This window comes from Nicotiana tomentosiformis, chromosome 7 (genome assembly GCF_000390325.3).
Source record: "Nicotiana tomentosiformis chromosome 7, ASM39032v3, whole genome shotgun sequence".
In the NCBI taxonomy this organism is placed as follows: Eukaryota; Viridiplantae; Streptophyta; class Magnoliopsida; order Solanales; family Solanaceae; genus Nicotiana; species Nicotiana tomentosiformis.
In genome coordinates this window covers 901,005-973,093 of record NC_090818.1, presented here as the reverse complement: position 1 = coordinate 973,093, position 72,089 = coordinate 901,005, and the positions used below count along the sequence as shown (strand labels likewise).

At 37.8% G+C, this 72,089-nt stretch overlaps 4 protein-coding genes, 1 long non-coding RNA gene and 1 other non-coding gene across 6 annotated transcripts; 3 read left to right on the top strand and 3 right to left on the bottom strand.

The window, feature by feature from the left end:
• Window positions 1-12,592: 12,592 nt before the first annotated feature.
• Window positions 12,593-13,213, bottom strand: LOC104100760 (uncharacterized). The gene has a single exon (XM_009608071.2). It carries the CDS (start codon window positions 13,211-13,213, stop codon window positions 12,593-12,595), a length of 621 nt encoding a protein of 206 aa, XP_009606366.2.
• A 2,458-nt stretch (window positions 13,214-15,671) lies between these two features.
• On the top strand, window positions 15,672-19,922 carry LOC104100751 (uncharacterized). The gene is made up of 2 exons (XR_004508199.2): window positions 15,672-15,896; window positions 19,672-19,922. It is a non-coding gene; the product is annotated as an uncharacterized lncRNA (long non-coding RNA).
• Window positions 19,923-26,566: 6,644 nt separating this feature from the next.
• Window positions 26,567-36,785, top strand: LOC104100752 (diacylglycerol O-acyltransferase 1A-like). The gene is made up of 16 exons (XM_009608062.4): window positions 26,567-27,494; window positions 30,347-30,427; window positions 30,626-30,699; window positions 30,789-30,864; window positions 31,122-31,189; window positions 31,824-31,947; window positions 32,143-32,229; window positions 33,160-33,261; window positions 33,342-33,478; window positions 34,183-34,264; window positions 34,378-34,398; window positions 35,038-35,100; window positions 35,613-35,660; window positions 35,757-35,819; window positions 36,081-36,134; window positions 36,262-36,785. The coding sequence occupies exons 1-16, from the start codon at window positions 27,081-27,083 to the stop codon at window positions 36,364-36,366; spliced, it is 1,599 nt and encodes a 532-aa protein (XP_009606357.1). The 5' UTR covers window positions 26,567-27,080; the 3' UTR covers window positions 36,367-36,785.
• Window positions 36,786-37,693: 908 nt separating this feature from the next.
• LOC104100753 (uncharacterized) lies at window positions 37,694-38,119 on the top strand. Its single transcript, XM_018772290.3, has one exon. It carries the CDS (start codon window positions 37,694-37,696, stop codon window positions 38,117-38,119), a length of 426 nt encoding a protein of 141 aa, XP_018627806.1.
• A 2,667-nt stretch (window positions 38,120-40,786) lies between these two features.
• On the bottom strand, window positions 40,787-46,609 carry LOC104100754 (casein kinase 1-like protein 1). The gene is made up of 14 exons (XM_009608064.4): window positions 46,239-46,609; window positions 46,107-46,147; window positions 44,695-44,764; window positions 44,444-44,592; window positions 44,259-44,354; window positions 44,095-44,165; window positions 42,953-43,014; window positions 42,788-42,851; window positions 42,636-42,720; window positions 42,427-42,553; window positions 42,258-42,340; window positions 42,113-42,176; window positions 41,858-41,985; window positions 40,787-41,496 (listed from the first exon to the last, which is right to left on the bottom strand). Exons 1-14 carry the CDS (start codon window positions 46,312-46,314, stop codon window positions 41,197-41,199), a joined length of 1,416 nt encoding a protein of 471 aa, XP_009606359.1. The 5' UTR covers window positions 46,315-46,609; the 3' UTR covers window positions 40,787-41,196.
• Window positions 46,610-63,127: 16,518 nt separating this feature from the next.
• LOC117277864 (small nucleolar RNA R71) lies at window positions 63,128-63,234 on the bottom strand. The gene has a single exon (XR_004508202.1). It is a non-coding gene; the product is annotated as a small nucleolar RNA R71 (small nucleolar RNA).
• Window positions 63,235-72,089: the final 8,855 nt, after the last annotated feature.

Sequence of the window (72,089 nt, the reverse complement as noted above, 5' to 3'; positions counted from 1 at the left end):
ATTAATTGTATAACTTCATTAAAATTCATTGAAAATAATTCCGGATAATAATACGTCGACTTAAAATTTTATTCCAAAAAGTCAATAAAAGTCAACACGGGACTCGCCTCTCGGAACCCGACATAATTTTCATGAAATCCGAACATTCATTCTGATACGAGTTCAACCATACCAATTTTATCGAATTACAATAACAAATCGACCTCCAAATCTTAAATTTAGACCAAGAGGGTTTTCTAAATTTTTCAACGCAATTCATTAATTTATTGATAAAAATAATAATAGCTTCATGTAATTTAACCAAAATCAAGTTAGGAATTCTTAACCCAATATTTTGCTTGAAAAACTCTCGAAATATCGCCTCACCCGAGCTTCCTTGGTCCAAAAAAGGAAGAATGACACAAATTTGAACTTTATTCTGCTGCCCAGGGGTTTGTTCTTCGCGTTCGCGAGACTCCCCTCGCGTTCGCGAAGAACAAATTCTTCAAAAGTCATTTTCAAACTCTTCTCAGATAGCCTTTAGTATAATACTCATAACCTTTTGTACAAAACTCCAAATGATGAATGGTTCAACTTTATGAAAACTAAACTCCAAGGGCTATAACTTTCATTTGTTGCTCATCTCCCAATTCTTTATAGATTACGAGACATAAGCTTCCAAAGTCAGCCATGTGCAACAGAGATTTCCAAACTCTTCCCGGATAGACTATAGTGTATCCACCATAACATTTTGTACACAACTCAAAATGACAAATGGTTTCCTTTTCTAAGAACTAGACACAAAGGGTTACAACTTTCATTTTTGGATCATCTCCAAATTCCTTATAGATTGCGAGATATGAGCCTCTAAAATAAGACGACGAACAACACAATTTCCTTCTTCGCGAACGCGAAGAACAAAGTCCTAACAGCAAAATCCTTCTTTGCGAACGCGAGGGGCTCCTCGCGAACGCGAAGAACAACACCAGAACCAGCAACCAGTACCATCAAAACACCCAAACTTGGTCCGGAACCACCCCGAATTAAACCCGAGGCCTCGGGACCCCGTCCAATCATACCAGCCAGTCCCAATACATAACACGAACCTGCTCGAGGCCTCAAATCACATCAAACAACATCAAAGCCCCGAATCATACCCGAATTCAAGCCTAATGAACTTTGAAATTTCAAATTCTATATCTTGTGCCGAAACACATCAAATTAATCTGGAATGACTTCAAATTTTGCACACAAGTCATAATTGACATAACGAAGCTATTCCAATTTCTAGAAATTGATTTTCCCAAAAATTTATTTTTCGCCATTTCAAGCCAAATTCCTCTACGGACCTCCAAAGTCCATAATCACCATACGGAGCTATTGACATCATCAAAATTCCATTCTAGAGTCTTCTTCACACAGTTCCGACTACGATAAAAATCCTAAGACTTAAGATTCCATATCAGGGACTAAGTCTCCCAAATCTCTCTGAATCATCCGTAATTCAAACTCGACCACACACGCGGGTCATAATACATATTACGAGGCTGCTCAAGACCTTAAGTCACTAAACGCGGCGTAAATTCTTAAAACGACAAGTCGGGTCGTTACAAGATTACTGAGAAGCAAAACGAGTTGGAGAGGGTGGAGTCTGCTCATTTGACGGCTTCAAGGAAAGTAGAGGCCCTCGAGGTGGTGATCCAGACTCTCTGTTCTGAGCGAGAGATTGATTTGGAGATGGCGAGACTTTAGGAGGAGCGGCTCGATAAGAGGATTGGGGAGTTGGAGAAAGATAACGCATTCCTTCAGGACCAGGTGCCGGCCGTAGAAGATGAGAAGGCTCAAATGCTTAGGCAGTCGTCATATTCTCATACCTCAGATTTTCCAAACGTTCCCCGGGGCCTGTACGAGGAATGGATTCACGCTGAGCCTCAATTGGATGTGTTCTAAGATTTGCATGCGGCAGGGTCTATTACTGGGGCCACCCTTGAAGATGCTCGTGTCAAGGCCTGTGAAGCTCGAATTGCTTATGAGTATGATCCTGCTATGCTGGAGGCCGATGATGATGAGAGGGATATGGGTGTGGACCAGATCAAAGAGGATGCCTGGTACGAGGAGGCGTATATTGAGGGCGGTGGTGATGGTGCGCATGGAGATTAACCATATGGTTGAGCCTACGATATTGATGGGCTTGGCGGCCACCAGTAGTTTTTCCTTCTTATTTTTGCTGTGAACTTGTGCGTATTTTATAGGCGCCTTTACACCTTTGTAAAAACATTCTCTAAGTATGAAATGTCAACTTTGTTATTTGTACCTTATTCTTTTCTTGTGGTTCGTACTTGTGTATTTTTTGCTTTTCTTCCTTGATTGCTTTGATTTCCTTAGTCATAACCACTTAGTTAGAATAAGGTCGAACATCTCATGTGTTTAACTATAGCCGAGGGCCTGTAGATATTGGTTCGGATGAGGTCGAACATATCATATGTTTAATTATGGCCGAGGGCCAGTAGGTATTATTTCGAACAAGGTCGAACATAGCCTATGTTTGACTATTTTAGAGGGCCATTAGGTGTTAGTTCGAACAAGGTCGAACATAACCTATGTTTGACTATGGCTGATGGCCATTAGGTGTTAGTTCAAATAAGGTCAAACATAACCTATGTTTGACTATGACCGAGGGCCAGTATGTGTTAGTTTGAACAAGGTCGAACACAACCTATATTTGACTATGGCCGAGGGCCATTAGGTGTTAGTTCGAACAAGGTCGAACATAAAGATATGCTTCTAGGTGCAGAGTTTGTCGATATCATAAACTTTAGGCATTGTTTCCTTTGTTATGCATTTGGAGAGATAGGAATAAATTTCATGCATTGTTGCTTTGTTCATACACTTGGAAAAATTTACAAATTTTCATGTGTTTGTTGACGTTCCAGGCCCAGTCTATCTAGTCCCTTCGTTGGCCATCCTGGAGAAGGCTTGAGAGGTCGGGCAATGAATTATCCATCCTGGTTACTTTGACTTGAAGTGTCTCCTTCATCGCCTCGTCAAAAACCTCCTTGAGAAAACCAAATTGGGACAAAACTCAAGTGAAGGAAAAAAAGTACGATTTGTGGGACGTTTTACCTCATAAAAGTTGAAGTACTTGAGGTGGGTAATATTCCAGTTGTTTTGTTGTATCTTTCCTTCCATTGCTTCTAGTTGGAATGATCCTTTGTTCGCTGTTGTACGGGTCATCCCAATTTGTTCCCAGTTTTCCTTCCCATGGGTGTTTGCTTGCTTGTGTTTTGGCTTTAAGCACGTAGTCCCCGACTTTGAGAGGCATGATCTTTGCCTTCTTGTTATAATAGTGTTGTGCTTGTTGTTTTTAGGCGATCATCCTTATGTATGCCATGCCTCGTCATTCTTCGACTTCATCGAGCTTTTGCCTTCTGCTTTATTCGTTCATTGGTCCTCTCTCGTGGGAGTATCTTAGGCTGGGCTCCCCGACTTCGACCGGTATTACTTAATCAATCGCATAGACTAAAGAGTAAGGTATCTCTCTTGTGCTTGTCTTCGGCGTTGTTTGGTAAGCCCAAAGTATTTCTGGTAACATTTCTGGCCATAGCCCATTTGGCATCTTCAAGTTTTTTCTTCATCATGTTTAATATCGACTTGTTGGAGGACTATGTTTATCCGTTACCCGTGGGGTGGTATGACGTCTTGAATATTCTTTTGATGTGCCACTTCTCAAAAAATTCAACGACCTTCTTTCCTATAAATTGGGGTCCGTTGTCACAACTGATTTATTTGAGGAGGCCGAACTGGCATATGATGTTTTTCCATATGAAGGCGATCACTTCTTGTTCATGTATTTGGGCGAATGCTCCTACTTCTACCCATTTAGAGAAATAATCAGTTAAAACTAAAAGAAATCGTATGTCATCTCGCCCTACTGGGAGGGGGATTACGATGTCCATTTCCCATTTGATGAATGACCACGAGGAAGTGACTGAATGGAGGTGTTCACCTGCTTGGTGAATCATTGGGGTGTACTTTTGGCATTGTTTGCATTTTTTCACAAAGTCTGCAACCTCTTTTATCATGGTGGGCCAGTAATAACCTACTTGTATAAGGTATCTGACCAAAGCTCGATTGCCGGAGTGGGCTCCACAATGGCCTTCGTGGACCTCTTCGAGGACACGCCATGTGTGATTTGGGCCTAAGTATTTTGCCAGAGGGCCGCCGTATGTTCTCTTGTACAAATCGTTGTGGATGATGATGTACCTAGCTGCTTGCATTCACAATTTGTTTGCCTCTTTTTTATCACCTAGGAGTACGCCGTCCTACAAGTATGTAATAATACGGTTGCGCCAATCCGAAGTCAGGTTTATGGTTCTTACCTCGATTTGGTTTATCGATGAATTGAGAAGGTGAACTACACTTCTGTCTCTGGTTGTAATATTTTTGGTGGTTGCGGTTAATTTGGCAAGGCCGTCTGCCTCGGTGTTATGTGCTCGAGGGATCTAGTCGAGTTGACATTTATCGAACTCGAGCAGCAGCTTGCAGATTTCAGTATAGTATTTTTGTAACCTTTGATCCTTGGTTTGGAAAGTCCCTGTGACTTGGTTGACACGAGTTGAGAATCGCAGCGTAGCCTTAACCGTCTCGCCATGTATTTGAGTGCTAGTCTTAACCCTGCAATTATGGCTTCATACTCGGCCTCGTTGTTAGTCATGTCCGGGCACATTATGGACTGGAAAATCATTTTGTAGGTCGGAACCTCGAGTACGAGTACCAATCCGGACCCCGACACGTTGGACGCGCCGCCAGTGTACATGACCCAGAGGTCCTGTATTTGGAGAGAAGCATGGACGACCTCTCTTTCAACTTCAGGCATTATTTTTGTGCTGAAGTTGACGACAAAATCAGTAAGGACTTGTGACTTTATCGTTGTTCACGGTTGATATTTGATATTTTGTTCGCTTAGTTCGATGGGCCATTTGGCCAACCTGCCTGATAGCTCGAGTTTATGTAAAATACTTCTTAAGGGAAAAGTGGTGACAACCGATATGGGATGGCACTGGAAATATGGACTAAGCTTTCGTGAAGCTACGGCTAAGGCCAGGGCTAGTTTTTCAAGATTAGGAAATCTCGTCTCGGCATCGACTAGTGTTTTGCTAATGTAATAGATGGGAGATTGCGTACATTTATTTTCTCGGATCAGGACGACGCGCACAACTACTTTGGAAACATCGAGGTAGACTAAGAGGCATTCCCCTGATTATGGTTTTGAGAGAAATGATGGTGATGACAAGTATTCTTTTAACTTCTTCAAGGATTGGACGCACTCAAAAATCCATCGGAGGTTGTTATCCTTCTTGAGTACGCCGAAAAATCTGTGGCACCTATCTGACGATCACAAAATGAACCTTGAAAGGGTGGCGATACGGTTGGTCAACCTCTAAACCTGTTTGTTGGTGGTCAGGTGCTTTGGTATCCCTTAGATGACTTTGATTTGATCATGGTTGACCTCGATACCTCGCTGCGATACCAGCAAACCTAAAACTTTTCCTGAGGCCACGTCGAACGCACACTTCTCGGGGTTCAATTTTATTCTGTACCGCCTGAGTATGTCGAAGGTTTCTCTCAAGTGGTCGATGTGATCTTCTTTCCTTTCGGACTTGACCAGTATATCATCTATGTAGACTTCCATTGTTTTGTCGAGCTGATCTTTGAACATCCTCGTCACTAATATTTGGTAAGTCACCCCTGCGCTTTTCAGCCCGAAAGGCATGACCTTGTAGCAATACATCCCTTGATGGGTAATGAAAGTGGTTTTCTCATGATCCTCTACTTCCATGAGGATTTGGTTATAGCCCGAGTTGGTGTCCAAGATGCTCAGTAGTTCATGTCCGGCCATTGCGTCGATGAGTTGGTTGATATAGGGTAATGAAAATGAATCCTTGGGCATGTTTTGTTCAAATCTGTGAAATCTACGCATATCCGCCATTTCCCATTCTTCTTTTTCACCATGACCACGTTGGCGGCCCATTGGGGGTATTTCGACTCCCTGATGGAGCCATTTTCCAATAGTTTTTCCACTTCTTCACGTACTGCATCATTCATTACGGAGTTGAACTTACGCCTGATCTGTCTCACCGAGGGGGGTGAAGTGGATCGACGTTCAGCTTGTGCGTGGCAATTTCTTTTGGGATTTGTGGCATATCTGCATGGCTAAAAGCAAACAAGTCTGCGTTAGCAGTTAAGAATTGACAAAATTTACCTGGTTCCTGATGTTTACAGCCTATATAAGATTTCTTGGTGTGATCATTGTTGTCTAATCGGATGGGGTCGAGGTCTTCTATGGTTGATCCCGTGGATTCAACCGTATCGGGATCTTTGATGACGTCCTCACTATCATCACATATCGACCTCGACCCTGTTAATTTCTATGCCTCTTTTTCTTTGTCCTTCATTTGTTGAGTGACCGTGCAATCTAGGGCGATGCTGTAGCATTTCCGAGATATGTGTTGTTCCCATCGTATACTGAATATTCCCTACGGAGTTGGGAACTTGATGACTTGGTACAAGCTGGAAGGGATGTGTAACGACCCAACCAGTCGTTTTGACTTTTAGAACCCTGTTCCCATAAATAAAACTCCCCGAATGTGGTTTTAATGATTTATGACTTGCGGGGATGGTTGATTCGGGATTTGGAAGTGTTTGGGTTGAAATCGGAACACTTGGTTCCTTAAGTTAGCCTTAAAAGGGCAAATTTGACTTTGGTCAACACTTTGAGAAAACGACTCCGGAATCGGGATTTTAAGGTTCCAGCAGGTTCGTATGTTAATAAGTGAACGAGTCATATTATAAGTGATGTAGGGTCTAAGTAGAGCCCTAAGTCTTAATCAAGTTGGAAATTACATGATAGACTAAAGTTCCAAATAAGTACACACAAAAACCTAACTTTGGACGAGCATGCCTATATATATATATATATATAAGGAGTTATATGGTGTACAACCTATCAAATGAAAGATTTTCGAGTCTAGTTTCTAACGCTTTCGACCGTTCGTCATTTGGATATTTCTACAAGGACTTATGGACGTTTTAGTAAATGATGTCCAGCAGGGCAGAACTTGTAATACGAGGTACAACCTGCACAGAGCAAGGTACAACTCAATGAAGCACATGTGACTTTATAAGGCAGTCACGGGCATCAGCCATTTTTGGGGATTTTCTTGAGCTAGGGATTGGTTCTTTCATGGTGGATTCGACCTTGGGGACTACTTAAGAATACAAGGTGAGTTATTTTTGGATATTTTAAGTTAATAACATCATATTAACACTAGTATTAACATCCTTCAATCTTTGAAATCCCTAGAAATTTTTCAAGTTGTTCAAGAACACCAAATTTCCCAAACATTGGAATTTCAAGGAAAAGCTTCAAGAAGGTAATACTAATGCTTCAAGCTCATTTCTTATGAGTCGGTGGGAGTAATTCTAATAGTTGTTTCAAGTTGTTATGGTTGGATAATTGATTTCATAAACTCTAGTTCATGGCATGAATAGTGTTCTTGAGAAAATGAGAGAAAGATAAATAGTGTTCTTAGAAATGAAATTAAATGATGCAATGAACCTATGGAATCATATTCTAGCTTAGTTGGAAGTATTCAACTAAGTAATCACCAAATTGAATGCTTTGGAACTGTTGGTTAAGGAAGACGATGAATAGTAATTTGGCGGTGTTGGAGAATTAATGTAGTATCATTGATGACTTCAAATGGGTATTGAATGATAAGAGTGGAGTTGAATGTGCTAGTAAGTGAACCTATTAGACGATTTGAGCTGGAGGCTTGTAGCCAACTTGAGAGCCATATATGGATATTGATAAATATTTTTGAGTCATATTTTGATTGTAATTGGTATTGTAATTGTAGATATCAATTTATTGGTGGCGTATGAGTATTTTACTCAATGTTACGATGTCGGAGGAGGATTAAAAGCTTGTGAATGTTAATAAAGTGAAAGCGAGTTTTGGAGCGTTGGGCATCGGTCGAGTTATTTGAAAGGCTTGGGAGCCGGCTATGGAACTTCGGAGCGAAGTAAGTCTCTTGTCTAATCTTGTGAGGGGGAAATTACCCCATAGGTGATTAAATTAATAATGGTTGCTAATTGTGGGGGCTACGTACGCACGAGGTGACGAGAGTCCGTGCGTAGCTACTATTAATGCTAAAGTCCGGGTAGTTTAGGACACAAAGCATGAATTACTTGTGTAAATAGTATTCTTTATTTAATTGAATTATTTGATATATAAATTGTGAATTGTTAGGAAATATAATAAAGATGAAAATTTTATATTTTTAATTTTCTGTTTAAATTAATTAATTATTTAAAGAAATTGTTCATCCTCCCGAACGCCTCGACAGGATAGATGCATCTATGGATCGTGTCGCACGTCCCTCGGTAGTGTACACGAAACTCTGAATCGGGTCGTACGACCTCGACAAAAATCGTGCTTAATAATAATAATAATTACACGATACTTGGACAGTTTATTACAGCTTGTGAAGCTATTTGATAAATTGGACATTTATTGAAATTGAATTGCAGCTTGTAAAGCTATTTGATAAATTGGAAATTTATTGAAATTGAATTGCAGCTTGTAAAGTTATTTGATAAATTGAAATTTTTATTAAAATTGAAGGATTTAATTAATAGATTAGAAATTATTTGAATTGAAGGAATTTAATTAATATATTGAGAATTATTGGAATTGAAGGAATTTAATTATCTCTGCTGGTACAATAAAATTATTGTTAACTCTGTGAATCACGTTGATACAAATATTTCTATTTTCATGATTATTTAATATTATTGACCCATAGTGAGTGTCATAGTCGGCCATCTCGTCTCTACCTCTTCGAAATTAGGCTTGATACTTACTGGATACACATTGTTTTCGTACTCATACTGCACTTGCTGCACATTTTATTGTGCATGTACATATATTTATAGCGGCCTTGTGGGCACAGAGGTGTGGTTAATAATTGTGGGGACATAAGTGAGCTGCATTCTATATTACGATCCGCAGCTAATAGAGTCTCCTTCAGAGTTATTATATTTTCCTGTCTAATTTTTATTCTAGACATATTCTGTATTTTATTTTAATTCCCTGGTAAATACTCATGCACTTGTGACACCGGGTTTTGGGATGATTATGGGTTGCACTGTATTGGAAATTTTTAAAGATATTAGTACGTATTTGGTAAATGTCATCTTCTGCTATTTAATTGAGGGGAACAACTATGACTTCAAAAATATTAAAATGAGAATTTATTTAGTATTTATTGTTGGCTTGTCTGACAGCGGTGTCCGACGCCATCACGACCTATAGGTGAAATTGGGTTGTGACATGATGGCTCTCATGGTGTGTATCCATGGTCGCCCTATTATGGTGTTGTACGATGTGTCTTGGTCCATGATATAAAATGTGGTTTCCAGAGTAACGCCACCGGCCAGGACTGGGAGTGTGATTTCGCCGGTTGTTCGCTCAACTGCATTGTTAAAACTTGTTAGTGTGATGCAACACGACACTATCCTATCTTCGAGTTTCATTTGTGCAAGTACTCGAGGGTGGATAATGCACGTGCCTCTCCCATCGTCTACCATAATGCATCTCACATTGGTATCTAAAATTCATAAACTGATAACAAGGGCATCATAGCGAGGGAAAACCAAACTGTGGGTATCTGACTTATTAACGATGATACTTTCTTCGAGTTCATCATACTATTCGTAGGTGATTGACCGCTTGAGCTTGTAGGTTGTGGTGAACTTCACACTGTTGATGGAAGCATTGTCGCCACCACCGATGATCATGTGGATGGTGCGGGTCGGTAAGGTGGTTTTGGCGGCCCTTTATGTTGTTCACGACCTCTGGCAAAGTTGGTTCTTCCCCGGTCGCTCAACAACCCCTTGAAATGTCCCTGATGTAGCATCTTTATGACCTCCTGTCTTAGGGCGATGCAGTCCTTGATTTTGTGCCCTCGCTCTTGGTGGAACTCCCAAAAGGCGTCCGATTTTTCGGTACTCGGTTCTGACCTCATCTTTTGTGGCCACTTCACCTTTGGTCCGAGCTTCTCCAGGGCGTAGACTATTTCTGTAGGTGACACACAAAAAATGTGAGTCCCTGTTCTTGATCCATGCGTGCCCTTTTCGTGGCGGGAGGAGGGCGCAGTGGCAGCTCTAACATATGGTAGATGTCATTCCATGTTGGATCACGGAGTTGCGAGGTCCCTTTTGATATCATTCTTTTGATATTTTCTAGATTCGGCCTGTACCGAGGTCAATCGATGAGTCGGTCCATTGAGTCCGCCCTCATCCGCTCAAACCGTGGCACAATACACATTATGTATTTCATCCCAAGTAGTTGGAGGGTACTTCATGAGCCGACTTAACAGTTTCCTTGTTGATCTTGAAACGTTTCTACTCTACCTGTTCTGAAAAGATGCGACCGCCATCCCTTCCGATACGTTTGACAAGGTCATCCTTACTCGGTTGAACAAGGCAAGGAAATCCCTCAATCCCTCACCTTGGGATTGTTTAATAGCAAATATGTCGTTTACTCTTGCCTCAGCCTTCCTGGCCTTATCATGGGCCGTTACGAACTTGTAGACCATTTCTTCGAAAGTTTTGATGGAACGTGCGGGCAGTTGTGAGTACTATGTCAATGCTCCTCCCGTGAGGGTCTCACCGAATGTTTCAACAAAATAGAGGATACCTGTTCCTTGGTGAGATCATTGCCTTTCACGGTGGGGACACAGTGAGTTACATGGTCTTCGGGGCCGGTCGTACCGTCATATATTTTCAGATAGGGCAGCATTTTAAAAGTTTTTGGTATGGAATGTGGGGCGGCGCCATCACTATACGACTGCTCGACGAACCCCTCGGCATCCCTCTTCGGCAAGAGCTTGGGGGCGCCCAGTATCTTATCGACCATTTCTTGGTGTCCTCTCATTTGTTCTCATTCTCCATTTCCTCTATCCTTTTCAGAACGGTTGCGAGAGATTTGTCACATATACTATCAATGACATTGTGAGTAATACATGTCGTTGGAGGAGCTTGTTCATGTTGTTCGTCCGCCGGTAGTATAACGCAAGCCCTTGCATTTTCTATAACTGGGTCCCGAACAGGCTTACGGAGGACGCTGGTTAGCGTGTCAGTTAGCCAAGCCTCAAGGAGCTTTTTTATAGTTGGGAGTGTCTCCTCCACCACGAACGTATAGGCTCCCTTACCAAGAGATTTTATGATGCTGCAGTGAGGGGGTGTTTTATCTCGTCCAGGGGAGGTGTTGGGCGTTGCGTCTCCGTCTGCTATTTCACAGCTCTCGTTGATGATGTTCATGAGGTTGGTTGGGAGGTCACTTATTATCCTCGTCTTTTCTTCTCTGTTACCTGCCATATTGGATTTGTACATGCAAAGAAAGGAGATCTTGTTCTTGCCCTTTTTTTTTACATTAGTGACCCGTGTTAATTATAGATCTAGAAGAAACTAAGACATTTAACTAGGAAATTTCCACATACGGCGCCAAATTGTTTGACCAAAAAATATTACTTTCGGTAAAAACTATAGTGTTTGTGAAATAATGGTTAAACATAGTTAATAATAATATCTCTAGACATAATTTCAGAACACGTGGATAATATGGAACATATATAGTGGGAGATTGACAATAACATACATTAAATATTCCAAAAGTAATGAATAATAATGGAGGTATATCTAGCAATAAATGACAATAAATGACATTTAAGTAAATAGAAGAAGTGTACCTAATGATGAATAAAATAGATGATTGTTCCTCCTGACAATGATGAGTGACACATAAATCTTAGAATGCTCAAACTTTTCTCGGATCTGATGGGAAAATATGGAACAACACGAACAAAAATCTTGATAAAAAGGTAATCTTCGTATTTTTTACAAATGAGAGAATATTTCTCAGTAGTCTGTTCTTATCCAGTAAAAATCACCTGCCTCTTTCTCCTATTTTTCTCCTCTTTATATGGGACATATCCCTAAAAATTCGGAATAGTACATATGCCCCAAAATATTCTTTAGAATATTCTCCCTATTATACTATTCTAAAAACTAGCCGTTACAGTCCTTTTCACGGTGCTCGATTTCGACCATTGTTGCCATTATGACCGTGAGCTTCGCCGTTTCCTGATCGACCTTGATTGACTCATCCCTCGCTACTACCTCGTCCTAAATGCCCGACGATAGATTTTGACCCATACAAAGATGACGAGAGAGATAGGAAGTCGTATAGTGTAGCACCAAGCTAATACATCCAAAAACTGCACATCGTCAAATAATTTGACCAATTGATTAATTAGTTCATATTATTTAACAATGGAGGTCGTTGGTTCGAATCTTTTGAAAATTTCAACCTGTTTGCAAGTGGACTTGAACCTAGATGCGGATCTAGAAATTGAAGTGTATGGGTTTCTACTGCAATTTTAAGTCAATATATTACAATAACCGAATTAAAGAACGAGTATCAATATATAACATATATGTAGAAAATAACTAAACACTTAAAGACAACATATGAATATAAACATTATTATTACAATTGTACTCGACGACTTGTCATGTTTTGAAAACGATCAATGACCACATCATTAGGTACACTTTCAAATACTTCATCCTCTATATAACAAACTAAACAATCATTAAAAAATCCATCACCAAATCTGCTTCGCAAGTCATTTTTAACGTACTTCATCGAAGAAAAAGCTCTTTCTACCATTACAGTAGCGACATGCAATATCAAACTTAACTTCACAAGCAAATAAGCAAGTCTCCAAGTCATGTGCAAATTTATTTTAACCAATATCTCTGAAAGATCTCCAAGTCTTTTCAAGTTAGAGAATTCATTGTCTGCCTCTCGCATATAGTCAATATAAATATCAAGCTCAAAACTAAGATCCTCAAGCATAGAATCAGTGAACTCATTTGGATAGTGTGCAGAAAGTTTCATAATCTTGTATTTATCATAATTTGCAAAAGGATTATCTGGACTCAAACTAGCCATACTAAGAAGTAGATCAGTATTCACTTCATTGAAACGATTGTTAAGCTCAGAAAGTTGCAAATCAATAATATCATAGAAAACCTCTACACGCAAATGATAAGAATTTGTAACAATTAATTTCTTACGCTTTGACTTTCCACGAACATAATTCATATCCCTTTCGGAGATCACAATACCATGCTTGACACAAAATAAAGAGACGTCTTCTATCAAAGAATTCCATCTAGAATCTCTCGTATCTTGCAATTGTCTTTCTACGAAACCAACAAGCTTTATTGCACTTACAATATCTTGATCTTTTTTTTTGTAAAGCCATATTTAAATCATATGTAAGTGCCAATACTTTCAACATTAAATGTAACATATACATAAAGTAATAGGATCTTATGCATCCACTAGACTTTTTGCCATTGATCTCTCATGATAATTTGAACCCTCAATTGCAAGAACTCCAAGTACATGAACAATTGATGAGAATAAACTAATAAAATTACGCATTGTCTTAAAATGAGAACCCCATCGAGTATCACCTGCTCTTTGAAGTCTAAGTTCTTAATTTAAACCGCTTCCTGTATGAACTTCATCAAGCACTAGTAGTTCCTCTAATTTTTCTGCTTGATCATCTCGAAGCATCTCGCTACGCTTAAAAGAACCCTCAACAATATTTAAAACATTTGTAAGAATATCAAAAAATTGTTCAGCCTCATAATATTTTTTTGCAACAGCTACAAGAGTCAACTGCAATTGATAAGCAAAACAATGTATGCAATATGCTGAAGGAGTATCATTCATAATCAAAGTTTTAAGACTATTAATTTCTTCCTGCATGTTAACTAGATCCATCATAACCTTGTCCCCGTATTTGAGATTTACTTAATGAATGTTCCAAAAGCAAATAATAAATTACTTCTTTTATTGACTTTGTGGATGTATCTTTAACATGAACAATGCTAAGGAATCGCTCAATAACTTTACCCTCTTTATTGACATAACACAAAACAAAGGCCATTTTTTCCTTATGAGAGATATCTTTAGACTCATCAACCAATACCCCAAAGTAATCCCCGTTCAAGTCTTCAACAATTGATTTTAATGTTTCTTTCGCACAAGAACTCACAATGTCTTTTTGTATATTTGGACAAATCATAATGTCATTTTTTGGAGGATTTTCTAACATAACTTTCTTTACATCATCCTTCTTATTTGCATACACTTTAAGAGATCCAAGAAGTTGCCTCTTCTTGTAGAAGTTTCACGCTCACCGTGATCCCGAAAAGACATTTCTTCTTCAAAAGATACCTTGCAACATCAATTGAGGCATTCGGGCGAACCCGATACACACTTTTGGTTTTCTCGGATTGCTTATCAAAATGTGTTAAAATAGATTGTGCTTGATTCGATAAATCTATCATCATCTTGAAACACCGATTATGAACACTATTCACTTCACCCACATGTGCGTTAAGCCTCTCTATACCTTTATTCCAAGCCCTAAAACTGTCTTTTGTAAAAGAATCACTTACTTTTTCCCCATATCCTCCTATCTCATTTTTAAACAAGTAACAACATAAGCAAAATGTTGCATCTTCTTTAATAGTCTATTCTAACCATCCAGAATATGAAGTATTAAACCATTCCGGATTAAAATAACATAATTTTCCACCAAAATTTATTTTTGAAAAAATAAAATTACGAGGCCGACAAGGCCCTTTTTGAATGTAATGTCTTCTCACTCGGTCACGTAGATTAGGAAAAAATTCTAAAATTTGTTTTCTTTCACCAGAATTAGGTTTAAGAAGATTCGGATCCAATATAATATCTTTGTATGATGGTTGGGAAGAATTGACATTATCTTTAATCACTAGACATGAAGGAGAGCTTAGCGAAGGAGAACTAGAAGTAGAACCTGAAGAGGTTTGCGGCTTGAAAAATCTCTTGATCATATCGACTCTCACTAAAATGCCCTACAAATCATAAGACATAAATTAAATATTACAGATGAATATAAGAGGAAAATAGTTAAGAGATATTATTTCATATAATATAATACAAGAGGAAAATAGTTATAAAAAAAAAAGACGAAGGAGGGAGAGAAACTACAATAGATCACTAACTTGTCTTTGATAGGCAACAAAAGAAAAGTCAAGATTGAAGAAGATTAGAAGAAGAACGAAGAACCAGTGGTTGCAACAAGATATTTGAAACCCTAACTCTTTTTTTTCAATGTTTGATTCGGGTATTTTTACAAAGTAACTTTTGGGGACTTTTTGATATGGTTGTTTCTTTTAAGGTTCACTTTAGTCATCTATTATTATTTAAAAAATAGACTAATGTGGAAGTTGTACTAACTTGACAGAAAGGGAGTAATATTTGTTTGTACTAACTTGACAGGAAGGGAAGCGGGCCACATATGGGTTCCAGGATTTACCATTGGACCAGAAATACATTTTGGAACTAGGTTCTCATATAATTATTGTTATATATTCAATAGATTTTTTAATACAAATACATGGTCAAGATAAAAGCTACTGATTTTTCGGGAACTCATACATATTACTGTAGATCCGTCCCTATTGAACCTTCGACCTTTAGTAGGAGAATCAGACGCACAACCGTAGAATTACGAACTGGATTTGACAAGCAGTGTCACTTTACTTTGTTTATATCTTATTCGCTTTTAGCATATCATCTATCATTAACAAATTTAGTAAATTTTTTCAACGAAGTGGTGTCACGGTTCACCATTTGAGCCTACATGCATCCATGATACTCTTAATCACCTTTTGTGGGAGTCCAACGTCTTAAGCGTGCCATGGACTCTTAAAGAGAATTCCAGGTACGCTTTGGGAGCTTACACTTTTCTCTTATATGATTTTTTTAAAAATCTCATCTTTCTTGAAGCGTTTTCCATTAAGAATAACTACATATGGAGATAAAATTGTATTCCATGAGAGCATCATGTTATTTGTCTACCTTTGATCAAATACTACATCAACAGAAGAAGAAAGAATAAGCAGCAAGAATGGCGGAGTATAGAGAAAACAAAAAAAATTATTTTGTATTTCACATGTAAAGTCATACTTATAAGTTTCTTTATTACTTAACAAGTGGACTCATGATTCCTATTTATTTACTTTAAGAGATAAAACTAAAAAAGTCAACTTAAAAGTCCGTACTTTTCCTATTTAAGATATTTAAACAAAAGACCATATAAGTAATAAAATAAGGAGACAAGGCCAAATATACCCTTCTACTTTAGTATATTATTCATATCTACCATCTGCTATACTATAAGGTCACATCTACCATAACCGTTAACCAAACTTTTTAAAAATACCCCCCACCTAGCGAGAAGCCACCAAATTATAAAAAAAACCTATTTTTTTAAAACCCATTAATAACCCGTTAAATCTTTTTTATTTACTGCACTTCTTCCTTATAAATTAGTCATCTCCTTCGTAGTCATTTGTTGAACTTAAGACGTGAAAGACATAAAAATACCGACAATCATATATTCATATTCTTGGTATGTATAATATGGCATTAGACAAAGGGATGCCATATTATAACCACAAAAAATACAACCAAAAGTGATAGCATGACATCCTAACACCACCATGAACAACTAAGAACCAAAAATATAAATTCTTACTAATCCTACTTCCATCATTATTCTCGTCTCTCTCTAAATGAATAAAATGTGTTAAGACGTCTCAGAAATCTAGGTTCCGTATTTTTATATGATGGGTTTAACAGGTTATGGGTTAATGAGTTTTTTTTAAAATGATTATTTTATTAATATGGTGAATTCCGTTAGATGATGGGTATTTTTAAAAAAAATTATTAACGGTAATGGTAGATATATCCCGATAGTATAATGGAGGGTAAATATGAATAATATACCAAAGTAAAGGGGTATATTTGGCCCCTTTTCCATAAAATAATACTACTAATAAACATGTATAGTAATAAAATGTCTACAATAGAGAAGCTTTACGGCATAATGGATTACTACTCTAAACAACTCAACACACTTAAGGGTTGGAAAACTCATTTCCTAAACCTAGCGGGAAGAACCACTCTCATTAAAACCTCTCTCGCGGCCATTCCCAACCACACTATACAAATTTTTAGCCTTCCTATAGCCTCCCTAAATAAGATCGACTCTATCCAACAGAACTTCTTATGGGGTAGTATGGAGGAGAAAAGGAAATGCCATCTCCTAAATTGGAATAAAGTCATCACGCCAAAAAAACAAGGGGGGATTAGGCCTATATAAAACCCGCTGGAAGAATGATACCTTTAATGATAGCATGGCATGGAGATACTATAGTAATAAGGAGGTCCTATGGGTTCAAGTGATGCGCAATGAGTATGGTAGTAGAGTCACTACAAACATCATGATTAATCCTAGTTCATCTACATCCCATATATGAAAAAATATCTGTAAGGGCTTAAGGTTTGCGAGAAAGGTACCAAATGGCTAATAGGAAATGGCACAAATATTAACTTTTGGGATAGCCAATGGATTAGTCACGGGGGCACCCTCAGACAATTAAGTCATGGGCCCTTTAATAAAGAAGAATTAAACATGAACGTAATATCCATTATTGAGAATGACCACTTCAATCTATCAAAATTATCTTTCGAACTCCCGAAAAATATCAATCAAAAAATTCATAGTACTTATATCAAGCAATTTCAACTAAGTACGGACAAAATCACCTGGAATTCTCCTTGCCATAGCTCCTTCTTCATCAAGGCTACCTATGATGTTATCTCAAACCAAGACAATATTGATTTGGATAATAATCTAGATTACACTTGGATTTGGAAATGTAATATGATAACAACAAGGTCGGGGATCCAAATTAGAGTAAGAATATGAGAAGTAAATACGGAAGCAATAACAATAAGGAATTGAACAACTAGAATTAAAGTGCAGAAAATAAAGGATACGGAAAAATTCAAAGAAAAAATTCCAAGACCTTCTAAGAATGCAAGTTCTATAGCCTTGACAAGATCCAAGCAACAACGTTTTGATTTATTGACGAAATCAAACGCCTTTACTTAAAAATAAATTAAAACAATAGATTCAAATCTTGACCCATTTACGAGTAACTTTTGATAACAATTAATAACTCATATTAATCGCCTTCTAAGAATACCACAAAGTAATCAATGATATTACAATAAAGAAGTTATCTTACTACCTTGAACTAAGAACTAATAAAGGTTGAAAGATAAATCTCAAAGTATAAGTAACAAAGGTTCAAAATAACTCCCAAAGTATAATATTCTTAATCAATAAAGAAGTGCCTCAATGAATGAGAAGAACACCTTATTTATAGGAGTAAAAGTTCTTAAAATTAGGTAGGGTGGCTGCTAAGGGATACAAAAAGTCATTAAAATTAGGTAGGGTGGTTGCTAAGAAATAAAAAAAAGCCATTAAAATTAGATAGGGGCCGGCCAAATCCCTTTGGGGCAGATTTGGGCCTTAAAACTACAAATTGGGGCCATTGGTTTGGACTCCAATTGGACTCCTTTTCAAACAAACCTTTTGGATCTCTTTTTCGCTCATTTTGAACTCTTCTCGGTGCCCTTTTGCTGGATTTCAAGGGCCGAGTTTGGGACCCAATCTTCCTCCTCTTGGATTTCAATTTGGGCCACCAAATGATTCTAAAAGTTGTACAATTCATCTCCTTTGGGCTTGATCTCGTCCTCTATAATTAAAAGCTTCTTTATTTGCCATTGAAGTACAACAACCTTAGTCTGCAATTCTTTAGCTTGAAATCTTGTAAATGGCCTTCTTGGATATTCCAAAACTCTATCCTTGTCCTTGATGCTATCATAATATCTTTAACAAATTAAAATATTTTATGTGGCTTCTTGTCCTAAACAGATTCCCAACTGCCACTCTTTTGTCAAAACGCAATATCTGCCCTATTGACACGTGTAGTATTTGTGGATTGGAAAAAGAGGACACCGAGCATATCCTATTCAGATGCACTTATTCAAAGATAATATGGGAGCAATGCCACATAAAGCATAACTATCCACTACGGCTAGACAATGAGCTTATCATCTTCAACTGGCTGAAATATCAACTGAAATCAAAAATGGGCTTCAACCAATACATCAGTTGGCCAGTTTTTCTACCTTTCCTTCTTTGGTATATCTGGCCCACCAGAAATTGAAGGATCTTTCAAGGAAGCAACTCATATCCTAACATTAGCCATTTAATAAGTAGTGCCTAGGAATTCATTTTATAGGCAAATGTGCCCCTGCTAATATACCAAAGAAAACTATACATATCAAATGGGAACCCACTATCGAGGGGGTTTTCAAATTAAATATCGTTGGCTCATGCCTGGGAAATCCAGGTAGAGGAGGAACATTTAGGGATAACAATGGAAATTGGCTACTAGAATTTAATATGGGGTTCACTCATACCACAAACATCCACATGAAATCATGTCCCTCCTATAGGGGTTAAAACTAGTCATCCAAAAAAGACTAACAACACTAATCATCGAAACGGACAGCCAGGACCTCATCAACATGCTAACAAATGATAATTGTCTTTATCAAAATATTATTGATGATTGCAGGTTCCTATTGACAGGGACAGGAACACCACTTTTAAAGCATGCATTCCGAGAAGCTAATAGAGTAGCGGATAAATTAGCCAAGAATGGATGCAGCCTAGGCTCTTTTGATAAATTAATGTTGTATTATTATCCTCCCGCTTTTGCTATTTCTATTTTTGATAGAGATAGAATAGGCACTATGTGGCCTAGGCAAATCTCATGTTGTAATGACCATTAAATACTATATTTTAAATAAAAGTCTTTATACCCAACGGAGCTAACAGAACCATCAAAATTCAAATTCGAGGTCGTTTACACATAAATCGACATCCGATCGACTTTTCCAACTTAAGCTTTCAATTAAGAGACTAAGTGTCTCAATTCACTTTGAATTCTCTCCGGATCCCAACCAACTAACCCGATAATAAGTCATAAAACAACAGTGAAGCACACAAAATGAGCAGAAAAAGGGAACGAGGCTACAACTCTCAAAACGACTGGTCGAGTCGTTACTGTAATATAATAAATATAATTTGAATTACTCTTGAAATTTAACTTGACTTTATCCTATTTAACTTTCTCATAATTATTTTGTTATTTAAATTTATCAATAATATTTTTAAGTATTATTTATTTACTTAATTTTATCAAATAAATTTAAAGTGTGTATAGAATTACATTATACTTATTCTCCTCTTTATACATTAGTTTTTGCTCTACAACATTTTAATTTTTTTCCATTTATTGTTTATCTAAAATACGAATATTATTGTATTATTTTCCAAAATGGATGATGTTGAATAATTTAAAAAGTTAAACAGAGAAGTTCTTTTATTATATGTCATAGATTTACTAATATTTATAATAGTTATTATTTTCAATAAGCAATTAAATTAAATTCTCCTTCTCATTTGTATTTAACGTGAAATTTTAATTTTTTTAATTAAAATTACTACATAAGAATTTAAATTATATCTTTATATTTTATTTATTTATTTTTTGAAATTATTGTTTATGTTTTTGTCTTTATTTTTATCTATTATAATACTTTTAGTTATGTGAATTATCTATATAGCATGATCATATGAATTATTATTAAAAAACTTTCTCATCTCAAAAAATAAATTAGTCTTATCCTTTAATTAAATATTTTTTTTTATAAAAGTTTTCTTAAAAAAGATTAGCTAATAATTAACTAACCTAAGTAGTGTATACCTACCATGGGGTAGAGAGACAGTTTGCGACTCGAACTCACAACCTCTTGAGTGAAAGTGGAGGATCTCACCACTGGAGCAACCCACTCTTGTCTTGAAAGTTGACTCTTACAATGTAATATTATAAGAGTTCAGTCCTTCACTAATTAGCTTGCTGAAGAGATATTATTCCCAAATGCATCTTTAGGAAGAACCATAACGGAAGCTTTCGTCCCTGCTACAAACTCACTCTCTCCATTACATGACACTACGCTTGCAAATGGATAGATGTTACCTTCATATACACAACATATATAATTAATTAAGGAACATATGATAAGATAAAAAGCTACTGACTTTAACTTTAAATTTACAGTGTGTGGCTGCAACATATTTGCCATTTACTTCATTAGACCAATATTCATGTGAAGCGTATCAAATTAATCCAACAAACAAAAACTGCTCTACCGAATGCTTATATACTCCGGCAACAACAACAATAACTAAGCCCCAGTCCCAAATAATTTGGAGTCGGCTATATAAATCCTCATTGATCATGTTATTCACATAAACTTATCTCAGGCTAATGCAGTGGCGGACGCACGTGGTGTAAAGCGGGTTCAACTGAACACTCTTCATCAAAAAATAATACTCCCTCCGTTCCAATTTTTGTGAACCTGTTTGATTGGGCACGGAGTTTAAGAAAAAAATTGAGACTTCTGAAATTTGTGGTCCTAAACAATTCAAAAAGGCCCCCCAGAATATTTATGTGGTTATAAAAATTTCTCGTTAAAGGCAGAATTGTAAGTTTAAGCAAAATTGTTTCCAAATTTAGAAATAGTTCATTCTTTTTGGAACGGACCAAAAAGGAAATATGTTCACATAAACTGGAACGGAGGTAATACTGTGTATATGTATAAATTAGGATTAAAGCTGCGCAAATTTTGTATAAATATTTTATTTGAACCCACTTGACAACTACTATTTTACGACTAAAATTATGTATTTCTAAGATTAAACTCGCTTTTACAAAATCCTGAGTCCGCCACTGGGCTAATGTTATACAACATAAAAATAAAGTAAAAAGTACAAGAAATACTTTATATTTTCTTCTGACATGCAAAGCTCTTACAAGTCCTATAAAAGTAAAAGTGTTTATATTCACCAATAGAGCATACGTCTAATTGGCCGAATCCATGTTCTATAGTCAACAATGATATTTCAATAACAGGATTTAGTGAATAAGGGAACTTGAGGTGACTTGAAAATGCAGGGAAGAATCAAAGACATTGAAATGATCATCAATAATCAGCACATTGAACAACCCGTTCATGATAGGAACGGATGTTGGGATTGAAAGTGTGCTTGAATTTGCTAGGATCAAAATTTCCATAACTTTGACAACAATGGTTGCCCCATCCCCAGCCACAAATGTATCATTGTTGTCCACCCAACTAAATGCAAAATTGAACTCCTACATCTTGATCTGCCAAAAAAATTAAATTAGAGGAGTGTAAATTTTCTTATATATATATATATATATACTTTGAATTTTCTTGTCATCTCTTTTTGGATTTCCTGTGAAATTATGTTCGTGTGCTTATGAGATAATTCATTTTTAGTTCTCATTTTTCTTCTTGTTTGACACTGTGGTTATTCAACATTTCCACTGCAGTCATTAGTGCCCTTATCTTTGCAAATGGGCTCCTACTTTGCAAGTGTGGATCGAATTGCAACTTGAAGATCTTTGTCACTTCCTTCTTTAGACCCATCTCGTCCTCGCCCCCACCACTTGTTCCTCCATACGTGATAATAGATGCATATTTTTTTTTTTAAATATAAATAAGAACATACTACTATTGTTTATACAGTTGGAAAATACAAAAACATAAAAATGCAAGATCAAACTCATAACTGCCTTAAGCCCTTTAACTGTGTTCAAAGAATTTGTTAGTTGATAACTCGTTTCTGTATTCATTATGATTGTAATATTCTACCATAATATACCTTTGCCTTTGATATTATTATTATTATTTTATATTCCTTTATGCTTAGTGATGATAACATTTTTTACTTGTATATGCCGACAACTTATCGCAAACATTGGCATTGCGTAAACCAGAGGCGAACTTGTGCTATATATTGAGAGGGGTAATCGATGCCCGTAAAGTTCAGTAAATTTTTTATGTATATATGTATATATTTTTAGAAAATAATAATAAATTATTTATGACACTTTAAATAGAAAATAAATTTAATTGAATTCAAAAGTCCGCTTCCGGAGTAAACTTTAAAAGAGTATGACATTGGGGAATGGAACGTTAGAAAAACGAAAAGCTATGAATTTCAAAGTAATCATAAATTGACCAAGCACTTTGCTTTGCAGCTTTGAATAATGTACTTAGATATTACGTATATCCTTTTGTCTTTTTCTCTTTTTATTAACGTAGGGTTTCAAGTTACTTCTTTTTAATGTGTAAATACAAAACAGATTATTAATATAAAATCAACCTTTCCGAATACGACTTGATATTTTGGTTAGAAAAGCCCTATGTGTTACTGTTGGAAATTAAACCAAGATAAATTATTATTCCTAAATTATTTAAGATTTAATATTTACTAGGTTACTTAATTCATGTCTAGTTAGATTTCATTTACCAATTTTATATTGAAATAGGTTTTTGGTTTTGTAGTATTATAAACAGGGGTGCTACTACTTGTTTTCTTGTACAGAGATTCAAGAGTTTTTGAGTTATGAAAAAGCCTCCTACCACGTTCTCTCCCTAGTTTAATAAATTTCTTCTAATATGTCTTTGTTGAATTTTTTGCTTGTGCCTAAATTATTCTTGGGGTATTTCAATCCTTCAAATTGGAATCAGAGCTTGTGTGAGATTCTGTAATCAGAGCCTATGTGAGATCCAAAAAAAATATATGGATACTCTATTACCTAATTGTCCCGTTTTTGTGTTTGATGGCAGAAGTAATTTCGAAATTTGGTATCAACAGATGAAGAATTTTTTTTAAGGCTATTGGATTATGATCCACCATTGATGAAGGATTTGAGGAACCCCCGGAAGGTACAACATTGACTGGTGATATAGCTACGAAATTAGAGAAGAAAAGACATTTAGATTATAAGGCTATCTCGCCATTAAGGTCAAATTGCATGTATCTAAAAATTATTTGCATGCAAAGTCATCAAAGGAGGTTTGGACAATCTTGGTGAAGTCATATCGAAAAGTTGCTGACATAAAGAAGGAGAAACTGCAAGAGTTTAGGAGTCAATTTTAATTGGCTCGTATGAGACCAACATAGTCTATCAAAGAATTCTTTACAAGAATTGAAGAAATAGTCAATGGTCTAAGAACCAAGGGAGAAGTATTAGAATAAGTTAAAGTTATTGAAAAAATATTGAAGTCTCTAAGTTTAAAGTTTTACAACAAGAAAGTTATTTTTGAGGCTACAAAAGATCTTAACATACTCAGACTTGATGATTTAAAAGGTGAATTGGTGACATACGAGATATCAATGAATCAACAAAAAGATGAGACATTGGAGGAGGCATCGCAAGAAAAGGATGATCAACCAAAAGAAAAAGAAGACACACCAGATCTGGCAGAAATAAATCAAAAAGGCCAAAATTCAGAAATAGAGGAGAAAATAAGAGAAGATACATGCAATTTTTGTTATGATAGAGATTCCATTGAAAGCGAAGAGAAGTCAAATAATATTCAAATTGATCTGCCAAGAATTTCTGTGATTGTTAAAAAAGATGATTTGGTTGCAAGAGATGCCCGTCCAAAAGAGATTGGTGTTTTACAAAAAAAGTTATTTGATGGTATTGAAGATGAACCTAGTAACGAAAAAAGCAAGATGATTCATCAAGAGAAAATTTATGATAATCTACCCAAGATTGAAGCAGAAATAATTTGGGATTCAGAACTACAACACATGATTATAGATATTGAAGATGCAATCAATTTTGTGCCATTGTTCGAAATTGTATGTTTTAAGGAGTATGACGAAATGTCTATTGGTGACATTACTCTACAACCCGTAGAATGTTCAATTGGAGTTGAATGGGTGTACAAGTCCAACCACAAGGCAACTGAAGAAGTAGATGATTTCAAAGTAAAGAAAAATTATATTGATGATATTTTGAAGGGATTTACCATGAGTAAAGACAATCATATATGAGCAATATTGAAGAGAAATTGAAGTTAACTAAAGATGATACTCGCGACTTTGTTGATGCAAACATATTTTAGAAAATTAATAGAGAGCCTAAAGTATGTAACTTCTACAAGGCTTGATGTTACTCAGGGCATGCTCAAGTCTGAAGATCTTGGTTTATAAGGGAGGTTGTTAGAAATTAAACCAGGATTAATTATTATTCCTAAGTTGTCTAGGATTTGGTATTTACTAGGTTACTTAATTCATGTCTAGTTAAGTTTTATTTACTAAATTCATATTGGAATAGGTTTTGTCAGTCTAGTCAAATTTGTTTTGCAGTATTATAAATAGGGGTGCTACTATATATTTTCTATTGTGGAGAGGTAGCTATGATGTAGAGAGATTCAAGAGTTTATGAGTTGTGAAAAAACCTCATATCACGTTCTCTCCCTAGTTTAATAGATTTCTTCTATATAGTCTTTGTTGGATTTTTTGCTTGTGCCTAAATTATTCTTGGAGTATTTCAATCCTTCAGTTACTAGTTTATTTCAACAAAAATAATGTCCTTGTATATTAGAAAATTATTTAACTTAAATTTTTCATTTCACTTTAATGACATACTTGCGTAGTTATAAAAATATCATGACATATTTAAAAAGTATATATCTTAGCAGTTAAAATTTAAAATAAGAGTAGAACTTAACTATCATTCTAATAAATATATATGTGAAAGATATACGTCTGGTATTCATTTTGATTTGATAAATATATGACCTTAGTAAGTGCCAAATACTTTTTTGCTTCCTTCATTTCCTATTCAAATAAATAATACAAAATGAAAGAGAGTATTTATTTACTTGCCTAAAATAACACGAAGATGCTAAAAGCAGTTAGGCAGGTTATAAACGCATAGTGTGAAAATCTTTTATATCCCTCAATTTTATTTTAAAAATCAAACTCCCCCTCAATATTGAACGATAGTCATTTTTTTCCTTTTATGTCCATTGACTTTTTAAATACCTATTTTACCTTTACATATCACCCCCTCTCTCTTTTACTTTTTTAAAATCATGATATTTTTCTATCTATATATAGATATAGAGAATAAGAGATTAAAACTTAAATATATGCATATGCACACACTCAGATACATACATACATATATACATACTTAATGCACATAATATTTAAATAAAAATCATAAAAAAATAGCTTTAGATTTTGTAATAAAATTATTAAAAGAATATTTTAATGAACTTAAGTAAAAATCTATATTAAGATAGAAAATTATTTAAACTATAGGTAAAATGTCTAGATTAAAAAATAAAATATTGTTCTATATAATATAAAAAAGTATTATATAGATGAAGAATAAAAAATATTAAGGGCAAAGTTGATATTGCATAGAATAAGAGGGGGAAAATGATTATTATTCAAAGTTAAAGGGGAACTTGATTTTTAGAGCAAAGTTGACTCTGAACGCATAAACAGATGCCTTTTTTAAGGTTTGACAAACAAGATCTAGGACCTCAAAACGAACCTACTCTGTAAATAATGAACTTATGATACATTTTTATTCTTAATCCGCAATTAATGCATTTAACCATTTTTGTCCTCTGTAAACATGACGTCTTCTTCGGCACGCTTATAAAATTTGCCTCCTCTCATAAAATTCCAAGCGGCTTTACAAGATCTTTGTCACTTCCTTCTTTGACCCATCCTCCTAGAAATTGCACAAATTCCACCATATTCCTGTATTGCACATAATATAAATCCAGTATTAGAATTACGAATACAGAAAAAGTAAAAAATCAAAATCAAAATCAAAATCAAACCGCCTTAACTAGCAGATCATAATTAGTTTTCGAAATCTTACCCAATCCTCCGTTGCTTTTCTTTTAGATCCTCTTTTTCTGTCATTCTCTTTTTCCCAATAACAACAACTCATTGCATGTGAAGGTTGATTTTGATTTTTGTGTTTATTCAAACTCTCTCTTCACGATTTTCTTACTCTTTCTAGAAGTATCCATTACTTTTTAGTCTGTGATTCGGCGAAAGTAAGCAATGGTGATCATGGAATTGCCGGAGAGCGTCGAAATGACGACGACGACGACGACTTCGGGTATTGAGAACCTCAACTCCGATCTTAATCACTCGGTTCGGAGGAGACGTGGCAGTAATGGTTTTGAGGCGGCTAGTGCAATTAACAGTTCGGATGCGAATATGAGCGAAGATAGAAGAGATGTGTGTGGCAGCGGTGCTGGATTGGAAACGGTGAATGAGCGGAGTAAATCGGTTGGTGAGTCCAGTGATGTAATTCGAAAGGAGGACGACAGGAATGATAATGTTGCGAATGGTGAGGAAAGCAAATCAACGGAAACAACAACGACGCCGTTTAAATTTGCTTACAGGGCGTCGGCACCAGCTCACCGGCGAATCAAGGAGAGTCCTCTCAGCTCCGACGCCATTTTCAAACAGGTGTGTGTACTATTCACCGTGCTATTTTGACCTGTTGCTGTGTTGTAATATTACAACAACAACACCCCAATATAATCCCAGTAGTGGGGTTTGTGTACGCACACATTACCCTGACCTGGCTAGAAGAGTAGAGGCTGTTTCTGATAAAACCTCGGCTCCCTCCCTCCAAGAACTCCCCACCTTGCTCTTGGCTGACTCGAACTCACAAACTCTTGGTTGGAAGTGGAGTTCCTTACCACCGGAGCAACCCACTCTTGTGTTGGAATATTACATTTCACAAATTCAGTTTCGTAAACTGTATGTAAGCTTATGATATTAGAATTTGAGTTTGCTAAGATGCTTTTAACAGAGGAGTTTAGCTTATTCTAGATGGTGTAAGGTTACGCCCAGTGGCGAAGCCACATGGTCACAAGGGTGGTCAACCCTTCGTCGAAAACTTGCACTGTGTATATAGGTAAAATATTACGTTTTAGAGGTATATAGCACATATTGAACTCGGGAAATTTTTCCATTTCTTTCAAATTTGAATACCCTTTGGGAAAATTCTTAGCTTTGCCACTGGACTTACGCCTAGTAGTTAGGTGACTCCTTATTTCTGCTTCCTCCTTGTCATAGGAGGTTTAACAACCCTCGTCTTTATTGGTAGCACGTTATTTTCAGATGTTTTTTGTGGTCTGTGATTTATATGAAGGCGTCTAACCACCTAAATTCATAAGTATTTCTCAGCTCGCTGATTACCTGTTAAAGGCTGGGAATGATAGTGGTGATAGTAAATGGTTAGCATAAGTAGAAGTACATAGACACTCAATATCAGGTCTATGTTTGAGTCGGAATAAATCATGCTATGAGCTGTTGATGACAGAGAACACCTTCTGCACCTTAATTATTTGCACTCTGCAGAACTGATAATTTTCTATTTATGATATTTGAGGGTTAATTTACTCGAGATTTTAAAGAAAGGAGAATCTTTGTCGTGATGGACTGCAAAACATGCTGACACGGCTGAAAAAAGAAGTGGATAGAGACATGGGCTTAAACAGAAGAAAATCTTATTTTTCTTCAAACAAAATTGTATTTCTTCATTTCATGTGGTCACATCCATGTTGTGAAATCCACAATGTTATGTGGTCATTGCTCACATTGTCATATGTGAAGTGGCTTCTGTTGAACTCGACAAATGAGTTGTTTGATGATGGTAAAAGAATCCAAAGTTAGACGGGGACATATAAGTTTAGGTTGTAACATAACTTTTAAATTTTTCATTGAACCACTTGCTCAACGATGAGTCAAACTTTATCTTTTGATTGGCTTTTGTTCTTGAGCTGGGAAAATATATTCTTATTGTCTGTTGACTCCATGCACTAGAATTATAAAGGATATCTTTCCCAAAACACAACATAATAAAGAGTCAAGTTCAGATCAATACAGATGATACTAAATGCTGAAAAATCAGGTGAAGAATAAGAAGCATACCACTATTATATGCAGTTAGGGTTTTCCATAAACCTATGTTGTCATCTGGCGACATGACTTTCACATTTGCTTGAATGATATTGTCTACTGAAAAGGATCAGTTGTATCTCAGTGTGCAGTAGTTTGTCCTTTTGATGCATGAACTTCAAAAAGACTGCCCGATAACAGTGTAAACTAGGTATTGCAAAGCGTCCTTGATGTACTTCGTTCAATCGCATGACTTAACCTAGCGTCTAAGTTAAAAATTTGCAATCCAAATTGCTTTCATGTTCTGTTTTCAGTTTTTAGATGTATCAACCTTTACTCTATGATTACCAAAAGGTATTCCTGCCACTGCCAATGATCATGCGAAAAGAAGTTTTGCTTACTCATCATCAAAAAGATAGTGTATTAAGACGAAGAGGTCAACCGAAAAGGTAGTCCTGCTACTGTCAGTGATCATGACACAAGAGAAGCTGTTCCTTAACCCATCATCTGAATAATATGTTCTGACGTTGCATGATCTAGGATGATATCATATTACGATATGGCCAATAGGTAATAGAATTGTCAATAGGTATTAGGTAATGAGTTCTTGTGATATTTGGTTTGATCACAGACAGGTATTTTCACCGACAGTTGAACGAGTAGAAATGTTTACCATGTACTGTGCTTATAGTGAAAAATGTAGCAGGAGACCTTGACAAATGATAAGAGTCACTGTGCAAAATTCTCAGTAATCACTTTTGAACTAATGAAGACAGTGGATATCTACAGATTAAAGAATCTTAATGTCGTGTTTTCTTAATTGCATTTCATGTGGCTCACAAGTGCTTATATCATAAGAGGTGTTTTGATGGGATATCAACTGCTGTCCAGTCTCTCAAAGCTTTTTGCCTAGTGTATTTATTTAGTTGGGCTTATCTAGCCCCTGTAGATTCTCCTGATAGTTATCTGAACTTTGTTAGCTCCCTAGTACTAAGCTGATTTTTTTTGCCTTTTTGTATTGGAGCTAGCAATTTTCATTACTTTTGTAACTATTCTGCATCTTCTTGATGCCATCAATGAAACCAATTACTTCATCAAAAAAAAAAAAAGTGCTTATACCATAAGAGTTACTATATTTTTTTATAAGGAGCATAAGAGTTGCTATGTTAGAGTTACTATGCTATATTATCAGTATTCAGTAATTTGTTAGAATTAACAATTACTATCAGTATTCACTAATTATTTATGAACTAATGAAGAAAGGGGAAGTTCACAAACTTTTAGTAGACCAAAGAATTTCAATTTTGCGTCTTGCTTGATTCAATTTCATGTGGCTCACTAGTGCTTGTAGCTCTGTACAAAAGCGGCCATAGAACTCTTTGCTAACGCCCAATATATGGTTCACGTGGTAGAGTCACGCAGGCCTGTTCAATCTCTGTGTGGTGGTGCTGATTGCTGTTAACAGCAGGCTGATTATCGAGAACTTGATGAAGGTATACATCTTTCTGTAATATCACTCTAATCAATTTGATTAACAATGCGATTTGTACCCTGGCCACTTGTATCAGTGTCACATTAAAGCCAAGCAATGAATAGGAATAGGAATAGGGTTACAAAAGATATGATATGTCATTTCAAAATGTTTTTTAAGTGTTGTGTTGCTGATGACAAACTCTTGACTACTATTGCAGTATGGCCTTTTAATTAGGGCTGGCTTTTGGTTTAGCTCGAAGTCGTTGAGGGATTGGCCGCTTCTAATGTGCTGGTATTGCCATCTTGAGTCCCTTCTCTTTCTCTGGTCTTAATACCTACTATTCTTTAGACAAAAAAATGAAAGTCTTGATGTGCTTCCAGTCTCAGTCTCCAAATTTTGCCGCTCGCTGCTTTTCTTGTGGAGAAGTTGGCACAGCAGAGGCATTTGACTGAGCGTGTAAGTCGAAATCACCACTTTTTCTCTGCTTTTTTTTTTCTTCCTAAAATCCTTCGTCGTTTATGAAAAGTGTATATTTCTTTCACATAGTGTTCTCTCTGATTCTTATTCCTGTTTATAATGAAGGAGGTTTATACTGGTGTGTCCGTGGCCGTTGTGTTTTATCCTTTTTGATGTTTTGACGATTGAACTTGTTATGATCCTTCATTACTTTAAGACTCGAAGTTAATCATGAAATTTTCTTTCTGATTCTGCAGGCGGTGGTTACTCTTCACATAACTATAACAACAGCTGCCATTTTGTATCCAGTTCTGGTCATTCTTGGGTATGTCCTTATGCTCTGTAGTCATGAAATTTTGATATACATCCTCTTAGAAGGGTATGATGGGCGGGCCTTGCTGACTGCCATGTTTGTGGTTAACTGAGAAATTCTTTAGCTACAACTGGTGAATATCTTAGATGTCAAAAGTTGCCCATTTATTGGGAGAGGAGCTCTGCATAGGAACTAATACCTGTTTCTAAGTTTTAACTGTTCGAGATGTTTTTAAACCTTCGTTTTGGGATATTGGGAAGGACGACTACTGATGTAAATTTGGATTACCAATTACGAGGGGAGAATTTTTAATTATACCTGTTTAACTATTACTCCCTCCGTTCCAATTTATGTGAACATGTTTAACTGTGCACGGAGTTTAAGAAAAAATGAAGACTTTTGGAATTTGTGGTCCTAAACAATTCAAAAAGGGGCCCAGAGTATTTGTGTGGTTATAAAAGTTTCTCATTAAGGGTAGAATTGTAAGTTTAAGCAAAATTGTTTTCAAATTTAGAAAGGGGTCATTCTTTTTGGAACGGATCAAAAAGGAAATAGGTTCACATAAACTGGAACGGAGGGAGTATTTCTGTAGGCTAGATGATAATATTGAAAATAATATCAAGTCAATGCGTTTTAAATTGCGCAGGTGTGATTCTGCTTTTCTGTCTGGTGTCATATTGATGCTGGTTGCTTGCATTGTGTGGATGAAGCTGGTTTCTTACGCACATACAAATCATGATATGAGACAGCTCGCAAAGTCTACGGACAAGGTATGATTAATCTATGTCCTCTTCTGATGGACCCAGAGGATGTGCAGTTGATTAAAGCTTCATTTGTGGTGTATTAAAAATCACTCGATTAACCAACTTTGCTCTTTAACCTTTGGAAGACTTGTTAGCATTCTGCTCCTGCGAGCGCTATTGAAGATATCGAGTCTCTTATATCTAGCTTATTTATGTTGTTAGGATGAAACTTCAGATGGGGATTTCTCTTATGATGTTAGCTTCAAGAGTTTGGCTTACTTCATGGTTGCGCCAACATTATGTTATCAGGTAGGAAAGGATCAGTTAAGCCTTGCAAAATTGATTTTTGATAAATGGAAGATGAAGAATTAACAACAAATTGGGGCATCAAGTACTGCATTGGCCCTTTGGGAAATCTGCTTTGTCATATGAATTAACAACAAATTGGGGCTCGATTATGTTTCCCATGTGATTCCTTTATTATCTTTTTTTAGGGATAAAAATGCCTGCAGTCTGTTTAGATGCACTGGGGTTACACTCAATGGATACCATAATCGAGTCCTCACTCTTCCTCCCGTCAGCAAGATTATATTCTTGTATTTGTAGTGATAGGATATCAATTATCCTTAGTGACCTGCCTGACATTGAAATAATGACTCAGTTCTTACCATTCCAATTCTCTTTATTGAATTGAACATATTCATCCGACAAGTGAGGCTTGCTCAGTTGGTAAAAGCACCTCCACCTACGACCAGGCTTGCTCAGTTGGTAAAAGCACCTCCACCTACGATCGTTAGGTCCTGGGTTCGAGTCATGCTGGAGGGGAAGTGTGGAAACACTATAGATCCTCCTAATTTGGGAGGGGTAAAAAAAAAAAAAATATATATATTCATCCATTTTGACTACTTTAGCATATTTTCTAGAACTAATTTCGGGTCTGGTTCAGAAAGACAACTCTCAACCAAAAAAATAAGCTACAACTGATCAAGATCAATAAACTAAGACTCTATTGGCAAAGTTCATTCCATGATTATCTTTATGGAAGGGCCTCTTTTCCTATTTGGATTTATAACTTATGGTGTTGCCCTCGTCCTTTCTCTTAAATATATATGCTTTCATGTTATTATTAAATCCCATTTTTAATCAAAAACCTATTTAAGGAGAAAAAGAGAGTTCACTCTAGGAGCTTTCTTGCATCAACTCATTATTTTTTGGGTTTATTTATTCTGTTATCTGAAGCTTAGCTATCCCCACACTCCATGCATTCGCAAAGGTTGGGTGGCACGCCAATTCATCAAGCTGGTAATATTTACAGGATTGATGGGATTTATCATAGAACAGGTGATTTTTTCTTGAAGGTTCAAACTGCATTTGCTTCAGTAAAGCGTAAATATATTCTGACGGGATGCATCCTTGTGCAGTACATTAACCCAATTGTGCAAAACTCACAACATCCTTTGAAAGGAAACCTTTTATATGCCATCGAGAGGGTATTGAAGCTTTCGGTTCCAAATTTATATGTCTGGCTCTGCATGTTTTACTGCTTCTTTCATCTTTGGTACGTCCCTCTACCTTTAGTTCATATACTCTTTACATCTTTTCCCTATGTTCAATGTACGAATCGTTTTTCTTGCCAGAGATTTGTGCTTTAAAATTGATTACAAGAATCATTAACATCATTGAAGTGTATGTCTGCACAGTTTCCCCCTTTTTCAATTGAAACATGTTTATTTGAACTTTTGATGGTCATTTACTAACTGTTGAAGCATGGATTACAGTTTACTGTAATTGGAGTTTCGAAACACAATTAGTGCTTACAGTATATATCCCCCCCCCCTAAATCTCAAATAAATAAATAAATATATATATATATATATATATAAAGAGGAAAAAAGTCCCAAGAACAAGAAAGTGCCTTTAACTTGTGAATGCCTTAATGCCAAGGCTGTTCGAATCCTTTGAACAGTTATGATTATTCACATGACATTAGAACTCATCTCATCAGATGTTTAGACTTTAGACAATGTATTCTTCCTTGTCTTTGTTAGTGTTAAAGCATCAAAATCATGACATCATGATTTATCTCTTTGCTTTTTCTTCGAAATGGCTTTGGTGTTAATGGATATGAAAAGCTTCACCTTCTCCATGAAGTACAGAGCATAACGTTTTATCCCTGAATTATTACTGAAACAAATATTTGGCTTATGTGCCCTTGCATCAAAGCGAATGAGCTCTATTTACATCATTTAACTTTGTATTCAGGCTAAATATACTTGCGGAACTACTATGTTTTGGTGATCGTGAGTTCTACAAGGATTGGTGGAATGCCAAAACAATTGATGAGGTAGATTCAAATATCACTTTGACTTTTTGGTTATATCTCAACTGTTTCAGAGCTGGTTGGAGTTTCTTATTCATTTTGTTACGTGATTACCCTGCTGCGGCTGCTGTTATCAGTACTGGAGGATGTGGAATATGGTATGCGTATCTGCCTTTTTTTCTAAATCATTGCCTGATTCTTATGCATGCAAACATGTGGTTGTCTTGTTGACCAAGAAGTAGAATACCAAAAGTACATTTTCGAATGATGTTATATCCTGTTGTCATTCTTGGTTTGTTTTGTTACTCAGTACAGCTTTTTTTAACAGAAGCAAATGTCTGTCTTCTCTTTCACTCCACATTTTAACAAAAGATCTTCAACATGTGACTAATGCAGAGGGCTATATTGTAAAAAGAAGTAGGTGGTGAAGTGTAAGCCTAAAGAGTATGGACACCAACGTGTGTCCAGAAAATTTAGTTGGTAAAATGCAAAAAAGCTTAAATAAAAGGTATAATCAAGTCACATGAGAGAGATTTTCCGCAATGCGAGATCAAAACACTCATGTGTCCTAAGACTTGCATAAAGAAATTCTATCCAGGTCCCCTTTGGTTCATGTGCTTTACTGGTAATGGAGGACAAAGTAGTTGTGGGATTTAAGGTTGTGTAATAAGGTCTCTTGGGATCGGTGCAGCTTTGCAAAATCGAAGTGCAAGCACATGATATTAAGTTTACATCTTTGTCAAGCATTTCTCGTTATTCGGCAACATTAGTAACCATGTATCTGGTGGTTATTGCAGCCTGTTCATAAGTGGATGGTTCGTCACATTTATTTCCCTTGCTTAAGAAACGGAATTCCAAAGGTACCTTCTTACTCTTAATTGCTCTTTTGGGCTTCTTTGTATCCTATTTCCTTCTGCTCTCCTCTCCTAATTAACTAATTGTATTTCGTCTGCTTTTCTTTTTACCTTGCTGAGGCAGAAGGAATTACCTTTACTTCCATTTCTGCGGCAATCTATGTTCACTTGATGAATTTTTATTCAAAATGCTCTTTCTCAGAAAATTTATGATAGCACTTCCATCTTTCATCTCTGGCCGATTTCAAGCACCAATATTTCCAGTGTAGATGGGTATAAAATCTCAAGATTACACCTATATTCGGAATGAAATAGCAAAAGAAAAGAAAAAAGCTTGCCTCTGATATTCGGCCTTCATAAAGTACTTTTTTAGCTGGCAAGTTCAGTGTAGTGTTTACATTTTCCTATCATATTCTAATTGGTGAGTCTGTAAATAGGATAAAACGCCCACCTGCTGCTTCAAATGATCTTGCACTCACTGCTTTGACAAGACTAATACTCGCTAACACTTGGTGCAGGGGGTCGCAATACTGATTGCTTTCCTTGTATCTGCTGTTTTCCACGAGGTATATTGTTTCTGTCCCTCTTCCACATTTTATAATGAAAGGAGGTAATATCCGCTTACGATTGGCCTGAGATGACATGTTCCGGCGTATCTGCAGCTGTGTATTGCTGTTCCATGTCGCCTTTTCAAGTGGTGGGCATTCATGGGAATTATGTTCCAGGTAATGGCATTTAACATAGTAATTTAACATGTTATTGGAATTAGGTTACCATTTTCACCAGGTTGCCTGTATACTTACCCGTAATTACCTCATAAGCGACCTAACGAGTAAATGTTTTTTACATCGCTAGTGCATCAAATTTAAACGCGTTTTTATTTATGTTTCCAAAGAACATTGCTTTTAAAGCAGAACCAATTGAAAGCCAAGGTCTACTATCTTTGTTCTCCATGCTGAATGTTAAAATATGGTGTTGTATCTCAGGTTCCTTTGGTCATACTCACAAACTTCTTACAAAACAAGTTCCAAAGCTCGATGGTATGTTTTAGGGAGCGGTTATATTTGCATACGCTAAGCTGATTTCTTTTTTTCTTCCCCCTTCTAAATCCATGTAGAATATAATTGCAAGCGATTGATATTAGATTATATATGGGAATGTTTGTAGGTGGGCAATATGATGTTCTGGTGCTTTTTCTGCATTCTTGGTCAGCCAATGTGTGTGCTTCTGTATTACCACGATGTGATGAATAGAAAAAGCAGTGCACGTTAAGCTTCATCCAGGGATGAATTGTTGTATGAGCAAGTATTTTAAGTTTTGGATCCCAAGCTCTATTCTACTGTTTCTGGCAAGGCATTCCTGCTATTTCCTTCATCAGTTCCAACAATATTCAGATGATACGAAATATCTGTTTGGAATGCACAACACAAGCCACGGCCAGAGATGCTGATGTCTCACATTTTATTGTGTTCTTCATGTCGGAGAAATGTAAAATACTATCTTGAGATAACTCTCATGTTAGTAAATACCTTTTTGCCTCTAATTTCTCATTCATCTGTTCTTCTGCTTCAGGCTGGCTGTGATTCTAGCATGAAATGTAAACAATAACTGATAAACAAAGCCGATTGGATTTAGATTGTTACTCTTAAAAAACAAAAAACAAAAAATATATAAGCGATTTGTTCCTACTCTATTTGGTAGTATTTCGGACCTGTGAAAGCATGATGCAACTGTATTTTTCCGTTGACGGTATAGAAAAACAAACAACAACAATAGTTATACCTCAATCCCAACAAGTTGGGGCTCATATAACAACAATGATAGAACTAAATTTAGTAATGTCTATGTCCTATTTTTATATGATTTTTAACTTCGAGTTTCCAAAATAAAACTAGTGTTATAATTTTTTTTTAAAAGGTTCTTTGTCACCTAACAATGTTTTGGAAAACTAGAACACTGGATTTAATCTGTTCCCCCAAAACCTAATGCTGATCATCAATTCTATCGTTTTCTAGACTTGTACATTAGTAAGAGACTTTTATTTAAAAGCTCTAGAAAATTATGGTTGAATCTTTCTTCCGGATTGAAAGATAACGACTTTGAGTCTAGAGATAAGCTTAATTTGGTACATTCAATCTTTCCTTTTAATTTATGTGGTGATGCATGATTCTGCTTGGAGTTTAAAAGGAAAAAAATTAAAATTAAAGTTATATATTATTTATGTGATTATAAATTATCTCATTAGTAAAAAGTTAAAATTAACTCTAAATAAAAAATGTATCACATTTATTTTGGATCATAGAGTATAATAATGGGACAAAAAATATAAGAAGTGTTGATTTAGTGTAATTTACTCTTTCTTTTAGGAAACAGAAGTCGTGCTACGCGTTCATTGCTGACCATTTTTAGACCACCTTATTCGTATCGATCAGAATCACATGCAATTCTACCTTATAAGTACCACCCCCATTTTGCACCGACACAACACAATCTTAAAAAAAGCAAAATCCACAGCTGAATTACATGAACTACTACCCCCAAATTCAAGAATCAGAAACATCGAAGATTTCCTGAAAAAGGAGATTTTTAGCTTCCAAAAATGGAGGACTTCAGATCTAAGTCATATAACAATTCGAGAACACAAGCTGAAAGCTATAGCTATACTACTACTGATGTAGGCTACGGTAACGGTAACGGTTACGGGGAACCCAATCCAAACCCAACTGGGTTTCGAGGAGATCTACGATGTTACAGTGCTTCCTATGCATCTTCTTCAAATAATAACAACAATAATACCCAGATGGAGTTGTCGGCGGCTAAAGATGTAAAATTCAAGAAAGGCGGCAAGTCAAGTAATGGTTCTGTTTCTAAGAGCTGGAGTTTTAGTGACGCAGAGTTGCAGAGGAAAAAGAGGGTGGCTAGTTATAAGGTATACACAGTTGAAGGAAAAGTGAAGGGATCAATAAAGAAGAGTTTTCGTTGGATTAAAGAGCGGTGTACCAAAGTTGTCTATGGCTGGAGGTGATTATCTCCACATACAAAAAAAAAAAGTTCAAATTTTTATGATTCACTTTCAAGTATGTTATACAGTGTTTTTTTCTGGTTAAAACTCATTTCTGATATATTTTACTACTGGAGTAATATATTATTGCCTTGGATGAGTAATTAGCTACCTCTGTTGCATTTAGTGGGTAAGAAAATTATTGCTGCTCTAAGGTTAGCTAAATTTGCGAATTGCTTTAGCTTGATGCATTTCTGTTTTTGATCAATTTGTTTTGTTTGGCGAAATTAGAAAAGTACTATGTTAGTATCTTTTTTTCGGGGTTCTACAGAGAGTGAGTTGCATAACTTGGTGCATAAGATACAGGGTAGTGTAATGTGATCCATCAGCGAGTTTTTAAAGGTGTCACCTTTGCTTAGCATAGAATGCCCTAATCAACTTCCTTATTTTTATTATTTGTTTTAATGTTTTGGGGTGGAGTGAAGAGAGAGGCGGAGCCGAGATTTGGAACTTATGAGTTCAGTATTCTAATTCTTTTAAGTTACCGGGTTCTAAATTGGTAGTTTGCACATAATTCATTCTTAAGACATACAGGATTTGGGCAAAAGTTATTGGGTTCAGCCAAACCCGTATCCGAGGGCTAGCTCCGCCCCTGAGTGGGGAGAGGAAGATTGTGTGGAAAAGGCAATGGAGTTTGCTTGAATTGCGCCAACGCTTAGTAGATAAATGAATTGGCTCTTATTATAAGTTTCGAATAACGGAGTGTCCGGGCTACCTTGTTACACCTTGACTATTCCATTAAGTAACTTGCATCCTTCCATAAGTATAGGTACTATAACTTTGCCACGCTAAGCTTGATGGGAAGAAATCACATAAGCTTTTTTGCCTCAACTGAGATTCGACGTAGTCCCCTATCATCTTCATTTAACTTCATCGGCTGCTAGGTTACATCCTTGGGTGCAGATCAATGAATTCATACTTGGAATGTCATAATTAGATCTATCGATTCTACCAACTTCTAGAGTAAGCTGATAGGTGCCCTTGTATTTGAGAGCTTGAAGCAGTCTAGTGACTTGTAGTTTTAGACATTTGCTGAGAAGAAAAAGCTTTATCCATCACTGAGCCATTACTAATTCTCGACGTATTGGAATGATTTCTGCTCTGGACACTGGAGTTGTGACTTGTGAGATATGAATAGGACCATATTTACCCTTTAGGGAAACTGTACTTTGTTTAATGAGAGTTTTCCTTGACGAAACTTGAATCTCCTTCAACTGTTTACTTCATCATGTAGTCAAATCCTATTCTTGCAGAGAATAACTTTCCAGATTATATAATATTTCCCAAGAAAGTATTCCATATAGTATAACCAATTGTAGTTTCCTAGTTTAGATTAGTATATACTTCAACCCTTCCTTTTTGCCCTCCTATTAATATTATCTGCTTTATGCTTTGCTTATATTCTTTTTCGTTAATGCTAAAGCACTGTCGTGTTCTGGCTAGAACAGCCTTGTGATGTTCCACAGCTTTTTAAGGTAGATGCAAGATAGAAGAATGGTGTATGCTGCATTTCTTATTTTCTTTATTTTCATGTTTCGGTTAAGATTAGTCAATTTGGTTATAGAGAAATTGGATGGTTAGCAAACATTGGACTGCCTTTAAAAACCAGTTCAGTATGAATTTGTGTCGAAAAATTAGACTAATTTCCAAAGGCTGATGGTGATATATATGTTCAAGATTTAGTGAAGCTGCATTTTGCTGAGTGCTCTGTGGTATTAAAAGCAGATTTCTCATTGTTGGGATTAAAGAGTCGAGCTATATTTAGACAGAGCTATGTGCTTAGTATTGAAAATGTTTTGGTTCATAATAAGTTGAGGGATTTTAGATAAAAGTGGCTTCTCTGCTGGTGTAACATCTAATTATTGCAGGAATTTCTTTGTTTCAAATACAGCTCTTTGTGGAGTGCTTCGACTTGAAGTTGCCTTTTAGATTTGGAATTTTGTCCTTTTACACAAAAAAGATCTGCCCGTCAGTTTGCCGTGGGAAGAAGATATTTGGCAACTCAAAGAGCTAGGAGAGGTGAAAATCAACAACTAAAAACGTAAAGAACGTAAAAGAGGCTTTGATTCAGTCTTAAAAGCGCAGTGTGTGATGTGTGCGTTAGGCAAACAAATATTTAAGTGGAGAAAGCCAAAGGGACAGACCAAATACCTATCAAATTTTGAACCGTGTGCCAGTTGGTCCTATAGGCATCCAACTCTAAAATTTGATATCGAACTTATCCTAACTACACAATATGAAACAAATTTTTTTGGGAGAAAATGGTATGTTGCAGTCTATTTCTGCACACCTCGTATATTAGACGAGTTTTTTAAAAGAGGACATACAAAGTTGAAACTCTTATCCATTTAACACCTGAATTTATAGGCACGATGTAAGCTCTTGTTGCACGTGATGATTTCATCCACTAATGATTTGAGATAAATAAATAGAGAATAAGTTAAAGTTCCTAGATGCTCTATAAGAATGCATCGCTATTTCTTCCCACTACTAATAAAAGCTTTAGTCTCGATTACAGGAGCAATACTTTCTCCATTTACTATCTTCACTACAGTAACCAAACGACTCATGCCTTAGCTCTAGTTGACTTTCTTAGGGGCAGAAGAAACGTTGGGAGATCATTACACGATATATTAAACATATAGTGATCATTGCACCCAACGACACCCAACCTGATAAGTATAGAGCATCGGGAATTTTAGAATTACAATGGCCAATGTACAGTTCTACTAATCCCCAACAGTTGGACAGAATTAAAAGTTTATAGACGATTCTGCATGCATGCATGGCATTGATTTATAAAGAGCCATGCACCATATCGAAGTTCGTATTAACAGGTAACAGCACCTCACCTCCTGTGCATACCCACCACCTGGATCTATTTATTTGCGTAAAGATCTTTTGCCAGCTTGAACAATAGCAGCTAGTTCCCTAATTTCCAACCCGCAAATTCGAAGAAAAATTAACTTTTGGGGCCGCAATCTATCTGATGTCTACCACACAGGTAAAAAGATTTACAAGAAAGTGAAAAGGGTTTGCAATCAATGAGCCCTCTCTTCGTCATCAAAATGTAGAGCCTCAATTCCTTTGATTGTGGTTTCGTAGTTCTTTATTCCAGAAGTATTCTGGCCAGATGAAGCATATCTAGGATCGGACGATCCACCAAGTGGAGAGCTTCTATGTCCACCTGATAGTTTGTGCATGGTCCCTGGACTTGCCTCAGGTGTGCGAGAATGTGTAGGGTCAGAGTCATTCCCCATTGTGAAAGTCTCACGGCTCCCGGAGACTAGACCTCGCCTCAGAGATCCACTAGATCTTCCCATAAAAGTGGAGCTTGATAGCTGCAAATATTGGTAGGATTCAGAAAACTGGGGGAAAAAAAGTTGAAGACTTGTGGTGTAGCACAAGAGTAAACTTCAATTTTGACAGCTTTGAAACCTTAAAAACACCATTTAGTATTTAGTTTTCGTTCAAGCCAAGTTAATATCGAACTACCATATTTACCCAAGGTGATAGCATCTTAGGGAAAATTTATCAGCAGTAATGGAAGACTTGTACCAAGAAACTTTCACTGTAACAGCTTCACAAGCCTTGATTGTCAGAGCATCACAAATCTCCCCCTAACGGCCTTTCAGGGCCTCTAGCATTTGAAATTTACTTTCTCTTTACGAAGGTTTTACTTATTCAATAACTCAAACTCACCATAGCATCCCTGCTCGTGGAATCATTTCCGATAGGACTCTTCTGCCTGGATAAACTTCCAGCATTTATAAGTGGCCCAGAACTTCTCCTCCGAGAAGGCTCTGCTGATTGTCTTCCTTCTTCTTCACCTGCAAAAAATGTAGGAGAGCAGATAAAAAATGAGATTCTCATAAAAATAGAGACACTTGACCAGTAGTTAAGTGTAGTTAGCAAAAGCCAGACACAAGCTGAAATAGAGACAATGTGGGAAATAACCTGACTGCCTTTCTACATTTGGAATAACTGGAGGCATGCCTGAGCTGGGTCCGGCACTAGGGCCCTAGGAAAAAAAAAAACCAACGGTTGTCAGATACAAGCACATCACACATGAAGAATGAAAAACGAGATGTTAACCACTCACAAGAGGTCGGGAAGGAGGAGCTGCAATTTGTGATTGCTGATACTTCAAAATAGTCCAATCAAACACATAGTCAAACTGAAAGCCTGCAACAGGAAACAGAATTGTAACAGAAAGCTAGTTGTATATTACCAAATAAAGCCAAAAACAGCTTCCAAAAGCTTATTAAGACCTTCACGGATGAAGAGATCACGGAATATTCTCTTCAGATAAGCATAATCTGGCTTATCCTCGAAGCGAAGAGAACGACAATAATGGAAATATGATGCAAATTCAGTAGGATAACCACGACACAGAGCCTGCAGAAACAGAGATCAGCTGTTTAGGCTCCATAGAGAAATATTTTAAATAATACAATCACCAAATCTGTAAATAAATTACCTCAATAGATGTTGAAACCTTCTTTTCACTAATTTTCTCATACTTCTGCTTCTTAGTTCCTGCTTTCAGTCCTTGCCAAGGAAGACTGCAATAAATAGATGTCAAACACAAGCAGAACAAAAATAAGAGGATAGATTGCAGCAAAAAATCACCTTCCTCTGAGGAAGTACATAAGAACATATCCAAGAGACTCCAAATCATCCCTCCTGCTTTGTTCTACAATTACCAAAATAATACATTAAGACAATGAGTCAAAAGACAGCAGAGTTCAACCGTCAGAAGAGTGAAGAAGCAGGGCTAAATACCAGAACACTTACCGATACCAAGGTGAGTGTTCATGCTAGCATATCTTGCAGTGCCGGTCAAGTTTTTGTTCTCTCTGCAGTGCAAAATACCAGAAAATACCATATAAGCTAACAGGCATGATAGGATTCACAAATGCTGTAATGCATGTGCTTGAACATTAAAAAAAAAGAAAAAAGATCAAGGACACTCTGAATGAATAGTGCACAGCCCTCTGTTGTACTTTTTTTTCCCCTCTGTTGTACTTCAATTCTAAGCTGGAATACCCAGATATTCACACACAAGATTCTAGGACATTCTGAATAATAATGAGCTTCCCTCCGTTGTACTTACAATTTTAAGCTGGGATATCCAGATTCACACAAGGTTTTCTTTAGGAAACAGAAGGGAACAAGAAGGACTGGTATTTTTCAAGATTTTAGCACAATCATTAGCCTCCTCTCATTTCCTTTTTCTTCCAATTCCTTCCATCCAAGCATAATATTAAAGTTTTCAGTAGGAATACATGTGTTCATCAAGCAGAGCACATCATACATTTCGTATTGTATTATAGCCCATTATAGACAAAGCAGAATCTTGCATTGTCATATTAAAATCTCAAAACAACCCTAGCTGTAACTTTACATAACGCTCAACTGAAGCCAATAGATTATATCTGCTGTGGTTATTTAAAAACTATTAAACATTTTCTTTTTTCTTATGAAATAAGCAATTTGTACTTAAAAGAGAAATCCGAATAAACTTTCATATTGAGTAATGATGTCGTTTTTTTCGAGGTAAAGTATTTTGTGCTATGACGAACGTTGTAAGCACCCTGATAATTTAGGCAGAGATGGCCTGGAGCTGTTCCTATCTTTTTGCAGTCCTTTCATGTGTAATCCTTGCATCTTCTTGATGCCTTTTAATGAAATTTCTTACTTCATAAAAAAAAGTATTTTGCATTATGATGTCCTCACTGGTAGGGGCTTTAAGTTGACTACAAATCAGTTTGCTTCCAATGCTAAAGCCAAGTCAAAGCTTTTAAAATATAGGAAAAGAACAAAAGGAGCAAGAGGATATTCACTACATTATCCAATAGAGCAAAAAAGACGACGAGAAATAAAGGTGTTGTAAACACTTGTTATCCTACCAAGCAAGCAACTCATAATCAACTAACCGGTAAGGAATGTGCTGGTGAGTTGAAGTGTCTCGATACTTTTTGGCTAGACCAAAGTCAATTATGTAAACCTGCATTTTTTTGTCAAAACAAAATGGTAAGGGAAAAATATCCTACAAAATCGTGGAAATAAAAGAAAAGATATAGTAATAAGAATGTGGGACCTGATTTGCACGTCTTCCCAAGCCCATAAGAAAATTGTCTGGCTTGATATCTCGATGCAAAAATGATTTGGAATGAACAAATTCAACACGATTTATCTGCAGTAAATGCCAGAATAGCCATATAACCAACATATTTTAAGAAGGTTTACAAATGCTAAATTTAAAGATTTAAACAAAAGATTAACCATTTGATCTGCAAGCATTAAAACTGTCTTCAGGGAAAGCTTCCTGCTGCAAAAATTAAATAAATCTTCAAGACTGGGTCCTAGCAAATCCATGACCAGAACATTGTAATCTCCCTCCACGCCAAACCACCTCACATTTGGAATACCAGCTACAACAGAAGTACTAGAATTACAATGCTACAAACTAGACAAGAGAGCAGATATGTTTTAAAAATGAAAAAGTAAAAAAAGGACACAGGAAAAGCCATTACTTCCTCCTTGAAGAATTCTATACAACTTTGACTCATATAGCAACTGAGGATGCTTTGTCTTGACATTTTCCTGCAAAAATATTTAACATCTTGAAGCATAACAAAAGATATAGATGAATAGCCATTTATAGTGTGATAAGACATAACAAGCCAAGATCTTAAAAAGCCATAAGCAAGGAGAGCACCTTGCTTGGTCCTTAATTATTTTTTACAAGGATCTTGCAGATATTTGTTATAAACGAATATGCTACACATGAAATTCATCACCTAATGCTAGTTCAACAAGCAAGGAATATGTCAAAATCCTAGATGCTGGTGGGATGGAATATGTTTCAGAGCTAAGACCAGGGCACCGTTACATAGTAGTCTTCAGAAAGTGCTGACTTTGACGATTTGGTTTGTAATTCTTACTATAGAAATGAGATGAGTTTGATATAGCTTTCCCTCAAACACCAAATTTAAAAGTTTATTTCAATATTTTTCTAGGAAAAGTTGGAAACCTGCAACACGACTACAAAAATACAGTAACACTATCAATTCTTTTTCAGTTTGGTTCGGAATCTTTTCATAGGTTTCCGTGGAAATATGTGGATACATTAAACCATGACAAGGATCAGCATGCACTAATAAGCCAATCGTAAAATGCATCAAAGACGTCCTCCACTAGTAAAACCTTTGCTTTTTCTCCATATATCCATGTCCTAGGATACTTTAAGATTAAAGCTTCCTGAATGCCCACTTAAACTCAAGCAAAGAAGACTCCCCCTTTAAGCAATTGACAGTGTTCTTTAGGCTCTCCCTGTTTCAGCAATGAAACAAGAAGCAATACAGAAAGCTTTGACCTAGTTGCACTCAGATGAACACAGCCCGCAAAGGCCTTGAAGAATGCACCTCAACCAAGCAAGTAAACTCCGTGCACAACGTGACGAAAGAAATTCAAACATCCTCAATTTCCACCCACAACAGATGGATATGGGACTACTTCAACATCCAAGGGGGTGCAGCCTAGTGGTCAACGAAGTTGGATGAGAACTCAGGTTCAAATCCTAACAGATGCAAAAAAAAAAAAAAAAAAAATACTACGTGATTTCTTCCATCTGCATAAGCCATAGTGGGCACAGCTACCCGGTAGTTGGTAGGAGATAGCAGATATCCAACGAATTACTCGATATGGCTCAAACTGGCCCACACACCACCGTCGTCCAAATAAAAAAATGGAAGTACTTCAACTATATTATCCTACTATGTCAACATCAATTGCCTCAATTGATATCTAAGTTTCCAGAAACAACACATTCCAAAAGAGACAGTAAATTAAAATACAATAAAAAAAAATGCAATAAGAGTAATGTAAGCACAAGTATAGTAAATTACTGGTACAAATAAATAAATGAATGAATAAACCCACTCACCAGCTTAATTGCCAACTCCTCATTAGTCTGAATATTAGTACCTACACAACCAACGAAACAAAAATAAATAAATTTCTCAAAGCCACAACAACACAAATAAATTGACAAATTCTCCGGGAAAAATGAACTCACCGAGATAGATCTCACCGAACGATCCACTGCCAATTTTGCGACCAAGTCGATACTTGTTACCCACACGAGACTCCATTCAAAAATTGAAAAAAAAAAAAAAAAACTAACTAGGTCAACCTTCGATTCCTAAAGAAAACTTCCAAAACCCCAAAATTTTCAAATGCCAAAAAAACAAAACAAAAAAAAGGATTTCAACTATGTTCTAAACAGAGATCCGAAGGAGTTCAATAATGAAAATCAGTTTTTTTTCCCTCTATCTACAAAGCTAGGGTTAGGTTGAAGCAGGTAACAGAGAAAGAGAAGATTAAAAAGAAAATAAAATAAAAAAGAAGAAAGAATTTGAATAGATGCTCTTTTTTCCTTTATGTTTTTTATTTTTTGCTTTTTGAGTAGTAATAAAGTGCTTTGCGTGGTTACGGGGCATAATTTGGAGGATAATTCACGTGCCGACAACACGCGTGATGGAAGTTTCCATGGAATAGAAGATTGGCGCTGTTAAAAATGTGGGGTATGGACACGTGACTTCTCTGGCAAGTTATCTACTGTCACGTGACGTAATTTTTTCTTCTTTTCTTCTTTTTGTTATTTAATGATCTAATATTCGATATTTATTGGCCACTAATTCGAATTCATGCTCGCGGTTAGTTTAGGAGAGAAGGCTACTTTGCAAAGTGCCCGATGAGTATTTTTTTAAATTTATCTAAGTGAACATAGAGTTGAGTGTGTTTTGACTCTATCTTACAAACATATCAAGATAAAGAATAGGAAAGAGTCTTTTATATTTATTTGTGATTTCTGAAGAACGTATGAGGTGAAAATTTCACGTACGATTATGTAATATCGATGGATATAGTGATGTTACCATCGATTATGATTATCTAATAGTTAATGTACAATTGATATAGTGGAAGCAAGTCAAAATATGATTTTGGAGTGAAATTTGTGGCGTCAACCCATCATATTTATCGATTTCGCACTTCTTTCACCATTTTTCTCTTATCTTTTAGATTTTTCATCAAGAAAAGAAATGGTATCGATGGATTAGAAACCGATTTTATTTTATTATTTTATATTGCACATAGTTTATATGACCACCGGATCCAAAAAATTGATTTCAAATGTTATGTAGAGCTTAAAATGATAATGAAGTAGCGTTATGCACAAACAAAATGTCTTAAAAGAAACAATTGATTAATTATTGGAAGCAGATTTCGTTTCTTCTCTTTTATTAATTTTCACTTAGTTTATGACTCCAAAAACATCCACTTCAAATGCAATATTGTAGAGCTCAAAATGTCGTTGAAGTAGAGCTAGGCACAAACACAATTTACGTTCTAATCAAAAAGGAAACAATCGATCAAATCAAAATTGGACATCTGAACCTCGTTTATGCATGAGAGTGAATAAAGTATGTACTGAAAAAAATCAATTCAAAGTACTACAGTGCCACATTTAGGGCAAGGACTCAAAAATTTACTTTACTGTTATACCGGGATGTTGTTATCATATGTGATTCTCATAATATGAATTCCTCGACCCTGCGTGAATGAAGGATACCTTGCACCAGGCTGTCCGATTACGGAATTTCGATAAACCAGTTTGTATAGGGTAAAATATAATATGACACATAACTGACTAAAATGAGGACATGTGGAATCCAAGATGGAATGGTTGAGGACCGAATGCAGCCACTGCGCTTCACCGGAATGGATAACGTTCATAAAAGTGTATTAAATGCCCTGCGTCCGGTAGCATTTACTAAGGAATATTCTACAGTATTAAGAGCGATGGTCCGTTATAGAGAATTTGGCATTTATGCTCAACGTTACATCTTTATCAATGACCCTCATAATTGGCATTAAAGGAGGGCACGATCCTAGGACCTCTCTCCCTAGGCATAATAAATAATGAGCTCAGTTACCATTATAAAGAATACGAAATTTCTAGCAAGAACATATACTATATTTTATACAACGCTTTATACAGTTTCACTTTCTTGCTTTTTGATCTCATCACTGCTGTCTTCGAAAACCGTGCTCACGAAATCACTATCTTTGCTATTTCATCTACATTCTAAGGCTAAGTATTGTGTATTTCTTCGTTTATTATATTATTTCATGATCAAATTAATTCACCTATATAGAAACTACGTATAAATTCAACTGTACCGTCTTACGGGTAAACAGTTTGGCGCTCACTGTGGGGCCTAGACAACCGTGCAATTAAATTGATCCTTGGCTTTTTTACTAACGTGTTTTGACTACTTTGTCTTATAAAAAGTCACAAAAAATGGCAGATAACATTGTTAACGATGCACACAACCCTGAAATTTGAGAGGATCAGCCTCATTTCGAGGACTCAATCGGTGACACCCGCAACGAGGGGAATGACGCCACGCCGGTGCATGACAGACGGTACCCTCGACATGTTCGGGAGAGAACTCCCGATGATGCTGACGAGGAGCAAGTAGCGGATGCTGTAAGGATCTTGCAAGAGTAGCAGGCAATTATTCTAGGCCATCTCACGCGGCAGGATCAGGTTATGATGGAGCTGAAGCAGGCTATCAGGTGCTTCGAATAACGAAAACAGGCGCGATCTGATTCCTCCTATTTTTCCCGCAGACCAAACAACACAGAGAGTCGATAACAACACTCCCAGGGGTGAAGTTGGCTTCGATGGGGATGGGGGGAGCAGATCAGGTCTTAATAACGAGAACGGTTCATTCAAAGATGAGCTTTTACGGTTCATGAAGGAAGTAAACGTCAGTATGGATCAAATCACGGGCGCACCACTAATATTGAAAGGCCCGAACTCGAAGAAGTATGTTCAATTACCATACAAGCCAAGTGCGGCACCAATATTGATCCCGAAGCATTTCAAAATGCCTGAAGTTCCAAAGTATGATGGAACTTCAGACCCACAGGAACATATTACCACCTACACAATGGCAGTGAAAGGAAATGATCTAGCTCCTCACGAAATTGAGTCTGTGTTGCTAAAGAAATTCGGCGAAACTCTCACGAGGGGAGCCCTAACGTGGTATTCATTATTGCCCGATCATTCCATAGATTCTTTTGAGATGCTCGCGGATTCTTTCATTAAAGCTCATGCCGGGGCCATAAAGGTGCAAGCCCGGAAGGCCGACATATCAGAATCGCACAAGGAGAATCGGAATTGTTACGTGAGTTTGTCACCCGATTCCAGAAAGAAAGAATGCTGCTCCCGGCCGTCCCGGTTCAATGGGCAGCTGAAGCATTGAATCCAAGAAGATCAGACACTTCCTAGAAGTTGAAGGAAAGCATGCCTGAGTTTCAAGGAATAACCTGGGCAGATGTTCACAACGGGTACGAGTCAAAGATAAGGATCGAAGATAATCAGGTCGGGTCTACATCATCAGCCAAAGGACGGGAGAAGAACTGAGAAAAATGAAAGGATGATTACCACACGGATAGGCAAACTTCGAGGGGTCGGTTTTTGCCTTACGAGCGTACCGAAGGCCGTGGCAGAAATTTCCGAGCAGCCAATAAGTTCACCGCTGACGGAGGGACTGATCGTGGTTGAAATAATAGATTGCTTCAAGATAAACAAACATCGGGGCCTCGAGACCTTTCTTACCCCAGGTTATCAGAATATAACTTCAACGTCAGTGTAGTGGAACCGGTGTCAGCCATGAGGAACATTAAAGAAGCATGATTCCCGAGACCTATGAGGTCCGATTCTAGCCAAAGGGATCCCAATTTATGGTGCGAATACCATGGGAAGAACGGTCACCGGACAGGGAAATGCTGACATCTTCGGGAGGAGGTGGAAACGCTATTAAAGAATGGTCATCTCCGAGAATTCTTGAGTGACTGAGCTAAGAATAATTACGGTCGCAACAACGCGGAATCTTCGAACATGAAAAGAAGCCTCACACCAGACGATCAATATAATCTTTTGGGGGAACGAAATTAATGGGGTCACCTTTTTGGCGGCAAAGAAGACTAAAGTATCGATAACTCATAGCAAAAGACTCTGGGAGGACGATATCAATTTCACAAAGGAAGACGCAGACGGATTACTGTTACTACACAATGACACACTGGTAATCTCTTTAAATGTGTTAGATTTTCAAATTAAGCGTGTTCTAGTGGATTCAGGAAGTTCGGCCAGTATCATACAATGGAGGGTATCAAAATAAGCTAAGATCACCGGAAGCATTATTCTGGCAACAAAACTCCTCGTTGGATTCAACCTTGCGAGCGTGACGACTCGGGGAGAGATCCTGCTGCTCACGAACACTGAGGGAGTAATGAAAATAACTCTCTTCAAAGTAGTGGTGATATGGGATACAACATCATTTTAGGAAGGCCATGGCTACACGAGCTGAAAGTCATACCTTCGACGCATCACCAATTACTGAAATTTCCAACACCCGAAGGAATCAAGCAGATAAGAGGTGACCAACCGGCAGTAAGGGAGATGAATGCAATCTCAGTTTCCAGCAGCAAAGGGAAAGAGCACACGGTATAGCAATTACAGACACCGACGCCTAATCCCGAGTTAGAAGAGGTTATTCCAGGGGCAGAATCATCAGAACAATATCAGGTGCCGAGATATTTCCAAGTTCCGGAAGAAACAGACGCAACGAAATCCACGTCAGAGGAACTAGAGCAAATGTCATTGTTCGAAGAATTTTTAGAAAGAAAATTTCACTTGGGAACAGGACTGTACCCCGAGCTCAGGTATGGTTTTATTGAATTCCTTAAAATTAACGCTGATTGTTTTGCATGGTCGCATGAGGATATGACAGGTATCTCGACGGAAATAGCCGTGAACAAGCTAAGTTTGGATCCCAACATACCACCGGTACGACAGAAGAAGCGCCATATTGATGGTAGGCTATAATCCCGTATTTTAGTCGCTTATTCCACTCTAATTCACTGCACTTTACTTATGTTGAGCTTTAATTAGTCTTGTTTTGTACTTATTGTGTATTTTATGCCGTATAGGAGTAATTCCGAGTTATTTAGATGTTACGGAGCAAATTCGAGTTATTTGGAGCTTTGAAGTCTGAGTAGAAGCCCAAGGGATTAAACCGGGATCGCGTTCGGGGGTCGAGTACCAAGTCCAGATATCAAAAATTGGAATAACAAATCACTCTAAGAAAACTACATTGTCGCGCCGCATGGGGCGCCGCGGCTGTGTAATATATGCCCAGAAAGTGATTTGCAATTCGTACTGAAATTATCCACAAGCGCAGTGCGATATGCGACATGGTACTGCAAAAATATTAGAGTGACTTCCCAATTCCGCTAAAAGGGTAATTTCGTTCGGAGATTATTGGGGTATGGCTTAAATAGACGGGAAAATACCATTTTCGGGACTTTTGACAGATTTTCGACCTAAGGAGGCCAAGAAGGCTAAGGAGGAGTTGGAAGAATACAAGCACAAGGATTTCATCATTCCTTCCTCACTCAAGATCCGAGTTTGGATTGAATCTTTATTTTCCTACACTTTAATTATATTTGTGAAAAACTTCTCCATGTCTATGGAGTAGATCCTTTTGGGTTTTGATGGATTTGGTGTATTGATGATTGTTTGTGGATTATAACTTTATTTTTTATATAGTTGAATCATTTTTGAAAAATTTAATTGTTGCATCTATATTCACTTGTTCTTGTAATCGAAAGAGGCATAACTTATGATATCTTTACATTATATTATTGGTTGAGTTCATAGATTTTTCTAACTAATCGAAAGAGGCAAGTTGAATCATTGATTAAACCTAGTTAGGAGAATAATCGAAAGAGGTTTTCCTATTGAGAGGTTGAGACTTAATCGAGATAAGAGTTTCTACTAAATAATTGTACTGATAATTAAGTGAATTCGAGAGATTCACTTAAACATTAGAAGTGAATTATCTAGAGTTAAATCCTAGACAATTATCTTGCACCTATCCTATCAAAATCCTATTTTCTCCCATCGATATCTTCATTTGCTTAGGCCTTGCTTCGATTGTCATTAGTCAACTAGCTCTAGATTCTTAATTAATTTTAGTATTAACCACATAAATCTCAACTGTTGATCCTCCTGAATAGAACTCTAGCTACAAACTCAGATAATACTGTTTAACTCCAATCCCTGCAGACACGATATTATACTATATTATCTTTGACTAGCGAGCACAATTTAAGTATGTGTTTTGCGCTCATCAAATTTTGGCGCCATTACCGAGGATTGGCAATCAATAGTGTTTGAAATAGTTTGTAGTGCTAATTCAGGAGTTTATTTTATTTTTTTTACTTTTATTTTGTTCTTCATGGGTTTCTCCTCCGTGTGCAGGGCAACAGGTTAAGTCCGTAGTGTATGACACGATCTTCTTGTAAAGAAGTAATACCCTATAACCTGGAATTGGAAAAACACCTACGGCAACTGAGGAAGGAGAAAGTGTTTATCGTAAGGTTCTTGGGGAAACCTTCAAACTAAGAACATATGGCTAATAACGATGACAATGAGGTAGAGGCAGCCCATAGAGCTACTGAAGAAATTGTTATAACGACCCGACCGGCCGTTTTGAGTTTTACAACCCTGATCCCCTATTTACTACTCAATTTGTTCTTTATAGTTATTATGAGACTTGCCGAGGTAATTAGTTCGGGTCCGGTGAGGTTTTGAAATAAATTGGGATACTTAGTCTCCAAAATAAAAATTTAAGTTGAAAAAGTTGACCAAATGTCGACTTATGTGTAAACGATTCCGGAATAGAGTTTTGATGATTCCAATAGATCCGTATAATAGTTTTGGACTTAGGAACGTGTCTGAAAAATTATTTGAAGGTCCATAGTTAAATTAGGCTGAAAATGGCTAAAATAGAAATTTAAGTTTGGAGGTTTGATCGAGCAGTTGACTTTTTGATATTGGGGCCGGAATCCGATTCTGAAAATTTGAATAGGTCTGTTATGTCATTTATGACTTGTATACAAAATTTGAGGTCAATCGAACTTGGTTTGATAGGTTTCGGCGTTGAATGTAGAAGTTGAAAATTCTTAGTTTCATTAGGCTTGAATTTGGGGTATGATTCGCGGTTTTAGCGTTGTTTGATGTAATCTGTTGTTTCGACTAAGTTCATATGATATTTTAGTACTTGTTAGTGTATTTGGTTGAGGTCCTGGGGCCTCGGGTGAGTTTTAGAGGGTTAACGGATCAATTTTTGGACTTGGAATGCTTCTGGAATTTTTCTGATGTCTGCACTTGGTTTCCTTCTTCGCGTTCGCGAGAGGGGTCTCGCATTTGCGAAGAGGAACTGGAGGCAGGCGAGGTTGTTCATCGCGTTCGCGACATAGGGCTCGCATTCGCGTAAGGCAAGGAGGTGAGGCTACGTGTTCGCGATTGGGCATCGCGTTCGCAAAAGAGAAAATGACTGGTCAGGATTTTTGCCTTCGCGTTCGCGAATTGCAGGCCGTGTTCACGAAGGTACACCTGGCAAAGCATCGCATTCGCTACTTGGGTCTCACGTTCGCTAAGGGCTATTTTTGTGCAGCACAATTTTGTGCTTCGCGGACGCGAGGGACCTATCGCGTTCGCGAAGAAGGAATGCCTCGACAGAAAGTTTAAGTTCAGAAAATGGGATCCATTTTTGACGAATTGGAGCTCGGGAAGAGGCGATTTTCGGGAGATTTTCAAGGAAAACAACGGAATAAGTGTTCTTAACTCAATATTGGTCAAATTACCCGAATCCATGGTTGTTTTTAACATTTAATTGGTGATTTGAGTTGGAAAATTGTGAAAACCCTCTTGGTTTAATTTGAGATTTCATGGTCGAGTTGATGTCAGAATTTGGTAAAATTTATATGTTTGGACTCGTGGTTGGATGGGTATTCATATTTTGTAACTTTTGTTAGGTTCCGAGACGTGAGTCCCACGAGCAATTTTTGAGTGCAATTTTGGATTTTGTTGGAAAATTTGTATTTTCATATAGAATTAATTCCTATAATTTGTATTGAATGAATCGAATTAATTATGACTAGATTCGAGGCGTTCGGAGGCTGATTCGCGAGGCAATGGCGTATCAGAATAAAAAATTTCACGGTTTGAGGTAAGTAACAATTCTAAATCTGGTTCTGAGGGTATGAAACCCCGATTTTGTGTTATGTGATTGGTTTGAGGTGACGCACATGCTAGGTGACGGGCGTGTGGGCGTGCACCGTAGGAATTGTGACATAGTCAAATTCCATGGAAGTATGTAATTGAATAATCTGATGTTATCTGTACATTCTCCATATAGTAGAGAAATTGAACCGCAAATTATGTTCAGATTATGTGTTGGCACTGTAGGGACCCACAAAGGTCGTGTACATGTTGAATTATCTGCTAAAATATTTTTTTGTACTCAGTCACAGTTTACTTATTTATTTTATCTTAATCTCTATTGTTCATTATTGATGCATCATATCATTGTTGTTTGGGCTGATTTTTATGATTATTGAGCGCCGGAGAGACTGGAGAGATTTATAACTGAGTGAGGGCGTGTCAGATAGTATACTATGGCACGTGAATTATCCGTGCAGCACGTGAGTTATCCGTGCGGATCCAAATATTATACTATAGCATGTGAGTTGTCCGTGCGGATCCAGATATTGATACTATAGCATGTGAGTTGTCGGTGCGGATTATAGCGCTTGGGTTGAATGAGCCCCTCCGGAGTCTGTACATACCCCCAATGAGCGCAGGTACCTACTGAGTGCGAGTGTTGAGTGCTGAGTGAATGGAATAGCTGAGTGACTGTGGTCCTGAGATGATGCATTTGATTTCATTATTGTTGCACTTCAGCTATCATATATCACTGTTTTGGAAATTTCTGAGAGATATTATCTTATGTTTCAGTTGAACTTGACATAAAATTACTGTTTTGGCCTTAAATGTTGAACTTGAAAGCATGCCTACCTTATTATGTTGGAAATTACTGTAATTGGACTAAGCTATGAAGCTGGTCACTACTTTCAGTTCTTTATTTAGTATTGTTAGTTGTTGAGTTGGTTGTACTCATACTACACCCTACACTTCGTGTGCAGATCCAGGTATTCCCGGACACAGCGGATATTGATTTCTTTGCACAGTTGATTATCTGGAGATTCCGAGGTAGTTGCCGGAGTCAGAGGATGCCCAGGGTTTTCTAGATAAGTGCCAGTAGATGCTTCGAACATCGGGTATTTTGGAGACTAGTGGGGTCTCGTTCACTACTTTTCAGTTTTTTTGGGTTGCCTTCAGATGGTGGGAGGCTTATGAGAGGCGCATGTTGGTCGTTGCAGTACCACTTGCATGAAAGGAGTTCTCTATTCTCTTTTTGGAGAAGTTAGTGCCGCAGTCTCGCAGAGAGGAGCTGCGCAGATAGTTTGAGTAGTTTCGGCAGGATGGCATGTCTATGACCCAGTATGATATGAGGTTTTCTGAGTTGGCTCGTCACGCAGTTTGGTTTGTTCCCACTGATAGGGAGAGAATTAGGAAGTTCATTGATGGCCTCACGTATCAGCTACAGTTGCTTTTGACTAGGGAGAGGGTATCTGGTGCCACTTTTGACGAGGTGGTTGACATTGCTCGGCAGATAGAGGTGGTCCGTAGCCAGGAGCGTGGCGAGAGGGAGGCCAAGAGGCCTCGAGGTTAGAGCGGTTTTGGTGGGGTACCTTCTAAGGGGAAGTCCTACCACATCAGGGATCGCCCTTATAAGTCCTCTTAGATGACTCGTCCAGCTCATCGTGGTGCATCAGCTAGCCATAATTCTTACAGTGCTCACTCATGCCAGTCTTCATTCAGTGTACTACCGGCACAGAGTTCTCATCATGCCTCGTCTGCTCAGGCTTCTACAGGTAATTCTTCGGGTTATTAGGAACAACAGTTCCGTCAGAGGAAGGGTTGTTTCGAGTGCGGAGAATTTGGTCATTTTAAGAGAGATTATCCTAGGCTGTTAAGTGAGGCTCCATAGCAGGGTTCTCGGCTGACGGCACCAGCACTAACACCAGGAGTTACACCACCCGCCCAGCCAACTCGGAGTGGGGCTCATCTAGTTAGGGGTCTCCTAAGAGGGGGAGGCCGATCAGGTGGCGGTCATGCCTAATTTTATGCTTTTCCTACTAGACCAGATATCGTTGCTTCAGATGCAGTGATCACAGGTATTGTCTCAGTATGCCACATGGAAGCTTCTATATTATTTGACCCTAGTTCTAGTTATTCGTATGTATCATCGTACTTTACTCATTATCTGGATATGCCCCGTGAATCCTTAGTTTTACTTGTTCGTGTATCTAGGTCGGTGGGCGATACTATTATTGTGTACCGTGTGTATCAGTCATGTGTGGTAACTATTGGGAGACTGGATACTAGAGTTGATCTCTTATTGCTTAGTATGGTTGATTTCAATGTAATCTTGGGTATGGATTAGTTGTCTTCATGTCATGCTATTCTGGACTCTCACGCAAAAAATCGTGACATTGGCGATGTCAGGTTTGCCGAAGGTCGAATGGAGAGGTTCTTTAGATTATGTTCCCAGCAGGGTAATTTCTTATTTGAAGGCCCAACGTATAGTTGGGAAGGGGTTTGTCATATTTGTCCTTTATGAGAGATGTTGATACAGATACTCCTACTATTGATTCAGTACCGGTAGTGCGAGACTTTTCAGATGTATTTCCTGTAGCCCTGCCGAGTATGCCGCCCAACAGGGATATTGATTTTGGTATTGACTTGGTATCGGGCACATAACCTATTTCTATTCCTCCGTATCGTATGGCACGAGCTGAGTTGAAAGAATTAAAAGAGCAACTTCAGGAACTTCTTGATAAGGGGTTTATTAGGCCTAGTGTGTCGCCTTGGGGTGCACCAGTTCTGTTGGTGAAAAAGAAAGATGGTACTATGCGGATGTGCATCGACTACAAGTAGTTGAACAAACTTACAATCAAGAACAAATATCCTTTGCCGCGTATTGATGATTTATTTGACCAACTTCAGGGGGCGAGGTTATTCTCCAAAATTGATTTGAGATCCGGGTATCACAAGTTAAAAATTCGAGATTCGGATATTCTAAAGACAACATTCAGAACTCGTTATAGTCACTATGAATTTCTTGTGATGTCTTTTGGGCTGACCAACGCCCCAGCAACATTTATGCACTTGATGAATAATATATTCTAGCCATATCTTGATTCATTTGTCGTAGTATTTATTGATGATATCCTGGTGTACTCATGTATCCAAAAGGAGCATACACAACACTTAGGTATTGTATTACAGAGGCTGAGGGAGGAGAGACTTTATGCCAAATTTTCTAAGTGTGAGTTCTGGCTTAGTTAACTGGCATTCTTGGGACACATAGTGTCCAATGAAGGAATTAAGGTAGATCCGAAGAAGATAGAGGCAGTTCAGAGTTGACCTAGACCATCTTCAGCTACTAAGATTCGAAGTTTTCTCAGCTTGGCCGGTTATTATCGTCACTTTGTGGAGGGTTTCTCGTCTATTGCATCGCCTTTGACTAAATTGACCCAGAAAGGTGCTCTGTTCAGGTGGTCAGATGAGTGTGAAGAGAGATTTCAAAAGCTCAAGACAGCTTTGACTACAACCCCAATATTGGTGTTGCCTACAGGTTCAGGGTCTTATATTGTGTATTGTGATGTGTCGCGTATTGGTCTCGGCGTAGTGCTGATGCAAGACGGTAGGGTGATTGCCTATGCGTCCAGACAGTTAAAGGTACATGAGAAGCATTATTCGGTCCACGACCTTGAGTTAGCAGCTATTGTTCATGCCCTGAAGATTTGACGACATTATTTGTACAGTGTCCATTATGAGGTTTATACCGATCACCGAAGTCTACAACATCTATTTAAATAGAAGGATCTTAATTTGCGACAGTGGAGGTGGTTGGAGTTGCTTAAGGATTATGATATCACCATTCTCTATCATCCCGGAAAGGCCAATGTGGTGGTCGATGCCTTGAGTCGTAAGGCGGCGAGTTTGGGCAGCTTAGCATACTTACCGGTAGCAAAGAGGCCTTTAGCCTTGGATGTTGAGGCCTTGGCCAACCAGTTTGTCGGACTGAATATTTTCGAGCCTAGCCGAGTTTTGGTTTGTGTGGTTTCTCAGTCTTCTCTTTATGCTCGTATCAGAGAACGTCAACATGATGACCCTCATATGCTTGTCCTTAAGGACACGGTTCAGCATGGTGATGCCAAGGAAGTCACTATTGGGGATGACGGTATATTACGGATGCAATGCATGCTATGTATGCCTAATGTAGATGGTTTGCATAAGTTGATTCTCCAGGAGGCTCACAGTTCGCGGTACTCCATTCATCCAGGTGTCACGAAGATGTATCGGGATTTGAGGCAGCACTATTGGTGGAGGCGAATGAAGAAAGATATAGTTGGGTTTGTAGCTCGGTGTTTAAATTATCAACAGCTAAAGTACGAGCATCAGAGACTGGGCAGATTGCTTCAGAGACTTGAAATTCCGGAGTGGAAGTGGGAGCGTATCACCATGGACTTCATAGTTGGACTCCCACGGACTTTGAGGAAGTTTGATATTGTTCGGGTGATTATAGATCAGTTGACCAAGTACACGCACTTTATTCCAGTTGGTACTACTTATTATTAGGAGCGGTTGGCTGAGATTTATATTCGCGAGATTGTTCGCCTACACGGTGTGCCAGTGTCCATCATTTCAGATCGAGGTACGTAGTTTACATCATAATTTTGGAGAGCAGTGCAGCGAGAATTAGGTACACAAGTTTAATTGAGTACAACATTTCACCCACAGATGGACGGACAGTCCGAGCGCACTATTCAGATATTGGAGGATATGCTACGCACTTGTGTAATTGATTTTGGGGGTTCTTAGGATCAGTTCCTGCCACTCACGGAGTTTGCTTACAATAACAACTACCAATCAAGCATTCAGATGGCTCCGTATGAGGCTTTATATAGGAGACGATGTCGGTCTTCGGTGGGTTGGTTTGAGCCAGGTGAGACTAGGCTATTGGGTACTAATTTGGTTCATGATGCTTTAGAGAAAGTTAAATTGATTCAGGAGCGACTTCGCACGGCGCAGTCTAGACAAAAGCGTTATGTCGACCGGAAGGTCTGTGATGTTGCTTACATGGTTGGGGAGAAGGTTCTGCTCAAGATTTCGCCCATGAAGGGTGTGTTGAGGTTCGGGAAGAAGGGCAAGTTGATCCATTAATATATTGGGCCGTTTGAGGTACTTAAGAAGGTTAGAGAGGTGGCTTATGAACTTGTGTTGCCGCCTAGTCTATCGAAGTGTTCATCCAGTGTTTCATGTATCGATGCTCTGGAAGTATGTCGGGGATCCGTCTCATATTTTGAATTTCAGCACAGTGCAGTTGGATGGTAATTTGACTTATGACGTGGAATCGGTGGCCATTTTAGATCGACAGGTTCGAAAGTTGAGATCAAAGAACATAGCTTCAGTGAAAGTGCAGTGGAGAGGCCAAACAGTCGGAGAAGCTACTTGAGAGACTGAGCGGGAGATGCAGAGCAAATATCAACACCTATTTGAGACTCCATGTATAATTCTAAACCCGTTCGAGGACGAACGTTTGTTTAAGAGGGAGAGAATGTAATGACCCGATCGGTCGTTTTGAGTATTACAGCCTCATTCCCCTATTTACTACTCAATTCATGATTTACAGTTGTTATGAGACTTGTCAGGGTAATTAGTTCGGATCCGGTGAGGTTTTGAAATAAATTGAGACACTTAGTCTCCAAAATAAAAACTTAAGTTGAAAAGGTTGACCAAATGTCGACTTATGAGTAAACGACCCTGAAATAGAATTTTGATGATTCCAAGAGCTCCGTATGGTGGTTTTGGACTTAGGAGCGTGTCCGAAAAATTATTTGGAGGTCCGTAGTTAAATTAGGCTTGAAATGACTAAAATAGAAATTTAAGTTTGGAAGTTTGACCGGAGAGTTGACTTTTTGATATCGGGGACGGAATCTGATTCTAAAATTTTGAATAGGTCCGTTATGTCATTTATGACTTGTGTGCAAAATTTGAGGTCAATCGGACTTGATTTGATAGGTTTCGGCGTTGAATGTAGAAGTTGAAAATTCTTAGTTTTATTATGTTTGAATTGGGGTATGATTCGTGATTTTAGCATTGTTTGATGTAATTTGTGGTTTCGACTAAGTCCGTATGATGTTTTAGGACTTGTTGGTGTATTTGGTTGAGGTCCCGGGGGGCCTCGGGCGAGTTTCGGATGGTTAACGTATCAATTTTTGGACTTGGAATGCTTCTAGAATTTTTCTCATGTCTGCACTTGATTTCCTTCTTCGCGTTCGCGAGAGGGGTCTCGCGTTTGCGAAGAGGAACTGGAGGCAGGCAAGGTTGTTCATCGTGTTCGTGACATGGGGCTCGCGTTCGCGTAAGGCAAGGGGGTGAGGCTACACATTCGCGATTGGCATCGCGTTCGCGAAAGGGAAAATGGCTGGTGAGGATTTTTGCCTTCGCGTTCGCGAAGGTACGCCTGGTAAAGCATCGCGTTCGTGAAGTGAAATTTTTGGGCAGCATAATTTTGTGCTTCGCGAACGCGAGGGACCTATCGCGTTCGCGAAGAATGAATGCCTCGACAGAAAGTTTAAGTTATAAAAATGGGACTTTTTCCATTTTTGACGAATTAGAGTTTGGGAAGAGGTAATTTTTGAGAGATTTTCAAGGAAAATAATGGGGTAAGTGTTCTTAACTCAATATTGGTCAAATTACCCAAATCCATGGTTGTTTTTAACATTTAATTGGTGATTTGAGTTGGCAAATTGTGAAAACCCACTTGGTTTAATTTGAAGATTTGAGGGTCGAGTTGATGTCAAAATTTGGTAAATTTTACATGGTTGGACTCATGGTTGGATGGGCATTCATATTTTGTAACTTTTATCGGGTTCCGAAATGTGGGTCCCATGGGCAATTTTTGAGTGCAATTTTAGATTTTGTTGGAAAATTTATAAATTCATATGGAATTAATTCCTATAATTTGTATTGACTAAATGAAATTAATTGTGACTAGATTCGAGGTGTTCGGAAGCCGATTCTCGAGGCAAGGGCATAGTAGAATAAAGAATTTCACGGTTTGAGGTAAGTAACAGTTCTAAATCTGATTCTGAGGGTATGAAACCCTGATTTTGTGTTATGTGATCGGTTTGAGGTGAAGCACATGCTAGGTGACGGGCGTGTGGGCGTGCACCGTAGGAATTGTGACTTGGTCAAATTCCATGGAACTGTGTAATTGAATAATCTGTTGTTATCTGTACATTCTCCATGTAGTAGAGAAATTGAACCACAAATCATATTCAGATTATGTGTTGGCACTGTAGGGACCCACAGAGGTCGTGTACATGTTGGATTATATGCTAAATTATTGTTTTGTACTCAGTTAAAGTTTACTTATTTATTTTATCTTAATCTCTATTGTTCATTATTGATGCATCATATCATTGTTGTTTGGGCTGATTTTCATGATTATTGAGAGCCCGAGAGATTGGAGAGATTTATGACTGAGTGAGGGCGAGGGTCTGATTGTCAGATATTATACTATGGCACGTAAGTTGTCTGTGCAGTGTGTGAGTTGTCCGTGCGGATCCAAATATTATACTATAGCACGTGAGTTGTCCGTGCAACACGTGAGTTGTCTGTGCAGATCCAGATATTGATACTATAGCACGTGAGTTGTCCGTGCGGATTATAGCGCTTGGGCTGAAGGATCCCCTCCGGAGTCTGAACATACCCCCCAATGAGCGCAGGTACTTACTGAGTGCGAGTGTTGAGTGCTGAGTGAATGGAATGGCTAAGTGACTGTGATCCTGAGATGATGTATTTGATTTTATTATTGTTGCACTTGAGCTGTCATATATCACTGTTTTGGAAATTTCTGAGAGATATTATCTTATGTTTCAGTTGAACTTGAAAGCATGCCTACCTTATTATGCTGGAAATTACTATAATTGGACTCAGCTGTGATGCTCGTCACTACTTTCAGTTCTTTATTTAGTATTGTTACTTGCTGAGTTGGTTGTACTTATACTATACTGCACTTTGTGTGCAGATCCAGGTGTTCCCGGACACAGTGGGTGTTGATTTTTTCGCACAGTTGATTATCCGGAGATTCCGAGGTAGCTGCCGGTGTTTCGCAGACCTTGTCTCTCTTTCCTTATCTTCTTGATTACTGTATTTGGTCTCAGACTATTATAGACCATATTTTTCAGACTTGTGATGTATAGATTCTCATGTACTCTGTGACACCCCGATAGTTGGAAATTCCGCATTATGTTTTGGGTTTTCTATCCCGGTTATGAGAACTTTTACTATTAAAACTACTTTAAATTCATTCTTGTTAAAAGTGTTGAAAATATTTGTGAGAAATCGGCTTGCCTAGTACCATGTTAGGCGCCATCACGACAGGTTAGGATTTTGGGTCGTGACAACTGTCGAAGACAATAGGGGTCGAAGATTCAATCTAAATGCGTTCGAGAATGCGGTACCAAGGCTTGGTAGAGCATTGGGTGACTACGCCAGACCAGTATACAATCAAGGATTGTCAAGTGTTAGACCACCTCCAATTGCAGCCAATAATTTCTAGCTGAAGCAAGGTTTGCTTTAAATCATTCAAAACAACTGCATTTTCAGAGGGAAGAGGAACGAAGATCCAAACACGCATTTGATGGACTTCGAGGAGATTATGAACACCTTTCAATACAATGGGATGTCACAAGATGTAGTGTATTTAATGGCATTCCCCTTTTCACTTAAAGATGATGCGAAGCAGTGGATTTGAAGCTTGCCAAATGGATCAATTAAGAACATGGGAGGAAATGACCAGAAAATTTCTTGATAAATATTTCCCTTCATCTAGGACGATCAAGTTTAGAAGAGAAATCCATAACTTCTGCCAGAAAGAGAATGAAACTGTTTTTGAAGCATGGGAGAGGTTTAAGGAGATAGTTAAGAGGTGTCAACATAGCGGAATTGAACTCTGGATGCAACTCCATAATTTTTGGGATGGATTGACACCAACCTCGCGTAGAACATTGAGCAATACAGTTGGAGGTCCCTTTATGAAGAAGACTCCAGAGGAGATAGTTACAATTCTTGATGAGTTATCTGAATATGCTAATCAGTGGCCCTCTGATAGTGTGGAAAGAAGAAAATCAACTGGTGTTCACCAAGTTTATGCTACTACATCTACGCAAGTACAACTTGATACTATGGCTAAAGAAATACGAAAGCAAACTGTAGCTTCGATGCAAAATGTACACCACGCAACTTGTGATATATGTGGAAGAGGACACCCTACTCATGAGTGTCAAGCCTCAACTGAGGCAGTGAATATTGTAGGAAATTATAATTTTAATGCAATAGATCAGAGGCACCCTATTTTTTCATGGAGTTCACCTGGGGGTACTGCAAATGCATGGCAAAAAAACAACCCCAAATTCCAGGAACAAGGAGCTCCAGGTTTTCAAAATCAGCAGAGGCAGTATTATCAATCTCCACAGTCAAATCAACACAACACGAAAGATCTTATGAAGACCTTAATTATCAAGACGGATGAGAGGCTTGATACCCATGATGCAGCTATCAAAGAATTGGGTACATCTTTTCGAAGCCAGGAAAGACAGGTTGGGTACTTAGCTACTCTAATGTCTAAGAGAGCCCCAGGAACACTCCCGGCTGATACAGAAAAAAATTCCAAAAAAATAGTGAATGTTGTAACTTTGAGAAGTGGGCAAATGTTAAAAGATCTCACCCCAATCCACAAAGATGTGAGACATGAAAAAGAAAGCGGGGAGCAGCTGAAAAGTGGTGTCGAAAAGAAGAAGGAAGAAAACTCGAGAAGGGAGGAACCTGAGGCGAGCAAGCATATGCATGCGCTGCCTTTTCCCCAAAAGCTAAGTAGAAAAAAGCTGGACAAGCAGTTCGAGAGATTTCTAGATGTGCTGAAACAGGTTCATGTAAACCTACCATTCACAGAAGTGCTCTCACAAATACCGGCTTATGCCAAGTTCTTGAAGGAGATCCTGACAAAGAAGAGGAAAATAGAAGAGACCTCAGTGGTCAAGCTCACAGCGCATTACGGTGCAATATTGCAAAATAAACTTCCACAAAAGTGTGGAGGTCTAGGGAGTTTTACCATACCTTACTCTTTAGGCACTACTAATTTTGATAAGTCTTTACGTGATTCTGGTGCCTCAATTAATTTAATGCCTCCATCTATTTACAGGAAACGGGAGAAGGAGATTGGAGAGATAAAGTCTGCACCAATATCTTTGCAACTCGCAGACCAAACGACTCTAATACCCGAGGGAATAGTTGAAGATGTCTTAGTTCGGGTAGATAAGTTTGTATTTCCTGTGGATTTCATAGTGGTTAATATGGAAGAGAACAAGGAGGTCCCCCTCATAATAGAAAGAAATTCCTAACAATGGGTAGAGTAATATTAGATATACATGAGAGAAAACTCATGCTTAGAGTGGGCGAGGAAACTGTGACTTTTGAGATGGATGTAGAAACGGGGGTAAAAGGGGAGAAGCTAGCTGCTAGTGTTGTGTGGAAAGTGAAGGGCGTGATAGAGAAGGCTACAGTGAGTGAAAAGATAAATGTGGGGTGTACCCCAAGAAGGTTGAGAAGAAGCTATTTGCATGGATGAGTGCACTAGTTCGGGCGCGAGGGATGGAGCCTAACTTCGACTCAAACCCCGACTAGATGTTCAGGGAAGTTGTCCTTACCTCTTTCATTTTAATTGTGTGGCATAGGGACATGACATGATTTAAAGTGTGGAGTGGGGATGTATATATGTATAGAATGTATAAATGTCTATGTGTGTTTTCTGTAATTAATTTGATTAAAAATTTTAAATTTTTTTATTTTTCCCGACGATGGATATCATTCGACAGGTTTCTTGAGGGATTAAGTCGAAGAAAAAAAATTAATATATTATTTTCTTTAGGTAGTATAATAATATTTTTTTTCTTTGTGCCGCAGTTCTTTTTCAAGGGTTTTGTTTGAACCTGGTGTAGTTAGTTTAATTTTTTAGGAGTAGGAGATCTTGTGATGTGATTTTAAATGAAAGCAATATCTCTTGACTTTATTATACCTTGAGAATAGTAAGTGCTTTAGTTGTGACGCTTAGGCTCAGTTTTTGACTCATGTATAAGCACCTTAAATTGTATGATCTTAACTTTGCTTAACTACTTTGATTAGAGTGTCTTGATGAGTCTGATCCTGAGTGAGTTTTGTGCCATGTGTGTATGAGATTTTGTGTATTTTGTGCATTGCAATCGATGTCTAGAACTTGCCCGGTGTGTTTGCAAAGCAAAATAGTAGTTTTATTCAGTCGTGGAAGTGATATAGGAGTTTATTTGTTGAGCCAGTTATACGTTGTACCCATCTAATTGTTATGTATCTTAGTTAAACCCTTTGAGCCTGTAAACTTGTTTCTTGGGGAATCAGATTACAAACCTTACCCATTTTACCTCTCGCAAGCACTTAAAATTGTTATGAACTTTGTAAAAGTTAAAGTGTGGGGTGTTGGTTGGCTTTTGAGTGAAACTAATGAATTAAGGATAAAGGTGCACAATTTTGAAAAAAAATAAGAGCCACGTAAATTGGAAAAAATAGAGTTGCATTGTTTTGCAAATATTCATTGATAGTGATAACTTTTGATATATGTGTGCTTAAGGAAGTGGGGAGTTGACATATATTGATGTAAGGGTGGAGTTATGGTTTAACAAAAGTGTGGGATTATGAACGGCCAATTGTATGTATTAAAATATTTAGGGAGATGTAGTCAATATATCCAATGTATCCTACCCGTCCCGCAGCCTGCATTACAACCAGATAAAGTCGTACTTGATCATTGACTGAATAAGCTCAATTAGTAGAGTATTACACTACGAGCAAGCTTATGGTACATTCTTTGTGGTGCATGAATTTCATTTATGAGAGTGAGTTAATTCTTTATATCTTGAGTTCCTATGTGTTCTTGAATTTTATTATGTATGGATCTACTCTCTATTGTTGTGTGAGGGCACTTGATTCATGAAGGGAAGGTAATGTCATTGACCTTTGTGTTAGAGTAAGTGAGCAGGTTGTGAAAAATGCGTGGTGCTGTTGAGTCAACTCTTCAGGCGATGATGTTACGGTATTGTGCTTAATCTATTTTTATTATTCTTGGTATGATGAGTTAGGAGATTTTTTTAAAAAGGTCGTGTCTATGTGAAGTGCATTTTGATTGCTCGAGGACGAGCAATGGTTTTAAGTGTGGGGTGTTGATGGTAGGTTATAATCCCGTGTTTTAGTCGCTTATTGCACTCTAATTCACTGCTTACTTATGTTGAGCTTTAATTAGTCATGTTTTACACTTATTGTGTGTTTTATGCCGTGTAGTTGTGATTTCGAGTTATTTAGATGTTACCGAGCAAACTCGAGCTATCTGTAGCTTTGAAGTCTGAGTAGAAGCCCAAGGGATTAAACTGGGATCGCGTTCGGGGGTCGAGTACCAAGTCCGAATGTCAAAAATTGGAAAAAACGAATCACTCTAAGAAAACTACACTGCTGCGCCACATGGGGTGGCGCAGCTGTGCAATATATACGCGACATGCAGCGCGATACTGCAAAAATATTAGAGTGACTTTCCAATTCCGCTAAGAAGGGTAATTTCATCCGGAGATTATTGGGGCTGGCTTAAATAGACGGAAAAACATCATTTTCGAGACTTTTGATAGATTTTCGACCTAAGGAGGCCAAGGAGGCTAAGGAGGAGTTGGAAGAACACAAGCACAGAGATTTCATCATTCCTTCCTCACTCAAGATCCGGGTTTGGATTGAATTTTTGTTTTCCTATACTTTAATTACATTTGTGAAGAATTTCTCCATGTCTATGGAGTAGATCCTTTTGGGTTTTGATGGATTTGGTGTAGTGATGATTGTTTGTGGATTATAACTTTATTTTTTATGTAGTTGAATCATTTTTGGAAGATTTAATTGTTGCATCTATATTCACTTGTTCTTGTAATCGAAAGAGGCATAACTTGTGATATCTTTGTATTATATTGTTGGTTGAGTTCATAGATTCTTTTAAGTAATCGAAAGAGTCTAGTTGAATCATTGATTAAATCTATTTAGGAGAATAATCGAAAGAGGTTTTCCTAAAGACCGATCCACTACGAATTCTTGCATATCTTCACAATGCTTAAATCGGTTCATATTGAGAGGTTGATACTTAATCGAGAGAGAAGTTTCTACTAAATAATTGTACTGATAATTAAGTGAATTCGAGAGATTCACTTGAACATTAGAAGTGAATTATCTAGAGTTAAATCCCAGACAATTATCTTGCACATATCCTATCAAAACCCCATTTTCTCCCATTGATATCTTCCTTTGCTTAGGACTTCCTTCGATTGTCATTAGTCAATTAGCTCTAGATTCTTAATTAATTTTAGTATTAACCACATAAATCTCAATTGTTGATCCTCCTGGATAGCACTCTAGCTACAAATTACGATAATATTGTTTAACTGCAATCCATGTGGACACGATATTATACTATACTATCTTTGACTAGCGAGCACAATTTAAGTGTGTGTTTTGCGCTCGTCACCTATTGGGGAGGCCAGGAATAAATTCATCAATGAAGAGGTAACCCGCTTGCTTGAAATTGGTTCTATCAGAGAGGTAAGATATCCAGACTGGCTAGCCAATGTAGTAGTAGTTCCTAAGAAGAACAATAAATTTCGTATGTGTGTAGACTATAAAGATCTTAATAAGGCGTGCCCGAAAGATTCGTTTCCACTGCCAAACATTGATCAAATGATTGATACCACGGCGGGGCACGAGTTAATGAGTTTCCTTTATGCTTATTCCGGGTACAACCAAATTAAGATAAACCCGGAAGATCAAGAAAAGACTTCGTTTATAATAAATTTCGGTACATATTGTTACAATGTAATGCCTTTCGGGTTGAAGAACGCCAGAGCCACTTATCAATGGCTCGTAAATAAGATGTTTGAAAAACAAATAGGAAAGACCATGGAAGTTTATATAGATGATATGCTTGTTAAGTCTTTGAATGCATGTATCCACCTTAAGCACTTGCAAGAAACATTCGATATCTTGAGAAAGTATAACATTAAACTTAACCCCGAGAAGTGCGCGTTCGGGGTCAGCTCCGGTATGTTCCTGGGTTTCTGGTCTCACAAAGGGGAATTGAAGTAAACCCTAACAAAATCAAGGCCATAGACGATATCTCAGATCAATTTTCAAATGTGAAAGAAGTTCAAAGGCTCACAGAAAGGTTAATAGCTTTAGGCAGGTTCATTTTCCGGTCGTCGAAAAAGTGTCGCCGCTTCTTTACATTGCTCAAAAAGAAGAACAATTTTGAATGAATGCCGGAGTGCCAGCAGGCTTTGATGAACCTGAAGAAGTACTTATCAAGCCCTCCATTGCTCTTGAAACCGAAAGAAGGCGAAACATTGCTAGTCTATCTCGTGATTTCAGAAGTTGCGGTAAATGCGGTTTTAGTCCGGGAGAACGAAGGTACGCAGTTTTCTATTTATTACGTTAGCAAAATTTTAATGGGAGCAGAAACTCGCTACCCACATTTGGAAAAACTGGCATTAGCTCTCGTAGTCGCCGCTCGGAAGCTGAGGCCCTATTTTCAATGCCACCCAATAGTGTGGTGAGTACTTTCCCTTTACAGAACATCCTTCATAAACCCGAGCTCTCGGGAAGATTGGCTAAATGGGCCTTCGAAATGAGTGAATTCGACATAAAATATAAAAGAGGACTGCAATTAAGTCACAAGTCTTGGCTGACTTCGTGGCTGATTTTAGTCCGGGACTGCTACCTCTGACAACCAAGGAGACAATAATGGTGTCGAAATCGACATCAGGGGTTTGGACCTTATTTACGGATGGAGCCTCGAATGTAAAGGGTTCAGGCTCAGAATAGTTTTAATTGCACCTTCGGGGGAATATTTAAGGCAAGCCATCAGCACGATCCATTTCACTAACAATGAAGGAGAGTATAAAGCTTTGATTGCAGGGCTCGAATTGTCCAGAGGACTTGATTCCGAGGTTATAGAAATCAAATGCGACTCACAACTGGTGAAAAATCAGGTTTACGGGATATTTGATACCAAAGAAGAACGTATGCAACAATACGTGGTAATGGTCCATGCTCTTTTGGCACGATTCCTTGAGTGGTCAATAACTCATATCCTGAGAGAGGATAATGCAAAAGTAGATGCATTAGCAAACTTAGGTTCATCGACGGAAATAAAGGGATCGGAGTTCTGAACGGTGGTACAACTGATGAGCTCAGTCCTTGATACAGATGGTTACTACGAGGTGAATTTGGCTAGTCTGGTCTGGGACTAGAGGAACGAAATAATCAACTACCTCAAGCATGGGAAGTTGCCAGACGATCCCAAAGCATCACGGGTGTTACGCACCAAAGCTGCACGTTATAGCTTCAGGGAAGGCCAATTGTATAGGAAATCTTTCCAAGGCCCGTTGTCCCGGTGTTTAGGAGCCTCAGAAGTTGACTATGTCATGACAGAAATCCACGAAGGGATATGCGACAATCACTCAGGCGTAGAGTCTTTGGTGCTAAAATTGATACGGGCAGGATATTACTGGCCTCGTATGGAACAAGACGTCAAACATTTCGTACAAAAATGTGATAAGTGCCAACGCTACGCATCACCAGTACATCAATCAGCAGAACCCTTACATTTGGTTCTGTCCCCATGACCGTTCATGAAATGGGGGATGGACATCGTCGGACCGCTGCCACAAGCTCCCGAAAAGGTAAGGTTTCTTTTAATTTTGACCGATTATTTTTCTAAATGGGTGGAAGCAGGTTCTTATCAAAAGATCGGATAATGCGAAGTGGTCGATTTCCTGTGGGAAATTATAATTTGTAGGTTCGGAATACCAAAAGAGATATCATGCAATAATGGGCCATAGTTTATCGGTGCAAAAGTTACAAAGTTCCTCGAAGACTTGAAAATAAAGAGAATAATATCTTCGCCTTATCACCCGAGCACAAACGATCAAGCGGAGTCGACAAATAAAGTGATCATTCAAAACCTTAAGAAAAGGTTGGAAGCAGCAAAAGAAAAATGGCCCGAAGAGTTGCGCGGAGTTCTATGGGCCTACCGAACAACGACCAAATCAAATACAAGAGAAACACCTTTTTTCCCTCGTATACAGTGCTGAAGCCTTAATCCCGGTTGAAGTGGGCGAACCCACTTTGAGATATTCTCAGACAAATGAAGAATCAAATAATGAAGCGATGTTAATAAACTTGGAACTGCTCGAGGGACGCAGGGACTTGGCGCATGTAAGAATGGAAGCTCAAAAGCAGATGATGAAGCGATATTATTATCGAAGATCCAATTTCTGTTTTTTCAAAGTAGGAGACTTGGTTCTAAGGAAAGTAACACAAAATACCCAGGAGCTCAACGTGGGAAAGCTACGTCCAACATGGGAAGGTCCCTACCAGATTTCAGCTGTCACTGGGAATGGTTCATACGAGTTGAAGAACCAAAATGGTGACAAGTTGCCCAACAACTGAAATGTGGCACACCTCAAAAGATATTATTGCTGATAACCAACACTTAAACAGAAAGTATGTGCTGCATTCTTTTTCCATTTGTTCAGGTTTTGTCTCAATTGGGTTTTTCTGGCAAGGTTTTTAATGAGGCAGTGACAGGAATCATACTACGAAGACAGCAGCAATAAGACCTTTGATTGCAAGGAAAATGAACAAGCTCCCACCCAGGGAAGATTAGGTAATCTTTGGTTCGATAGCAAATTCCCACCGGGAAGTTAAGTTTGCTACCGAACAGAGGTTACCCGACCGTTCACAAGTACAAACCGCCAGAGGACTGTTAGGTATTCTTTCGCTCGATAGCATGGATTCCTAAAGGAAAAAAAAAGATATGTTGCCGAGTGAAGGATTACCTAGCAATTCATTGGTGGGACCTTTGAAGATACAAGACTTCCAGTATTCCAATTCGCATTTTTCGCATTCGAACACTTGGGGGGAATGGTATATGGATACGAAAACAATGACTGCCATGTCAACCGGGAATAAAAATCCGGAAATAAAATGCATCATCGGGATCGGGGACTGCGTAGCCAACCCCGTAGAAACAAGCTATACTAGATAGCCACAAGTAATGGTAATTTCTTTTCTGCATAGAAAAATGCTCATGTAATTTCTGAAAATAGAAGGGATAAAATGAAGTCCTTTTGCTTTTATCTTATTTCTTGTCTGAGCGATCAGCTGATTTTGCCATTTGAAAGTTAAATAAGTACTTCAAATGTTATGCCGTAATGAACAAGAGACGTCATCTTCAAGAGCACCGTAAAGATAAGAGGTCACTCTCTTATAAAAACCCTCATATTAAAGGGTTGGTTCCGGAAGAATCAATGCCCGAAATCCAAAATGCCATCGGGAAAAAATACACTCGAAGTTGCATATGAAAAGGACTCAAAAAGAAAAAATGCGCAAATATTCATAAAAACCCTCACGTAAAAGGGATAATACTCGGAACCAAAATGCTTCGAAGAAAAGGCATCAGAGACTACGCATAGTAAAGCACGAATTGAATAACATGCGTAAAATGCTCGAGAAAATGCAAAAGTTAAAAGCTTGCATATGTATTCAAACGAAAGTAAGACTCAAACGACACTTGAACAAAATAATATCTTTATTTACAAGAACATGCCAAAACGTTACAAGTACAAAATAAGAAAAGAAAGGAAAAGCTAAATTGCAGCGCCTCCGGGACCAGGAGGAATAGAAGTATCC

Bases quoted from the DNA above. Each gene is read 5' to 3' on its own strand.
- LOC104100760 (XM_009608071.2), bottom strand. From the start codon at position 13,213: ATGAATTATGTTCGTGGAAAGTCAAAGCGTAAGAAATTAATTGTTACA.
- LOC104100752 (XM_009608062.4), top strand. From the start codon at position 27,081: ATGGTGATCATGGAATTGCCGGAGAGCGTCGAAATGACGACGACGACG. The intron at 30,700-30,788 runs GTATTGCCATCT...ATGTGCTTCCAG, and splicing joins TGGCCGCTTCTAATGTGCTG to TCTCAGTCTCCAAATTTTGC. The intron at 35,661-35,756 runs GTATATTGTTTC...GCGTATCTGCAG, and splicing joins TATCTGCTGTTTTCCACGAG to CTGTGTATTGCTGTTCCATG.
- LOC104100753 (XM_018772290.3), top strand. From the start codon at position 37,694: ATGGAGGACTTCAGATCTAAGTCATATAACAATTCGAGAACACAAGCT.
- LOC104100754 (XM_009608064.4), bottom strand. From the start codon at position 46,314: ATGGAGTCTCGTGTGGGTAACAAGTATCGACTTGGTCGCAAAATTGGC. The intron at 43,015-44,094 runs GTTAGTTGATTA...TTTGCACTGCAG, and splicing joins CACCAGCACATTCCTTACCG to AGAGAACAAAAACTTGACCG. The intron at 42,721-42,787 runs GTGATTTTTTGC...TATTTATTGCAG, and splicing joins ATGTACTTCCTCAGAGGAAG to TCTTCCTTGGCAAGGACTGA.